The 58,724-nt window shown below is 38.1% G+C and overlaps 1 protein-coding gene across 11 annotated transcripts; it reads right to left on the reverse strand.

Annotated features, from left to right (window-relative positions):
* Nucleotides 1-1,436: 1,436 nt before the first annotated feature.
* Nucleotides 1,437-42,799, reverse strand: SHPRH (SNF2 histone linker PHD RING helicase). Of its 11 annotated transcripts, none has more exons than XM_015858130.3 (30): nt 42,711-42,799; nt 40,708-41,381; nt 40,100-40,229; nt 38,113-38,325; nt 37,402-37,480; nt 35,914-36,064; nt 35,646-35,751; nt 34,889-35,145; nt 33,796-34,464; nt 30,361-30,612; nt 28,878-28,956; nt 26,796-26,959; nt 26,452-26,708; nt 23,675-23,796; nt 21,563-21,651; nt 19,914-20,003; nt 19,621-19,728; nt 18,935-19,077; nt 17,242-17,415; nt 16,615-16,677; nt 15,352-15,577; nt 13,996-14,139; nt 13,544-13,645; nt 12,656-12,727; nt 11,484-11,672; nt 8,412-8,504; nt 7,594-7,680; nt 6,945-7,123; nt 6,170-6,250; nt 1,437-5,334 (listed from the first exon to the last, which is right to left on the reverse strand). In XM_015858130.3, the coding sequence occupies exons 2-30, from the start codon at nt 41,347-41,349 to the stop codon at nt 5,238-5,240; spliced, it is 5,058 nt and encodes a 1,685-aa protein (XP_015713616.2). In that variant the 5' UTR covers nt 41,350-41,381; nt 42,711-42,799; the 3' UTR covers nt 1,437-5,237. The 11 variants fall into 11 exon arrangements, 8 of the variants coding, with proteins under 8 accessions (XP_015713616.2, XP_015713615.2, XP_015713614.2 ...); XM_015858129.3 differs by having other exon boundaries at nt 38,110-38,325; XM_015858128.3 differs by having other exon boundaries at nt 38,107-38,325.
* Between the last annotated feature and the right edge of the window lie 15,925 nt (nt 42,800-58,724).

Genomic DNA, 58,724 nt, shown 5'->3' on the forward strand with positions numbered 1-58,724 from the left:
TATGCTCATATCCCAAGGTTTCATTAGGAAAACAGCTATAATCTCAAGCCATGAACACACAGAAATGTGCCACTGCATTAGATGAATGCTGACCTCCAGTGAGTAAGTTACATACAGGATCTGTCACTCTTTGTTTATTCATTGTTCATATCAGTGACTCATTCCTGCCACGTGAAAATCAGCAGAAGGGCACTCAGATTTTTTTGCCTATTTGTTTTTACTCCTTCAATCTCCTCTCTCCCCAGCTCCATCCAGTCTAGGTTCTTGCTCCACAGCGGCAGATACCACCACAGCAGCAGGTATGAATGGATCACCAAGATTCACATGTACTTTTCAGGCTAGTTAAAATGCTGTGAGCTCTTCTGTAAGAGGAGCTATGTGACAACGTCTTTTCATCAGATCTAACATTTTCAGGATCTCACAGTGCTGGCAGCAGTTAGTGCTGATTAATCATTTCCACAAAGTCATGTGTTGCTTTAGTATGACATTCTAGAATACCAGAAGAGACAACACAGGTAAATCCTCTCCTCGCTGCTGACCCACTTCCTGTGGTAATACAGCCTGTCAAGTGGACTTGCTGTAAAGCTTTAACTGCATATGAAGGAAATGCTGAAGCAGTGGTCCCATATCAATGTATAGTTTTGAAAGCAAACAGTTGATTACCCAAGACTATATGCTGAATATACATATGAATGCACTATTTGTGCAGAACAAGCCATAAAAGATGGATGAATGCACCTTGATGGCTTAGTGCCACTTTATGCTTGGAGACTTGACAGGACAAATCTCTACCAAGGTAACAAGAACAGCAGCCTATATTTTCTTCTTTAACCTACTGATGTAGCCATAAAAAAAACCCCAGGTACATCAACACAAGTTCTTTGACAATTAATGGCAACTGGTTGGCATGCAAAGAGGGCAATTCACAGTGACATAATGTGAATCCTAACTTCCTAGACCCATGACGACACTGGAGGAAAAGCAGAATGAAGAAAGGAGTCTAAGCCAGCTTACATTAACAATCAGCCAGACCTTATATGGATAATACATATGACTAAGGAACTTGGAATTCCAGACCTGGCAGGTTAACATCTTTTATATAAAAATAAAGCCTGAAGTTGTCAGAAATCACAGTTAATTTTCAAAATAGTCTTATTCCAGGTTTCATTTACTTTCTTCCCACATAACGTAATTTTAAAGCCACAAGTTCAGTTAACTGTGCTCTGTAAAGTGCAACATGTAAAATCACTGCCTGGAACTGAATGCAGTTCTGCAGTGATGCAAGAGTTCCCTGTTCTTGGTCCTTCTCTGAAGAGGAAGGGAAAAAAACACTGGATGCAACTGGACATGTGATAATGGTTCATTTGCTCTATTTTAATCCCAAACTTACAGATGTCACAACTTAAAAACAAGTAAGCCTCACTGATTGCTCAGTATTTAGGTTACTAGAACTTTTAATATGCAAGTTGTACAACATAAATCCAGAAATATAAAAATTAAGACACAAATTCAACATCTACAGTGAAGAACGGAGGTAAATAAAGACGTTCCAGATACCAAGCAACCAAAAGCCCCAGCAAAACTCCCCATGAAAACAAAACCCACCAGGCTGAAATTCCCTTCCTGCCTGACACTTTTCCTCTGACACCATCAGCCAGTTTTACTGTAGCCATTTCATGGGTTGTGACTCACCAACTCTACTTCCACTGAGCAAACACATTGTGTGCAGTAAGCTGAACAAGCTGTGAGTGGCAGAGAGGGAGACATGGATTTCTTGGATCGAGTTTCTTTCCACAGTTTGAAATTCTTTTAACTTACATTTAAAGAACATAATCTTGTAAAGAACATACCTGTTTCAGGCAACCAAAAAAGGAAGAAAAACACAAGTACAGTGTTTTTGCAGCTGGCTTTAGTGTCTATAGAAAAGCTCATCACGTAGATACTAAGCAGAAGATTTTTAGATTAAGCTTCCACAAAAACACACACACATATATATATGGTTTTGTTTTTTTCTTTAGGAATTCATCTAATTCCTTACTTTGGGGGAGCAATATATTTTGATGTTACCTGACATTCTTCAATACAAGAACAATCTACTCTTTTTGCCCAGCTCTGACTTACCTGAATAATGGCAGCTATTAAAGGAATAATTCTGAGTCTTGTGAAAAACATATATAGTCATAACGACTGCTGAAATTTCACAGACAAAAAAAAAAGCCAACTTATTTTCCAGATAGAGGACTGAAAGAGATAAAAGATCAGGACTAAGTTCTTTGGAGTCAGTTGGATCATCGTTTTTAAAGGGACTGCTGTGGATAAACAATATTGTCAACTCGTATTTACATGTTTTAACAGAACACAAGACTTTAATATAGGTTATGGATCTATTGATATAAGCCCATAATAACAGTACAGTCAGTATTTCCAGATTTCTGCCTTCTGTGGAGATACACCATTTCTATTGGCATACTGAAGCTATTAAGACAGGGCAACATTCATTTCCAACTAAGATGCTGTCTTTCAAGAGTGCTCCTGGTAAGAGCAAAATCATCACAGCGCCATGAAATGGAGCTTACTCTGTTCCTGGTAAGAGAAAAGCACTGCAGTGGCACAAGCTGCAATCTTGGCAGAAAATCAGTTCACTTCATGAGCCATCTTAAAAGCATCTGAAAGAAAATCTTTGTTAAATAAGTTAAATGTTGCAAAAAGTGTTAATTACTTCTCAATTTCTTTTCCAATATTACTCTTCATATTTAGTCTATGTACTTAATGTAATGAGACATTTGAAGACACTGTTTTCCTACTGATACTGACAGTATTCTCCAATGATTCAGCTTTACAATTGCAAGAAGTGCATTAATGCTGTATCTCCAGACTCTGCATGCTCATATTCCAGTCCTCTGAAAAGTGCTTAGAATTATGTCTCTGGCACTGCATGCTGTTACGTAAGCATTAAAAACCACTAAAGACTAGAAACTCTCATGCACCAGTAGATGAGAAGCTATGCTTTTGGCTGGGAATCCCAACCCCACATTTTTGTGAATAAACATTCAAACAGCCATCTTTATGTAAGCAAGCCAAGAACTTGCAGAGCTTGGGAAACCTCTCGCAGAAGACTTATCACTCTGCTTTGCCTTCACATTAACTGACAATTATTATTCCCACATCCAGTTATTTAAAAAGGAAGCTATAAACATAAGCACTATTTGCTTCCACATTGTTTTAAACACAGACACATCATTTCCCACAGTGAATAGCAGCTCTTTGTTCAGCCTCGTTGCACTGTAGATATTAAAATTCTCTGAGGATGATGAGAAAACTGGAATGTTGCTGCCCTTAGAGTTCCAGGAGTATCTATACAACATGAAACCCACAATACTGTAAAATAACTGAAGCTGAAAGGGATCCATGGAGGTCATCTGGTCCAACACACCACTCACAGCAGGGCCAGCTCTGAAGTTAGATCAGCTGGCTCAGGGTCGTTTGAGTTCCAAATATGTTCAAGGACAGAGACATCACAGCCTCTGAGTAAACTCTCTGATCAACATCACTGAAAATATAAGACTGTTACCCACCAAGTTTCCCTTATTACAAACTGTAACTTGCAAAATATTGGTAGTTTCCATAACAAAAATATATACACATACTCATACAGAGTACAAACACAGGAAATAAGGATGTACTGACTGTAAATTTACTCAAATAGTCTTTAGAACAAATAATCTAATTGGCCCAGATGAACAACCAAAAATGCCAAAGATGAACTTCTTGATACAACATTTTCACGTAATTCAGTTCACATTTGTTGTCAGCAGAGAAGAATCTGTCTGCCACGCAGATAGACCTAGCAAACAAAGGGCAGCATTGTACAACTTAAAACATAGCATGCTTGAACACAGTAAACAAGAATTATATGGCAAGTCTACTCAGCAGACAAATAAAAAATAAATTCTAACATTAATTAAAATAAATTTCTTAAAGAATCCTTAATTTCAATCCCAAGTACACAAAAAACAATGCCTGCTGAAACAGTAAATATTTCAATCTGAGGTGAGTAGCCTGTTGCTTACGTGTAGCTTTCCCAGTTTCTAAACATAAAGTTGCTACCACTGTAAAACTGATCTTCCTTGATGGTAAGCAAATGCATGTCCATAAGCTTCTCCAAAGAGTTTACAATTTAGCTTGCCTACCTTCAATAGTCTAAAAGTCAGCCTAGATTTGTTCTCTAAATTCTCTATATAAAGTGAATTGAGATTGGCTAGTGATCTCACATCTAAGATTGGAAAGTTTCATAAAAGTTTCATTTCTTTACTTTGATTACCTAACTTAGACTGGCTACCTACTACTTAGGCTGACTTTTTATTATTTTGAATATCTAGATTGCTGCATCTTTGAGGGGCAGAAACAGACAGAAATCAGGATGAGAAAAAGTACACAAACACCAAATCATTCAGTTACCAGCTGCTTAATCACTTCTCTAAAATTCTGTGACAAAAGATTAAAAAAACTCCAAAGCAGTAAATTAGTGACGGTTTCAATAGTAAGTGAAAAACATGTACATTAAGTTCACGTGTTTTACTGATTTCCAGACCAACACACATCCAAAAAGCATAATTTAATTTAACATGATTTTGCAGTGAGTGAGCATTAACAGTGAAATTTGTCACACAAATCTTTATGAATATCTAAAAGTCTAATACAAATATCCAAATAATTAGTAAAGATTAATTATTTAAAGTTTTACCAGTAAGACGTTCAAGAACTTGGCAATAAATGCTAACAACTCTAGAAGCCCTTTTCAGAAGAATATTAATTTACAGTTATTCTTCCTAATAATTCTTTGTACAGTAAAAAAAAGTATATTTCTGTTTTTCTGCTTCTCTTCCCCACCCCACCACCCAACAGTTTTGATCTCAGACTGAACCACCAGCCAATCAAACCTGATGGTAAAAATCCAGCAGTCCCACTGTCAGCATCCAGCTCAAATGCTCTTTGGGATTAAAATCCACTTTTTTGTTTAAAGCGTAAAGTGCAAGTTTTCTCCAGTGCTATCAGAAAAGTGTGCTGCTAAGAGTGTCACAACAGAATAAAATATGAACAATTAAGAGACTTATCTATTTCCAATAGCTCTCTTTAGGGCAGTTGTTAGATAGTGTTTAAAGGAACAAACAACAGGTCAATATTATATACAGGAGATTATTAGATAAGGTACTTTCTGATTTCGTGAGACAATGTTTTCACTCAAGTTCTTCAGTTTCCTCTGTAAAAAGGTCAGCCAGATCTGCCACTGTCAGAACTGAAGCTTCTGACTGTTTCATGGAAGAGCTTGTGTGGCTGTAGGAATAAAATTACATTCAGATATCAAAGAAAAGATTCAACTTAAGTAACAATAACAGTATGTGCTGAAGACAGGCCTCATGTTTCAGCACCCAATAACTGGCTATGAGCTAAGCAGAAGAAAACCCTTCCTACTAGGGAAAGAACATACACCGAACAGCCACTTCTCTTGTACAGATTGAGCCCATCTACTGCCCTTAACTGTGGTGAAGACCGAATACTATGGAGGCAGCAGAAGATGGGATAATCTACTTGGTGGTCTTAACATCTGAGGTGCTGGCTTCAGAATCCAAGCATAAGGTTTGATACTACTTTCAAAACATTATCTCTCACTAGATCATTACGTCACTGTATATTCATCTGAAGTTTACGTGCAAAAGTAGGGTCGCTTCACAGATATGGAAACTGAAAACCATTCATTCAGAGCTAAAGGTGAAACCTTTCATAAATAAAGCCAAAAATTTGGTCCACTGGCATGCTTAGTAATATTCCATTTGTTTCCATGCTTTTACAGTAACAGAAAAAGGTAAGCTGAAAAGGCAAATCATAATACATCATGTATTAATTAACTGGTCTTTTCTGAAGTACAATATGCAAAATGTAAACAAAATATTCTTCAGAGAATTAGGATACCCTAAGCTTCCAGTTTCCCAAATCAAGTTAAAAAACAACAGTTTCTCAAGCTCTAAAATTTTGTTTCAATCAAAAGAATTTGAAGGAGAATGAGTGTATGTTTCTAAGACACTTGTATCTAATTGTAACATAAGTATGTCCAAGCATCACCTTTTCAATTTCATTGCAGTAATAATGTTTTAAAGATTTAAACACATACCTTCTATCCACAGTTTTTAGCATAGTCTGCATTCTTTCTTCTATCGTTGCTTTTATCAGGAACCTGTGGACAATGGTAGACCTGAATGTGATTAATAAAAAAGAAAAATAAAACAAAGTGGGTATCAGATAAATCATTACACTCAAAAGTTCAAGACCGCTTTTGGCTCATACTAATTATTTTTTCTACTCTATAGCCATAGCCATTTGCTAATCAAGTACCTGCATCAGATGTGGTATTTAGGAATTTCTCTTCTGAATTTGCTCTGTCTCTATTAACTAAGCTACATACGGGCAGGGTACTAACCTAAAACAGTGATTAGGGCATTCTCCTAAGTGGAAAGTACAATTGAATACTGAGGCAATAATAAAGGCCAGAATGTTAGCCTCAGACATCCTGGTGAAGGCTGCATTTTCTATAAAGAGAGATTATTCTCACTATAACAGCATCAATTTCAAAACAAACATTAAGCAACTCATGATTCAGTGCTGGGAATGACCAGACAGAATTAGCCTCTCAAGGAAACCAGGATGGGCAATAACTGATCGTAGCCCCATACAACAGAAATACTGAGTTGCTCTGACCTGCAGATCTGAGACATTTCTGGACATGCCTAGGAGTTGAACTTCAAAGTAAAAACCTAAGGCTTCGAAGGCAGACAAACTTCCAGTATCTCCAAAACTAAGAAGTTCAGAGAACTAGATTTATTCTGACCAAAGTACACAGCTCTATTCTGGACCATATCTAAACCTCTTAAAGCAATTTGAATTCTTACTTTGTCTGGCCAATACGATGAACTCTGCCAATGGCCTGAAGCTCATGTGCAGGATTCAAAATAGGTTCCACAAGCAGAACGTGAGTTGCTTCTATTATGTTTAGTCCATTGGAACCAGTGTGAAGAGGTAGCAGCAAAATATTTATCTTGGGATCGTATTTAAATGCAGAGAGATTTTCCTGAAAGGCAAAGACCAAAACAGCGTGATAAAAGCTCCTAAATAAAGACTGCGGAAGACAGCTTTACATTTTCTAGTAATTATAGCAGATATGACAAACTCCATACTGACAGTCTTGCAGTGTGATCGATTCAAGACCAGTCATAACTGAAGAGATGCAGGCAGGTTATCAGGAAGGCAAGCAACACTGACCACCATCTCATCCTTAACATTTCAACACTGGCATGAATATGCCAACATTACATTTCAGGAGAGAATTTATTGTCTTTTAATCTTCAAAGGTTTTAAATTGTGGATTCTGGTAAATACAATTTTTAGAATTTACCACTTGGAGATAAAAGGTTCTGCTAAACACATTTCCTGCTCCTTCAGTTTCACAAAAGAAACAGTGAAGTACAAGGATCAAATTAATTTCTGTGACTTGCAATTTTCTCCCACTGAAATAATCTAAGAAAAATATCCTTTATGTACCTGAAATTTACTAATTCCATTGATTTGAGAAAATGTCATATTGTTGTCGTACAAAGCTTTTGCAATTATGTCCAATACATCTTGCCACTGTAAAAAAAAAAGAACAATACAACAGAAGTAACTCTATTACAAAACAGCAATGACAGCTTATATATACTAAGGCTATTAAAAATACTAACAGTTAAGGTTTAAAACAAAAAAAATAAGTTATGCAACAGAAGCCATACCTTTCCTAAATCAAAACAAGAAAGGTAACTAAAATTCGGCTTGAATAAAAGAAACTGTCAGTCAACACAAAAGTGGTTTTACGATCTATCAAAAAATATCTGAATATCAAATTTAAAAATATATAGAATTTCTAATTTCTAGATTCTCCCATTCAAGCATTTGTTGAATAAGTGTTATATCCGTTCACATGAATTATTGATCATGCCTCAAGAAAATGAACTGTTCTACAAAGTCTCAAAACTATCACACACGGAATCACACAGAATGACCTGGGTTGGAAGGGACCTCAAGGATCATGTAGTTCCAACCCCCCTGCCTGGCAGGGCCACCAGACATACACATTTACTAGATCAGGTTGCCCAGGGCCCCGTCCAACCTGGTCTTGAACACCTCCAAGGACGGGGCATCCACAACCTCCCTGGGCAGCCTGTTCCAGGACCTCACCACTCTCCTAGTGAAGAACTTTTAAGAGGCTTCACAGAATGACTCAACGTTCTGGTATCTAAACTAAGTCCCTGAGAGTATTATGACCATTTAAAAATCACAGAAAACACATACACAAAGGCAAGATAGAAAATTATGATCAATACCGTTGAAAAAACCAAGGACTTAGCCCCTGGATCTTTAAATTGAATTCTCTTCAGTGTTCGAACCACGGCTTCCACTTTGGTGGAATGACTTCCCTTTGAAAACAAAAGAACAACGTTAGCAGACTAGTAGGTTAAAAAATGCCTTCTAAATCCATTACTTTATTTAATAATTCTGTATTAGGACTCTTACATGTCTTACATCTCAAAAAGACATTGTCAAACTCTTTCACAAAGCTGTGCTTTTTAAAAGAGAAAAAAGACAATACTTAAGTTTTGAAGATTCCTGACCGATCTAGATGACAATCCTCCCAGGTTATCACCACGTTCTTCACAGAGTTTTCCAAACTGGCCTTTCCTGCCCTTCAAACTTATGTAAAGTTTTTCGCAAAAACAACCTGCATGAACCTTTTCTCTGTTCCTTCTGTTTCTCATTCTGGCATCACTAAAGTTATTCTCAATACTATAACTCAAATTATCTCCAAATATTAAGAAACTAGTATGTACAACGAATGTAACTACTGAAGGATTGTGCACTGCCATGAAAACAGATTCTGCATTAGTAAGTAGTTCAGTGCTTAATGAACTCAATACTACATTCTTCTCCTTGTTCACTTTTGTTTCTGTAATCTTCCCATTCCCAATAAGCTGGGAAAAGGACTCTAAAAATAAATTAAAAAAATTTCAGTATCCCCCTCTATTTCTTTCAGCATTCACTTTATATTACAGTAATTTTACCATATAAACACATGTAATGTAAAAAAAAATATATAATTATATATTAAGATGCCCATATTTAATTGCTTGTTAGTTCTTACATGTACAGCAATTTTGAGCTGCACAAGATTCAACTGGACAAATAATGTTTTATTTCTGTCTGCACCTGTCCTCTGAACATCGAATTAGCTATGTTGGCTTGCTACAATGATGGATCAAATTCACTCAAGTTATGCTGCTTGCAGAACTGGTAGGGAAGGATAACAGCAGTCTAAGTACAAGCTGGAAGCCAGTGTTTGCCTGCATGATCATTCATGTGTTATACAGTTAAGTGAATGCTCCTGGAGACCTTCTGTAGGCTGACTTATCAAAGGCTGCAATAAGCAATACCACTGTCTTTCTGACAGTCTTCCATAATGATTGCAGCTCTGTGTCATAGACATGACACCTCTCTGAAACAAGTCAGCTTTCACCATTTTTCTACTAGTTTCTTGGCGCCTGTAAGTTCTACGCCCCCAGCCCTAAAAAACTCCCACAGCCTTATCAAGTCCAATTTTTCCTTGCTAAAAGACACAGTAGCTGCAGTCACTGTTGTTGATTTTTTCAACCCTAGACTTCCCGTGACTCACACGTTACAAATCTGACTTCTTACAAGACCAGTCAGAGGAACTCTGATGGAGCAAGAAGCCAACATAGTACAACACTCAAAGTGCTTACACTCTTTGCTCTATATAGCAAAGTGCACAAAGGTTTTCATTCCACTGCTTACATTATACTAGGAAACTATTTTAGACTTGTTATCAACCAACAATTGAACACGGCTTTGGATCACAAAACGCACACACACAAAAAAATTTGCTCTCAATAATCACAGTGTGGCGATAGCAATAAGGTACCCTATTATGAGCTCTTGAATTTCAGTTAGCCTTTACAAAAAGTTACTCAACTCATTACCCATACACCTTGAAGTCTGTTATTTTCTGGAATATCCAGATGAGAATGTATAAATAGATTAGACAGTTCTAGTGACCAAATGACACATTTGAATCAAAACTACAAACAACGTCTCAGATGACAGGCTAGCAGTACACACTGTAACACTAACCAGAGACAAGAAGCCTTTACAGAAGCAGAACACACAAAAAACCTTTCTCTCAGTATAAAACACTCCCTTTTACAGTAGTCCTTTCACATCTAATTCAGTAACTTCACATGGTTAATGCTGGTAAAAAGCAGCAAGATGCATATGGCAAAAAGAAAAGTACTGAATATTGAGAGACTGGAATGACTGAAAGCCTTCAGATGAAAGCATAAGTGCTGAATAAATGACGACTTATACATGCAGCTGAAGATATTAATCTTACCCTCAACATTTGACAGAAACCATAATGTGTTAGTTTCCTTTTGTTAACAACTGTCCTTACAGGAATACGAAGTGAAAAACTACTAAAAATAATTCTGTCTGATTTGATAGTAGATACAGTTAAGCTACAATACAAATCGTTCATCTTTAATGTGATAATACAAAATGCAAATCCATACACCCCAAGTTTCCAATGCATCCTTTTATGCATGACAGTAGATGAACTGTTCCTTCTGCATTTTACTAGAAGAAATTAGTTATTTCACCTTATTTCCATTATTTCACTTTATTTAAGTAACTTAGAAAACATATTTGAAGTTTTCTTGTTAGAATCAAGATGGTATATCTAAGCACTTAAAAAACAGTATTCTCAAACATGTATAAAGTAAAGTCTTCATAACCAGCACTTCAAAAATGCAGTCTATTTACTCCCCCTGGTGCTACATGCTGTCAACTACCTCAGCTCTAATGATTTGATTTAGGAAGCATCTACTTAAAAAGAAATTCCAGTGCAACAGGAAGGCTGATGTAACTGGCACAAGTATGGCAGCATTAACTACAGCAAAAGTCAGCAACTCTAGTATACCCACAGGGTTCAGTGGAGACTTGCATAGGTAATATGGAAGTCTCTCAGCATGTTATTGCTTTTAACTATACTAACCAAACAAAAACTACATCCAGATAATGGATAATCACATTCTAAAGAAGACAGCAGCATCACCTAAATCAAACTACTATGTCTTTTACCTTTGGATTTTTAAACCAGCACAGCCAGAGCCTCCCCTCATGCTTTCAGTTCTCACTTGCCCATATTTAAAGAGTTTAATTTTTCCCCCCTGGCAAAAGTTTGTACAGCAGACATTTCATAGGTAATCAAACTGCAAAATAACTGTTGTACACAGGAAGCTCAAGAAGCATATCTTTGATTGATATCTAATCAAATACTAACATTTCAGTATTAAGTTTGGGTCCACAAGCTTATAGAAACATTTTACCTTTACAGGAATATCATCCTCCTGATTTGCAGTTTCGGCAGTAAAGACGTATGATATTTCTTTATGAGATGTTGTCTGCCTGCAAATGGCGCATTTAATTGAGCTCCGGCGGGTGCCAACACTGTACTGCTCTATGATGATAGCTATACACTCATTACAAAAACAATGCCCACACGTCAGCACAGCCCACTGTACAGGGAACAGAAAAGAAGAGTAACAGTTTCACATAAACGCGAAGGAAAAGCAGTTCCTTAATACATATTAAATTACATTATCATAGCAAAATTATTTTCATTGAAGTCATCAGATTGAAAATGAATTTTAGAAACATTTTCAGGATGTTAAACTAGAAGACTGTACAGTCTCATTTACTATAAATGCTGATCTCTAATGCATAGGCACACAGAGCAAGAACTCGCAACCTTTTTAAAAAAGATTATGCAAATGTTCACATTGGCCTGTAAAAGTCCAGGGTGAAATCCAACGTGGTCTGGATTAGAAGGAACCTTTCAAGATCATCTAATCCAACCTTCCTGCCACAGGCAAGGACATCTTTCACTAGATCAGTCTGCCCAGCGACTCATCCAACTTGACCTTGAGCACTTCCAGGAATGGGGCATCCATAACCTCTTTGGGTTACCTATGCCAATGTCTTCAACTACATTTATTTTTTTTTAATAATAGAGATTAAAAAAAATTAGAACATCTTTGGATTTTAAGACTTTGAACAGAGAATACAGACCTTTTATCAACAACCTTTTGCTTCTAGCACAGAAACTATTATCATTGGAGGGATTAGATCTACACCTCACCTGTGACCTCCCTTAGCAGAGAAGTAACTTATAAAACAACTTTTTTGTGCCACCAATTAGAGTCTAAACAATTTTTGCAGGTCCAAGTAGTAGAGGGAACTGACAGAATGACTGATAAGCAAGAAAGTTACATTTTTAGGCTTTGCAAGTTTTTTCCAATTAAGTGAATGCAATCAGGACTGCTCACAAATGAACAAGATGTTATTTCAGGGGAAAGGATGGTACATTAGAAGAAAGGGTTTAGTTCCCATTCTAACATAACATTCAGTTAAAACTATATGTTGAAAAATTGATATATAGCTGACTCAGCTCCAGGTGAAGACTTCATAAAAGTAAAAACTGCTGACTGAAGCATCTTACCTGCTTTCCCAGTTGACGCGCACAGATAGGACACGGTTCTGGATTAACTCCCCCAGTAGTTTTATGTTGAGACTACAGAGTACAAAAAGTAAACTTTGTGTTTCAAGAAATAAAAAGTTACTCTATACTTCTATACTTACAACAAGTTTCTAGAAAAAAAATGAATGTTGAAATCCTTGAAGTATGTACATACATTCAATAAACTTCACACAAGAAGACCTAAGTCCATCTTGAAGAATAAAAAAAGGAAAATTCACAGTAAATAAATGAAGTGCTGCTCATGCAGTTGTCCTTCAGATGGCATCTGCATCTCCACTACAGCTTTAAAAAATCTGAGCAAAATAAGCTTTAAATGAGATGCTCCTTATACTTTCCATCAGTTTGATACTGTGGGAGAACAAATACACTTAATCATGCTTCCTTAAGCAAAAATTGTACTTACTTGAACAGTAAGATTAACTCTACAACATACATGGAGTTTGATTTGCCTTTTTTATATTCATTCAACCTATCAAGTTGCTTGTCCTGTTTAAGGAGATAAGCTCTCGGTAAAATAGCGAGGGTCCCTGAAGAAGTAATTTTACAAGGCTTCTACTGAACATAGCCCAGTTAATTTAGTGAGTATTTTAACTGTCTATAAGTATTTCATAGTTTTACATTTGTGCAATTAAGTGAATGGCCAAAATATATAATGCAGCAACTATGACAATACAGTAACATGGAGAATAGCACACATTTTCAGCATATACTGAAGCACTCTCAAGAAAACATGTTTTCTGTAAAGAAAGTTTTAAATGAAAATTTTAAATGAAAATAATGGCAAGTTTCTTCAGCTAGGGAAATAAACATCAGTTTAGTTTGGTAAAGAGCAAGAACCATAAACCTTACTTTCTCCAGATTAGTGAGATATAGAAGCTGTCCTAATTTCTTTTGAAGCTGTGATTTAGCAACTGCCTTATCGTTCAGAAGTTTCACGCGGTTTTGTTCTACCTATGGAAACAGTATTAAAAACACGTATAAAACAATCAGAATACACACAGATGAAATGTCTATTTTCCAACATTGAAAAAGAAAGGCTTTTTTATCTAACACTACAAAATAAAAATAAAAAATAGGAGATTAAATTAACCCATCATTTTCTCCATGCTCATGAATGGAAAACTACATTTCATGTAAAACAGTATTTTTCTTTTGTCTTCTCAAACACTCTAAAATTGAAACAGATTCATGTTATAGACCTTACATATAGATCTTGATACATCTTGTTGCTCTTTTGAGATATAATCTTTATTTATTCTTTCAGGAAAAAAAAAAAATCTCTTTCTTGTGCATTTGTTTACCTCATGAGGCTCTATGATGTGGAGAACTGGTGGATTTGGTTTTGGCTCATCAGGATGACGCACCCTCAGTCGTTCTGTAGCCATTGCTAGTTCATCAATAGCAGACACGTGATCCCTTAGTACCATCCAATATTCATGAAGTAACTATAAGAAAAGCCTAAACAAATTAGCAGCAGAACTGAGTTGAGATCCCTTTATACGAGTCCACCGTACAAGGCATATTATGAAAATATTTTTGGAGTAAGAGATGATATTTCTTTACAGAAATTCAGACACCACAACAAACTATGAAGGAAGACAAGATATTTCCTATACCTTTTGCTTGCTTTCTTCTCCAGTCTCTCATTTCTTCTACAACTACTACTACAATAAGTAATACAACTAAAAGTACAAAAACAAAAAGCCTTGCAAGACTAAGCAAATGTTGAATAAAGGAAAACAATTAACCAGTTTTTGAAGAGTTTGCTATTACAGCACAAAGATCAAAAGTGAAGTGGCAAAGTATGTTAGCAGTGGTCTCCATAAAAGAACAGACAAGCAAAAGGTGAAAATTAAATCAGATTCAGACTTCTCAAGGAAAAGCAAATGATGACTTCCAATAAGAGAATGACTAGAACTGGAAGATCAGAATACATACCAGTTTACAAATTTCTGGTAACACTGTAAAACACCTTCCCAAACTTTTCGTAATTTATGTACTATATCAAGAAGTCCTTATTGACCTTACTGAAATTCCAAGACCTTTTGCAAATGCCAAAAGTTACTATTTAATGATCAAAAATGAAAGGTGAAACATTCAGAAGAAACACTTTTGATTGCAGCTATCTTATGACACTTTTGTGAACAAAAGCTCATCCCCTTACTCCATCACTTGTTTCCTGCAAGGAAACCCAGTCATGCAAGCGTGCATGAAGAGAGTCACAGTATCCTCAAAAAGGATCTGAGGCTTTAGATTATACTGTTTGGCAAACAATATCCAGGAAAAAAAGCAATAGCGACATCTGTCAGTAGCAGGAGACAGAAGTTAAACTGAATTGAACTGACCAACGTTTGATTTGTGAGTCTTGCTACAGTCTGATTTAACTAAATATAAAAATGCATTTAATTATGTCTGTATACACTGCCCTAAGAGAAACAACAAAAGCGCTTACTAAATTGCTTAGCTACCAGTATGGCTCTTTTAAAAATCCTTAAATCATATATAAACCATTAAATCAATCTGTGTAACAAGAACCATGAAATGGAGAAAGACTTTCAGGAGAACAACTTAGATAATTACTCATCCACAGTTTATATTTCTTTATATTATATGAAATGAACTATATAACTGTTTCTTTACAATCTCGGTTACTGTACCTTATATTCCTTTTTCCATGCTTCAAAGAGTTCCAGAAATATGCTACCTTCTTCAGTCAGCTTAGCATCTAGGCGGTGTGCTTTAGCAAAGGAGAGAATAGCTTTCAAGGCACGCTCAGTTTCACTAGCTGCCCACAGTCCTCTACTCGTGGTGGGCAAACGATCATCAACAAGTCCTTCTTCATCTTCTATCATCTCCTCAAATATAGCCATTTGGCCTTTAACACTTAAAAATAAAAACAGCAACTTAGCGCTGATACAGAACTTCACATCAGTTTCTAACTATTCACCATACATTTCAGCCTTCTAATATTTGATTAAAAGGAAAAATTAACAAATAAGTATAGACATCTATTTCATTATTTGACACCCCAAGAAACTTACTTTGAACAGAGCAAACCTGGCACCAGCAATCAAATCACTGTACGTGCTATTTTCTCAGCTTAGATTTATTAATAGCTTTTTGTATATACTTAGGCATCTTAATTACTTTCATTAGTTAATAATGATTCTAGAATACCGCATTAAAAAAAACACGCCAACAACTGACTTCTTTAATCAGCAGCACAAGCGAATTCTGAAGCAAAGTAAAATGCTGTGCATTGCACTGTAGAACAGCACAGCTTCTCTGCTAGCTCCTTAACAAACAACGCCTATTCAGAAAACACCCTAATGTTTCTTAATGATTCCACTGATCCTAACAAGATACAAGAGAGAAAAGTGAAAAAGGACTCAGAGGGCTTTAAATCCACATCTCACTGTTGCTTATGCCTATTTCTTTCACACTATGGGCCAGTGCAACCCTTCCTTTAGGTCACAGCTGCATTCAGACCTTCAAGGTTTTAGTAAAGTTGTGATGAGTTTATACAGAGTAATAAAAAAAAATTCAGAGAAAGGATATGGTATTACACCATTTATAACCGAACTACAGACAAATATTTGCACAAACAGGAAACGCCTCCATTTAGCATACCTGTAGTTATAACATGCACTTTCTGAACACTTCAACACTGCATTCCAAATGTACTGCCAAGTTATAGCAGCCTGAGAAAAAGTGGCATGTATTTGTTCTATCTAGATAACTTTTTCAAATTCCTTTTTACTCAGACTTAATTTTCTGTGTAAGAAATTGCTATCTAGACAACAGGCAAGAAGTTGCTGTAATCTGTTCATAAAGTATCTCAGAAAAAGTAAAGCAGAAAATAAAACAATCCAGTTCACTTCTCTTTTTGTAATAAGAAATTTATGAAGTGATGTACTTACGTATGAGAGAAGAGCTTTGACTCGTATTCTGTGAACAACTCATCAGCCTTACAGAAGACACAGCTGCAATATAGAAGATTGAAAAAGAGCACTCAGAATTTGATCAGGAGACATAATTTCTGTAATTTCTTATTTGAAAATATAAACAGAAACCACAGAGAGCCTTAAAAAAAAAAAAAAGGAACATAAGTCTTGCATTTACACAGTAAAGCATCTGATGACAAAACATTTTATAGGCACAGCATTATTCTATCATTTTATAAAGTTCTCATCTGATAGGGTGGTCAAGCATAGGAACAAGCTACCCAGGGAAGTAAGTGGTCATGGCTCCAAGCCTGTCTGTGCTCCAGAACTATTTGGACAATGCACTTGAATATATGATTTAGCTCTCAGGTTGCCCAGTGTAAACACTGAAGTTGGATTTGATGACCTTCACAAGTTCCTTCTAACTTCAGATATTCTACAACGACAAAAGTAATGATTCTAATAGTCAGACCTGTGATGTCTGTGTAAGTATAAATCCTGAATACAAAATGAAAACTTTAATCTTTATTCCCATTTCAAATTAAGGGGAAAAAAAAACCACTAATACATCTCTAAAATATATTTTACATTTCCTAGACATACTTGTTAAGTGGAAGTCTAACAGGTCGCAAGTGGCAGATAGTGGCAGCCTCAATAACCTCCTTTGAGGGAGGGCCCTCTAAGTTTTTCACTGCTTCTCTTACAATCTTCTGGAACTTCTTCACTTCATCCATCTGGGTTGTGAGCAGGTATTGAAGGCCTCTACAGTCTCTGAATCTGATGTAAAGAAAAAGGGAACTAATAGCACACAGTCACCTAATCCAAATTTAATTCAGTATTTTGAAGAAGATAAGTAATAGTATTTGACAACAGATTAAATTCAAACAAATGCTTACTGCTTCTAAATGTAATGTTAGCTGTTAGGAATCATTCTGTTGCATCCCTTGAGATGATGCCTGGTGTTTGTTGAATAAAAAGACTCTTTTCCAAGGCTTGAGTTTGATCAAATGTTAGTAGCCAATACTAACCAGCAACATTTTGAGCCACGCTACAAATCTACTGAACACAAGCAACTATGCATTCTCGTATGTCTCATTTGCATTTGGTGACCAACAAACTTACTTTCAATAAGCTGTGCAATTCACAGCAATCATGTGTTCATCACAAGTACCCTGCTCATGAGGAACTTGGCTTACAAACAAAATTATGGACATTAAAATAAACCATTTTCACAAAGCTTAGCTGTCTTTCTGGATCATGCACGGAACATGAACTAAAGCACTTCCTATACTGTGTTTTCCTGTGGGCTCCTTTACTGGCGATGCACTGTTCATACAACGTCTGACACTCACATCAAGACAGTGCTTTGCAAGATTGTGCTTCTGTGCCACAAGGGAAGTGTGATCAAAAGCATCATTTTCATAAAGCGTGCAGAGAAAAGCAAAGGTTTGCCAACATTACTGAAGCTTGGTTTTCAAAACAACCTAGTTACGCAAATATGAGTTTGCCTAACCAGGTAGCCTAACATTAAACACATACTGGAATCACAAGTCTACTATTAATAAAAATCAGCTATTTAATATTCCAGATTTACCACATGGGACAAATCGCCATGTAAGCTAATCAACATTAATCTCTGAGCAAGGGTTGGAATCTATAAACAGAGAGTTCTGCAAGGTGACCTCCAGATGTCGTTCTAATCCATTATTATATAACTTCACAAAAACTGGAATTGCTTCAGAGTATCACACAAATACTACTAACTGCTTGACCTGATTTTCCATATCAGAAATTCCATTCTGTACAAGTACAATAAAAAGTACCCAGTAAGAGAATTTGTTTACATACTATGAGCCTTTAAAGCACTGCTTCCTAAGTTTAGATTCTTTCTTTTTAATGTAGTGATGCTATTTTATGTTGTTACTTAAAGACTTCCTGACATAGTCTGTTCATTTCCCATTTCTGCAAGTCAGATTCTTCTAGAGGTCATCCAATTATAATGTAATAAACTTTCAATCTCCCATCCAGCAGTTGCTATAAAAACTATAAAGTCACAGTAAGATAATATAAAGGAACTCTTTAAAGAATGCTTATCTAGGAGAAAAGTGTAATTTTCCTGTTTTCCTTTCCAAGCCTAGGTAGTTATGATTTTTGGACTGTAATTGAAACTTAATTGCAGCCTAGATGCTCTAAAGCCTAAGTGCCTGCTATTTAACTGAAATTGTTAGCACAAACTTATTAGAAGACTTGAGCAGACATAACTGCATTCATTAGCCTATTTCAGCTATTATCTTACTTGTCTGCCATGGAGAGTTTATTTGTCTGTTGCTTGTAGTTGCAGGTTATTTCATTTTGCACACGTTGAACAAGCTCTTCATCGATGGCATACTGTATTGCTGTCTGGATCACATCCAACCACCAAGGAGAACTAGAGTGTATCTGTCCACAGACAAACAGATTCATCTGTGAACATCCAACGATTAATTGACACATTGTGGCAGAGACTTATACTGCTCTTGAAGCTACACTTCAACACAGAATCCTATATTCCCATTCTGATATATACATGGCAGAGAGGCTGGTGCCACAGCAGGAAATTTGGTTTCTTCGACCCTGGGGTGGTTTGCTCAGTGCCTGTCCTGAAGGCTGCTAATGGGGTCTACCTGGGTCATAGGGGGAAAGAATTTAGACCCAGGAGCTGCCTGAGCTCACTTAGAGGGCTTTACACTAGGTTTGAAGGAGGGGGGGGGTGTGATAGTAGGACACCTTATCTAAAAGTAACTGAGCCTTCAGCATAATGACTAAATGCACATAAAAGGAGAGTTCCTTTAGAAGTAACTGAAGTACCATCTGCCTAAGTCACACTATAAACAGAGCTTCAAAGAACCTTTATAGACAATAGGTGGCTGGAATTATAGATAAACAAATTAATTTCAATAGTTAGAAGAATATCCAGTGACTAAATATGTACAAGGTACCTGCCTTTCTCTGGAGCTCCCGGATGGTCTGTAAAACTGGTTGTAAAGCCTGATGGGCTTCTGCAACTTCTGCATTGGATTTACTCATATAATGCTGTCGAAGTTGTTCCGCCTGTATGGAAATGAGAGTTTAACTTACTTATCCACAGTTCATATTTCTGAAGTATAGTAGAAAAATGCAGAAGCTGCTCAGCTACCATGTTTTTTTCTCCAGCAATATTTAGCCTTTAAGGATAAAAAAAAATAATAGAAAGGTGTTCTTCAAAACATATTTATATAAAAATGAATGAGATTTACCTCTGCTGAAAGCTGACTATCACGCAAAGTTGGAGGAATGCCTGTGTGCTTTGCCAACAACTCCATCAAGTTGTGTGTGGAATGAAGTCTCTAAATAAACGAAAGTCACAGTATTAATGAAAAGATACATTGCAGTAACTGCGACAGGAACTGCTTAATCAGTAATGAAATCTAACAACAAGAGATCAGTATTCATTTAAAATGAATTTCCCCCTCCTTAATTTAAGTCTTCAGATTCTGTCCTGTACTCATTCTCTGAATTAAGACTATCTTTGACTATTAAGGAAAAGAAGTTATTTATCTTACTGCACATTCTCAGGAAGTAATTCAGAACATTATATGTAGATGGCACATGCTCTACTAAAGCAGAATAAAATATAAGTGAAAAAAAGCTCCAGAAAATTTTAACCATTTTTCATAAATAAACAGTGACGGCATAAAATAATGTTTTTGTTTTCTCTTCAAGGAAGGAAGAAAGAAAAACGCTGTATTATTTCAAGCCAGTCTCTTCCCTCTTATCCCAGGTTCATCCTATCTATCCTAAATCAGACTCCTAATATTATGCCTGTATACTGCCATGTTTTTGGTCCCTTCTCACCCTCCCTCCCCTGAATTCACTTCATCTTTGCCCTGTTACTACATTAAGCCACTCAAGAACACCAGCCAGCACAGCAGTGGCTTGCTATTTTCTTAAAGAGTTGAAGCTACACCACTGGGAAGCACGCAATTGGAGAATTTTATTACACAGAGTCAATAATATTAGGCAATGTACATTAAAAAAAAATGTATATTTTTTTTTATATTCAATCCAGTAAAACAGATTCATTAACTACCTTGTTACAAGTTGCTTAACAAATTTAGGCTGATATGGTTACATTAGCTGAAAAAAAAACAAAAAAAACAAACAAAAAAAACCACCTCAATTTCAAAGAGATCAAAGGAGCACAACGGAGGCATCAACTAACCAGATAAAGTCACTGAAAGACTGAGTTGCTTAATGGAGCAAGCAAAGTAAAGAAACAGATCACTGACCGCACCTGAAATCTTGTCACACTGAAAAGAATTTTGGTCAATTTAGAACTGATAATTCTTGAAATCTATAGCTGTAACTGACAGCTATATTAACATATATTCATATTTTCCTACTGTATTCTAAGTATATTCATGTCTTTCCTGAAAATTAATTCCTCCATGTTTCAATAATGTTTCAGAGAATATCTTATCCAGTGCAATGATTTTATTATTATCTATCATTTGGCACATTAATATCATTCTTAATGGAATCCCAGCATCCTGTATTTGCCCTAGTGTGTAAAATAATACCATTAATGGGGGCAGTCATGGTCACATACACAAGTCTAGGAATTCAGCTTGTTAAGTTTACTACAGAACAGCAGGTGGAGATCATACACTGCTTCTGGGATATCATTAGGACTGAGAAGCAAGAGCTTTCTAGATATACAACAGCTTTTTAAAAAAGACAAATGAAGGTCACTAGAGAGATTCCCATCTAAAGACCCTGATAATGACAGCTGGCTGTAAGACTCAATCAGTTCACCACTTGGGAGAAAGAAAGGCGTAACCTTAAAATGAAATCTAGAGTATTCCAATTATTAACTATGTCTCTCCATGTTATAATGTTTACTCACTTGCAAGGAATCCGTTTTGAGTTTTTCTTTGTGTTCTTCAGAAGAACGTAACACTTCTCGGTACAGCTCTGCAGCCAATGCATATTCTCCTGGATTAAAAAAAAAATAGAGTAATCAAAACAAAAACATCAACATATACACATTGTGTTGATCTTTAAATATCCTGGCTGCCAGGACTGGCCATCCATCATTTGAAATGAACTAAGATATTTTCAGAGAGAATGCATAACAAACAGCTTGCTGTCAAACAAACAATCCATAGTCATTCTTCTTGCCCTAGAACAGGAGAAGACAAACAGCATTGTATCTTACACAGGGCAAGGAAGTTTCTAAACTAAGTATCGTTTGTGACTGCAAGGTTATAAACTTCTTGATCTTAAAATATTAATCCACAGTTGCCTACATGAAAAAATCTTACACATTACACTAAAAAAATCCACCATCTACAACCCATTGCAGGTACTTCAGAAAGGGTGGTCAGGCACTGGAATGGACTGCCCAGGGGGCTGGTTGAGTCACCGAACCTGGGGGTGTTCAAGGAACGACTGGTTGTTGTGTTGAAGGACGTGGTTTAGTGGGAGCTATTGATAATAGGTGAACGGTTGGACTGGATGATCTTTTAGGTCTTTTCCAACCTTGGCGATTTTGTGATTCTATGATTCTGTTTAGTAATAGATGTGCAATACATGTGTTAGTCAATCTTTCAGAGTACTAACTACAAGAAAAATGGTCATGCTTCAGAAACAGAAATAATTACATATATGCACACAGCATTAGTACAGATGGTGCCAGTATCACAATCGCTTCTCAGAAAACAGATTAGATAAACCCATTTCAGAAGAAATACAAAATTAATGTGGTGTATATAAAAGCAGAAACATTAAAAATGTGGGTAAAAGTGGAAGCTGACAATGAGTAATTTGAAGAGTCTTAAAGTAAGGAACGCATAAGGGCATAATATGTATAAAAAACACTAAAGTAAAAACAGAAGGTCATCTTTCTCAATATCTGTAAGGATAATGACACTACTTCTACAAGATTTGTTCTTCCATACACCAAAATAGTTGCCAGTGTTAAGGGTTTCTCAAAATACTATTACCATAACAGGCCTGTCAGGCACTCTTTCAGGATTTCTTGGTTTGCCTTCTACTTTGCTTAGCAGTGGCAGCAATTTCTCTAAGTCACTAGGTTTCTATGTCTGATTTTATTTTATTTTTATTTTTCATTTTCTTTTGCTTATCTGTGTGATACAGCCATAGTCTGATACAAAACAGCGGCTTGTTACTGATGCCTAGGTAGGATGAGCTATTTGCAACTGAAATCAGAGAGAAATGCAGGTCTAGCACAATAGCAGAGGCTTTGTAATGTAGAGATACAGGATGCAGAATAGAGGAGACCAGTGAATAAGGAAACCATGGCTGGAAAAAAAATTCACAGGCAGATGAAGGAATGCAGACCTAGAAGTGGGCAAAACCATTTTTAGGGCAACAAAGATAAGGAGAAATAGTATATTACATTAACAAAAGGCATTAGCATATACAGTAAATTTGGTACTGATGTGAAGTTACAGACAAATGAAGAAAAAGAAAGGTACGAAAGCATGACCGCAAACAAAAAAGACACTAGTTGCATTCTTGAGTGAGAAATTGACACACTACATTCCTTCTAATGGACAACTTCACATGCTGACAACTAGCCTCACAACTCTCTTCCCACCATAATGAAACCGCAAGCACCACAATGCAGAGGAGCAATGGGAACCAAGTGTGACTCCAGATTTCATTAAGACTCTTACATGGTAAAGGACACATAGGAAGCCCAGAAAGAAGGGTGCTGATAACACATAAGCAATTTAAGCCCAGTTACACATGTGATTTCTTTTATCCTCCCAGAACACATAAATGACAAAGACAGAAATAAAGAGATCACCGCAAGAAAATCAGAAGTACTTTTCTCCATCCCCCAGGAATGTTGGTTTTGTTGCAAACTCTTTAATAAGACTAGACTTTTCCCAGGATTTCTCACGTGGAAAAAACTCAAATTTCAAAAACGCTATCAAAACCATTATTAGCCACTAAAAGGCTTAAATACACAACAGCTATCCAATCTTACCTTTAATGATATGGATACCAGCTAGGCCATTAAGAGCACACACCAGCTGTCGGTGAGCTTCCTCACACTCTGTTCTACATTTCTTCTGCAGAGATGTAAGCAGTTCTTCCATGGTCATGGTGCTGGAATAGAGACCAAGTGACTCAAGTTTGAAATTAAGCCACATGTATGGTAACTGTTAAGTCACAGCCTGAACCACTGATTAAGCACATATGGAAAGGACCCAGTCAGCCCTGAGAGCACAGATGAAGACAATTGTGCTGTGTGACCAAAAAAGGTGGAGTCTGGCTACACCTCATGTAAGGGCTGACTGCCACTGGGGAAGAATCTCTGGTTAGAGCTCCCTTCTTGGTGAAGCTTTCCCCTGTGAACCTGGAATCTTCTGGCACAGGTGAGCAATCTTTTTCTCTTTCTTTACAACACTTTTCTTTTGTGCTGGTTCTTCCATCATCCCACCTCTGTTGTAATGCCATTCTGAACAGATTGATCTGTCCAATTGCTACACCATAATAAAACAAAATTGTCGTGCTGCATAGCATGAGATACTAAATTACATATGTGCAACAGCTCTGCAAATATTTATTAGAGACTAAACATTAACAAAACAGATTTTATAAGCTCTTCTTCCAGATATAATTGTTCCCTAAACTGAGTATGTTAAGAGATTGACATCTAGTAAAAATAGGAAGGGGTAAGACAAGAAGATTAAAATCAGGCAGAACAATCTAACAGAGGGCAAAATATGTTGCCCTGTTATAGCAGAGAACTGGAAATGGTCAAAAATAGAACTCATTTTGCTAGAAGATGAGAGAACAAAATTAAAAATGAAAACAGTCGTGAGAGACTACATTTCTCTATCAGTAATCTAAATGTGCAAAGCATATTAAATATTGAGGTAAAGTGTGTGTGGAAAGAAGACAATGATGATTAGCAAGAACTGTTTTAGACTTCCTTTTCTACATTTGTTTGTAGTTGCATTTCTTCAGAGGAATTTAGTTAAGAGAAAATCAGCTGAACAGAAAAATAAAGGAAAGAGAGAGATAAGAGGGACAAGAAAGCAGTGAAGGGGAAATAAAGAGGAAGCATAAAGAATAGCTTGAAGTAAGGCCAAGGGACAAACTCAGGCAGGAAGAGGAATTATGTAAAGAGATGCAAAAGTAGACAGCAACAACAGTCTATGACATCTGATCTGAGGGTGCATCTATGACCAACTAATTAGTGCTGTGAATTTGGATAATACCCTTCCACCCACCTGGAAATCTGCTTCTCACTTCATTCCCTTAAGGAGAATTTGCTACTCAATGTGTATTGCTGTAGAAGAAAGTAAGGGAGATGCCATTTGCATGCAGTTCCTGCCCAAGTATGCTGGAAGGGTATCCCTGAACATGCCTTTCTTGCAACATTGTTCTATTAATGCAATTTGTTCCCTGAGTTTCCATTCTAGTGTCATAGTAAAGTGGGCTTTAAATTACCAAAATGACAATTTATAATAAGCATAATTCTACAGATATACTAATAAAGACACAACACACCAGCTTCTCATGTTTCTTCTATTACTGCCTCCCCTTTTGTTCTCAAAACCATCAGTGTCTTCAAGAAAAATTACAATAGCAATTGTAATAGCAATAAGTTTGGTATACATTATACAAATAGGGCTCAGAAACAACTTGTCACAGTATATGTCATCTTGAGATAGATTTAATTTTCACTGTTAGTTTTCTTTTTACCACAGTTACTGTGCAGCTGTCATTCCACATGTTTTCTGCTAGAATTACTGCAGCTCACTAAGCTGTTTCCAACGTGCAGTTTTACATATTTCTTTTATACTCTACTAGCACATCTGAATACAGATTATGTTGTAGGAACATTAATTTCATTTCCCCTGCCTTGTTCTCTTCTCTTGCCTCCACATTAGTAGAATGTGAAACAAAGTGGCACAGCACAGTGACTACTATTGGTCCCTGGTGAAATATAGCTGATAAGTCAGAGCTGCTTAGACACACTGAAGGTGCCCTGTATGAGGAACAGGAAGGAACAGACAAAAATTTCACAAGAGGGTGGAAAGAAACTGAAAAGATGGCCAAACAGGAAATAGTAGAAATAATATTACTATTAATGAAGTACACGTTCTTCCCTGCTAGTAGCTGAAACAACATAAGCAGTGCTTTAATATCTTGGAATAGAAACATCTTGTTCTCAAAAGCCTCCTCCAAAGGCAGAAAAACGTAAGTAGATACATCTTTCAGAGAGTGCTAGTAACACAATTTAGGCCTAATAAAGGCTGAGACCCAGCTGGCTGCTACTGGCACAGCACCTATGAAAAGGGTGATCATAAAAGCATGCAAAAAAAAAAAGCAGCTTTCACATTCTGATCTGTATTGATGTGCAACATCACATTTAAAAAAATTCATTTAAAGAACAAATCCTGTTTATTCATTTTCTTGGTTGCTCTTGAAAATAATGTTTTATTTCACAGTATATATGTCACCTGCAACGTCCTAGTATGCAATAGCATCATAAGCCTAACTTGTTACTGCACAATCAATTGTCTCTCGGTACTATTTATGTTCTTTAGCACAAGAATTACACTAACTACCCTACTGTCTTTTATACAACTTCTGATGTTAGTTACCTTGGCATTGACATAGTTGCCTAGTTAACACAAGAAGTTTATTAATAGGCTTGTTTAAAAGCTTTATAAGATAATGCATTGTTAGGGACAACTGAAGCTTTGTTTTAGATAAAGCAAAAAGCTTAGGAACTGATTATAAACTCACCTTTTCTGTAAGGGCAAGAACTCTCCTCGAACAGCTTGTGGATGACAGCAGGCCTGCCTCAGCCGCAACAAAGGGTACAGAATAGATGTCACAGTCCTTCTATCAAGGCTACTAAGCTTAAGAGTCCAATCTGAAATCTTCCTGAGTTTTGCCAATGCATCCTGGCAGCATACTTCATGCTGGCGATGATAGAAGTGCCTCTCCACAGGAGAAAAGTGAAGCCAGTGTACATTTTCTGTCTGAGGGGGAATTTGAATCTGCAATTAAAAAGAAAAAGAAGGAAATTTGTAAATAAAGCAATAAGACATTTTCATAAATTTTAAAACAAAAGCTTTCATTCTTACTTGGTCAATCACATCCTTCTTTGCTGATCTCCACATTATCTTGGCAATCAGACTGTAGAGAGGCTGGGAATTTTTCCTACAGTAGGGTCGATATAAAAGCTGGTCCCACCAATGTTTGACCCAGTAAGGATCAATTCCAAGGAAAAGGACTAATCCATATAGATCTGCCAAGAAAAGTAAGTTTTAGATGTTTTTAATGCTTCAGAACATGCCTTAAAAAAAAAGAAAAGTTAATTTGTGCAGAAATTTAAGCATATAGGAAGGAACTACATTTTAGTTCCTTCTCCACTTATTTTCCAGTCATTCCCTCAAAAAAAAAAAAGTTACCAGGAGGCAGAAGACTAAGTGTGGATGTGGAGCCTCTCCTTTAGTTGGTTGTTTTTATTTGTTTTGTTTTTTTTATTATAGAACCTGTTGGAATATGGCTGTTTGTAAGACAAGTCCCTGACTTCAAGTTCAGCTGAACAGACTGGTGAATCTAAACCTACACAAAGTAAGGGTGAGAGGCAGAGATTACATGACTGCATATGGTTAGCTAAGTTTGCCAGCTTTTTCTAAAACAATATTCCTCAGTATTATTACTTTACAGCCTGCTGTGCACCAACTGTCTGCTCACCATCCTAAAGTGGCTGCAATTCAGGAGATGCTCACTCTTCAACTGCAGCAGCAGAAACTAACAAATTACTTTTTGTTCTTTTAACCTTGCCAGAACATAGCTCGCTAATTCTGCCTAATTCAGAAGTCCATCATTTTAAGAGGAAAAACTTTTAGAACACACTAACTTTAAACCTGTACCTGAAACTCACTGGAAAACTACAGGAGTACATGTAAAAAGTGCTTCACATGAACAACATGGAAACAGACATACTTGACAGTATTCTCAATTTCTTTAAGACCTAGTAGTCGCTACATTCTTTACTCTTTCAGCTTGATGATGATCTCACTATTCAGCTGAGAGCCATAAGACATTTACCGTATACATCATAAAGGATGGGAAGCAAACCCCTAGAGCCATATCTGCACAGGAAGAGAGTGATTCTTACTTTAATACAGCAGTGGCAGGTACAGATTCAAATTAGTAGTTCTCATGTCCTGGATGGCAAGGGCCCCTATGTCTGAGTGCTTGACCAGCACATATTACAGACAGTATGTTTCAGATACATATCAAATGAATCCTATCACACATAAAGGACTCAATCAAGGTAATCATGATAATTGAATCAGTCACTTTCTACTACAGTGTTTTCTTTATTAATTATGAATGCTTTAATATATGTATTCATAGATTTTATTCACATTTCCATAATGCATTAATATCCAATACTGACTCTTACAATGATTTCATATCTTAACAATAGACTAGGAATATACGTAAATGTTTACACTGATTCGTTTACTTTCAAACTGATTGCCTTAATTTGTAGCCTTTATTCCTAAATCCATCAGAGAACACAGGGAGATCAAAAGATTCAGGCAGCTCCTTTTCTTTACTCCTATGTTTGCCTAAAGCCTATCTACAAAAACTGAGTACCTCACAAAGAAGACCAGATAAATGACACCTAACATATAGCTCCCTACTCCACAACTCATCTTAATTCATAACGTCTTTATATGAGGACTTGAAACACTTTCACAAAGCTTTATTTTAAAATGATTTCTAGAATATATATTAATGGTTGGTAAGTACGTAACAGTCAGTGCCCACAGTATTTCTTACAAGGTTACATCAAAAGCAAACACAGCATGACTTGCTGATTTTGACAGATTCTACAACCAAAGCAAACTCTTCAGCTGTAACAGAGAGGTTAACATTTACCCACTCTGACATGAAAGAAAAGGCCTGAGACATCTGCTTGTCACATAGGTTCTCCTTCCTTAAAGTATTTTTCCTAACTCAGGGAAATGAGGCCTCAGCTCTGCAACTTTTATATCAATATGTTTATTGATGACTTCATTAGATACTTACGGTTTCTGACTTGCAAAATCAGAGTAAAACTTGCAGGCGTTTCAACTGCTTCAAACAATCGCCTGATTATTAGAATAAGGAAAACTCAAAGCTGACATTGCAGCACTAAATCTCACCTTCTAATCCTCGCTGCACAGGAGTGCCACTGACACACCAGCGGTTGATTCCACTTAAACGCAGTGCCATTTCAGCAGCCTAGAAAAAAAGGCAGAAAGAAAAACCAAATATTACTATTTTCAGACATGTGTTCCCCTATTTTTTGTTTTGTTTGAAAATTATCAAACAGGCATATAATATGGTGAGCTAGTTCTTTGAACTGTCAGTATAGATCAGGCTTTTTTGAGCAGGATATATTTCACAGTCTGCTAAAATTTCAACAGAAGAAACAATAATAAAAATATCCAACAGAAAATGTACCTTGAAAGAAGATATGAGGACAAGTGATCCAAGCACGGTGAATGTTAGGAGCTTGGGGGGGGGGGGCTTATTTAATTACTTACACTAAGCCTTTCAAAACCTTTTCATAGAATCATAGAACCGCTCAGGTTGGAAAAGATCTAATCATTGAGTCCAACCATGACCTAACCATACTACCCTAACTAGCACCCCTCCACTAAATCATGTCCCTGAGCACCACAACCAAATGGTTTTAAAACACATCCAGGGATGGTGACTCAACCTTCTCCCTGGGGAGCCTATTTCAGTCCTCAACAACACTTTCTGTAAAGAAGTTTTCCAACCTAAATGTACCCTGGCACAACTTGAGGCCATTTCCCCTTGGCCTGTCACCTGTGAGAAGAGACCAACCCCACTCTCGATGTAAGCACCTTTCAGGTACTGGAAGAGCAATAAGGTCTCTTCTCAGCCTCCTTTTCCCCAGACTATACAGCCCCAGTTGCCTCAGCCTCTCCTCATATTCTCCAAGCTCTTCACAAGCCTTGTTGTTGTTCTTTGGACCTGCTCCAGCACCTCAATGTCCTTCCTGTACTGAGGTGCCCAAAACTGAACACAATACTCAAGATGAGGCCTCACCAGCACCAAGTACAGGGGTAATAGGTAATTGTCTCGTGCGGGTTAGAAGGGACCTTAGAGATCATCGAGTCCAACCCCCGGGATTCGAGCCTCTGTGCTGCAAAGCGGCACTTCTACCACTTGCGCCACAGGGGGATTAGAACACCCGGGCCCCGGTGTTGCAACGCGGCATTCCTACCACTGCGCCACTGGGGCACACTGGGGCAGGTTTACTTCCCTAGTCCTGCTCACCACACCATTCCTGATACAAGCTAGGATGCCATTATTGGTCTTCTTGGCCACCTGGGCACACTGCTGACTCATATTCAGCTGACTGACCATCAGTACACGAAGGTCCCTTTCCATCAGCCACACCTCCCCAAGCCTGTAGGGTTGCCTGGGGTTGTTGTGACCAAAATGCAAGACCTTAGACTTGGCCCTACTGAAACTCATACAGTTAACTTTGGCCCATCGATCCAGGCTATCCAGGTCACTCTGTAGTGCCTTTCTCCCCTTAGGCAGATCAATAATCCCTCCCAGCTTGGTTCAGGTTAAATAACGGATGACTGGGAATGTCATACATTATACCTTTGCAGTAGTACATTCAACCATTTGTGCTTCATCAAGGCAGATCCTCCACCACTCCACTGCTACTAAAGGGCTCGGGATGGCCATGTACCGCTTCTGGTTCCTGAAACGGCGCCCATCTTCACTGTTGCTATGGGGTATGTCCACATAATTCAGTTCAGTACGGAGGACATCATATGTTGTGATAACCACATCCTGCTCTGCCAACATATGCGGCTGCAAAAAGCCATGCTTCTTCACACCTTGATACACCTACATTGATTAGTATGCAATAGTAGAAGCAAGAAGAATCATCAGTATAGCTTAATACATGCATACTTTCACAAGTGTTCTTCATAAAATAAGACCTGTATTCATAAAGTATCATAGTGGAAAAACTTGAATAATACAGACAATAAGTGCAACACATTGATGCAAATTTTATGTGTAATCATTTATGTACGTACAAGACATCAAACATTGATTCTTTTTTTCTCCTTTGAAGAAATCTTACGATTTGCTACAACAGTTATTTGTTGCAACAGTTGCAGGCAACATTTACTATCTTGCTACATTGTAAGTATTCAGTCAGTTAGTGTCACATGCTCTCTCCTCTCATTTGTGGCATCTGGACACCACCTTTCTCCTCTTATTCCCCTTATCAACTACTCCATAAGAATTCCACAGAAATGAAGGCAAAAACAGTACTATGCAATAAAATAAAATGGTTCAAGACAAAATGATACTTTGGGCAATCCCTTATCTACAAAAACCATCTTTAAAGAGGGTCATGAAATGGAAAGAACACCCCAGGGAGAAACAATCCCTGTGCACTGATGGAGTTCTACTAGAAATCCTTCATAGTGGCGCTTGTTCCAGTATCAGTGTTTTCCTTATCTCCCTCATCATTTTAAGTTTAATCCTTTTGGAAACATACAGCAGTTTAAAACAACAACAAAAACAAAAATTACAAGTGAAATCAAACGTTCTACTATGTTTCCCCATTATCTCATTCTGTATCTAAAGAAAACACACCTAATATTGTGTCTCAATATATAAGAATATCAAAGCATGATAAAGTGTGGCACGAAAGACAATTTAACCAATAAAATATATGTAGCAGAAACACGTTCTGTCATCTTCAGCATTTCTAGCTAAGCGCAATGACTATATGAGATGCAAAAGGGGAAAAAACCCACCACATTGTTTCTCTTGTTTATCTCAGGAATGTACCTGAAAATAACAGGCATCCATTGTTTATTTCAAAATGAGTACATCTTGCTATTCACCTAGACTTGAATATATTAATCCTAATATTAAATTATTTAGGATTTTCTTCTCACAGATTCAGGGATATTCCCCCATCTTCTTAAGAAGAATCTACAACTCAGTTTCATCTTCCAACAGTGATTACCTTTTTGTACTTCTCATTCTGAGACTTTATGATTATATAAACACTTCAATCAAGACAGTTTGTTCTCATCTAAAATTGTCTACAAACGCTTGTTTTTATTAAGAATACCACACCGCCTCCTGGTCCTTCAAAGCATAACAAATCTTCAATGTGCTCTTAAGACAACAAATAGTTAAAAATACCAAAATTTATTTGATCCTATGAATCCTTATTAATTCACCCTCCCTCTTCAGCCCTTGATCTGTTTACCTTCCACCGCTAATTTCAACTGTTTATTGTCATTGTCACACTGCAATAATCTTCTTGTTCCACATTTCTGCTTATGCCAACAAAGTTTTTTGTCAACTGAAATTAATTCTTGCAGAAAATTCTTGTTCAGGTTAATGCACATGAAGAAGGGAGAGAGAAAGACTAAAACCAAAACACTGAAAACACAACATACTCACAGAAGCAACTGTTAAGAAAAAAAAAAAGCTATCAAAGTCTAATGATCTCAGCATTTGTGAACAGATTTTCTGGAGGTCTGTAATATCACCAAGCATTGGCTGTTTCCACAGCAGCAGGAAAAGACAGCCGGCTGCAAAACAAGGCCTAAGGATAAATTATAATTCCTCATTCTATTATACAAGACCATTACAATTTATACAGGTCACAAGCAGTACAAAACATGTTACGATGGGAAAGTGGTTCTTTGAAATGCCTGAGCTCTTTTCATGCCAACTTCATAGAAAAAAAAAAAATAAATGGAAACAGCAGTGAAAGCCAGCGTGGATGGCTTATAGTTAGCAGTTAAAAGAAAATGTAAGCTGCATCTTAGTATGCAAGACACCACTATTTTAAAGAGCTGACATCCAGTATTTAAGAGGTTTTACTGCTACTATTCTTACAGTTTTCAAAGCCAGTAGAAAACTTGGACTGGGTCCCAGGCAAACTGCACAGGTTACACATTTGTTAGCTGTGGCACCAAAGCCAGTTGTCTAAGCTAGTTAGAGACTACTCACACAAACAGCTGGCCTAGATTCCAGTTGTACTTTGGTCATCCATGCAGATGTCAGATATATTCCTAGACACACAGATCCCTCTCTTTATCAACTTACAACTCCTGCCATTTTATTCAAAAATAAGGGAGCTGTGGTTCTCTGTGCACTTAACCATTACATTAGGAAGTATTACTTCTCAGAAAGGGTAGTCAGGCACTGGAATGCACTGCCCAGGGAGGTGGTGGAGTCACCGACCATGGGAGTGTTCAAGAAACATCTGGATGTTGTGTTGATGAATATGATTTAGCCGGGAAGTATTGGTGATGGTTGGACTAGATGATCTTCTAGGTCTTTTCCAACATTGATAATTCTGTGATTCTGTGATTACAAATGTTCTTGCTTATTATAAATATGACGGACAAGACTTGACTACATCATTAACCATCTAATAGCTTGCATTGGAAGGGACTTTCAAGATCTTCAGTTCAAATGCTTGCCTGATTTAGAAATAAATAAATTTTGGTAAAAGATGATGCCTTCTCTTGAATACTGCCTTAAGTATATTAATAAAAAAGTACACTCCTTATCTACTGAAACATTAGAGAAACACCAAAAAAACTAGGAACTAAACTGGAACTAAATGAGAAGTAACTATCAGGGAGCTATGGGCATAACTATGCAGCTGACTGCTGGAACACTTCTATAGTCAGGCCTCTCTAAGTCAATCTCTAGCAAAAAAAAGACATAACAGCTTTCCTTCATAGAATTCACGTTGTTCTTATTACAGGAAATTTGCTTCTATAACATAAAGACATCTAGTCTGCTGTATAGTCTCCCAATGATCAACCAGTAAAAAGAATGGAACAACTAAATGCAATGACAGTTTGTTCTGGAAACAAATGCACTATGTGGCGCCAAAACAGAAGCGTTGGTCTAATAGGAAGAAGTACAGAATTATAGGAGAGAAGACAAAGACACCTCTAAACTTTACATAATATAGAGACAGACAGGAAACTGAACCTTGATAAAAACTCTCCAGAATATGAAGGTATCTCATCTTACCAGAACTCGAAGAGATGATGACCTCACATGCCTGTTGATCTCATCTACCCACTGATGACAAATGGAACTTGGAGAAATGATCAGAGTTGCTCCTGTAGAAACTGGTTTCATTGCCACAAGGCAGTGGGGACAGTAGAAGGGCTTGATTTTTAAGTTCTCCTCTTTATAATTTACACATTCTGCATGCTGCCATAAATGGCATTTCAGGCACTGCACACGAGCTTTATAGTCAACCAATCCAAGCTCACCACAGATGCATTCAAAACGATATTCGGAGGTATTAAATGGAAACACGGAGCTAGTCCGTTGTATGCTACTGCTAGTATGTTCTTGTGAATGTGAAGACCTTGGGATTTCCTGCTGGACATCAAAATCAGAATGACTACTAATGTCACCAGAAAGGTGGAGCTTGCCATGGAAGTCAGGAGATTTTGGGACCACAGCTTTCTCCTGAGTGTTATTCTCTTCCATAGAGTTCTCATTATCCGTTTCAGATTTCCTGTCATTTTTATTAGTTGCACAATAATCATGTTCTTCTGTGGGAATACTCGTTCGTAGAGGGATTTTAAGGACATCTGTAGAAGTGACATCACTATCTTTTGATTCTTTGGTTTGAGTATTAGCATCAGACAACTGCTTCTTCTGAATCTTTTCTGAAGTCTTCGCTATCTACAAAGTAAAATTAACCAAGATTGTCAGACTTTCTCCTTTTATTAAAAGAAAGAAAAACAATAACATCAATATGTTGATTTTAAAATTTTAAATAACTGAACCCTGAAACCAGAGATTTAATGCTTACCAGAGTTTACCACACAACTTCATGTTAACAACCAACAAAACTGCCTGCTTCTACAGCAGTATTTCAAAAGTATTATTACAGATGCAGTCAAATGTTCTTATGCCAGATTTAACCTTCTTACAATCTCTGCTTCTTTGCAGAATTTCAAAGCGAATGGTGCAGGGTTTGTTTTTACAAGTAAGCTAGCATCACAGAATCTGCACACACAGGTAACGCTGCTGATAGTGCTATGCAAGCAGTAGAAAGATCTGCCTTCACAACATTCTTGGAAGTAGCTACTGAAGCAAGCTGTACCTGTTCTTTGGTTTTCTCTCGTCTCTTCTGTTCCTTGTAATTCTTTCCAAGCTTGAAAGACCCAGCCAGACCGTGTCCTTTCACTTGTTCTACTACTTGTTCAGCAATCAGTTTTTCCAGCGTTCTTTTGAGAAGCCGTCTATTTCTCTGTATGTCATACCTATATACAGCACTGATATACTTAAATATTGCAAAAATGGATGCTCCTTTCTTCACGTTCATTTCCTTTACAGCTGCTAACACCATCACTCTTAAGCCTGTATGTAAAATCAAAGTAAAAAAACTAGAGATCAGAGAAAATAATGGCCTTGAAGAATGAATATTAAATGATCTCCAAACACTACCTCTGCTCATTGAAACAGAAGAAAAACAAGTGTAGAGGCAGCAGCTCTGATTATGTGCTTTACTTGAGGCAGTATTACAAAGCACTCCAAGACAATACTGAGATACTGAGTAACAATAAAGTCAGTCCCTTCTAATTTTCTTATTTAAGTTTATTAAGACAACGTATTTCTGTTTAATGAATAAACTCTTAAAAAATGACCTCAAGGTACATGCAGTTCTGTAGCACAAACATCTGAGTCAGTAACTTAGCTTTTAAATGCAGATCACCTGCTTGTAGTACACAGTCATACACCACAGGGCTTTGCAAAAGAACCACTGAATTCTGTAGAAGCAAAGAGTGCCCCTGAACTCACAGTCAATGGCCATGAATAATGCCAAGTGCAAAATGTAATAAGTCATGAAAAATACTTACTGGGATATTGTATTTTTTCCTTCAATTTAAGTTCCATTTCCCCTGTTTTTTTCTTTTTACTTCCTTGTGAAGGTTGAGGTGGAACAAAGAAATTCACAAGCTTGCCCTAATGCAGACAGCAGCAGACTGTTATTGGTTCACGTCTTTTCACAGTAATTCCAATCTCAAGCAGAAAACAATGAACACAAGAGAAAAAAAAAACAACCCAAAATTTCACTAATTCTGAAAAGTATTTTCTTTGTAATAAACACTCCCACAGTTTTCTCACCTCAGGTAATGTTAAATCATCTTGTTTAATGTCTTGTCGGGTGTGAGTCAGAATAAGAGCCAACACTTCTACTGTTTTTCCAAGACCCATCTCATCTGCCAAAATACCTCCAGGCCACTGAGGTCCAGCGAATGGATATTCGCGGATAACACTGAAATTCAAGTATATTCCCAAGTGAAAAATCAGCAACAGAATGGTGTGACAAAAGCATGTTTTGAGACAAACACACAGTACAGCTTCAGTAAAGTGAAGTCACTAATAAATGATGCCACTCCTTGAAAAGCTGAGCTGATAAGAGCTAGCAAGCTTTTTGGATCTTCACACCTAATAGAGATGAATGCATATGCCACGTCTTTTTGCATTTTTCCCTCTGAACAGGCCTAACCATGATAAATTTAGTATATTATAGCACTAGTTTCTCCCTCTCTCTATGTTTATATTTACTTTAAAACCAAATATTTGCTACAACAGCAAAAAAGCAAACTAGCAAGACTCTTTTCTAACCAAAGTAAAAGAGCTAACATGTAGGTTGCTCCAAAGGTAATGCCTCCTATTTGATTCCATGGAAAATGTAACCAATACAAAGAACACAATTACAGTATTTGATAGTGGAAATTTTCAGCCATAAACACTTTTTCAGCACTGTCACAACCCCACATTCACCAGCCATGAAAAAGAACTTGCATGCAGCAGTTGCAAAAATCTGCACCAGCAAACCCACCACCTTACTGTGCTGACATCCACTGTTTGGCCTCCATTAGTGTCCAGCAAGCATCAATGAATGTCAATGGATGCAAGTTTTTCTGCACTGAGGAATTTAGTTCCACGCTTCATCTGCACTTCTGTGTCAGACACCATGTTGGCCAGACTGCCCCCTCTACTGCCATCTGTCACATGGCAACAACATTTAATCGAAAGTTGGTGGGAAGTTCAACCTCTACAGTCACATAACAGGCCAACATAAAATAGGAAGCATTACTTTCAGAACAGCCCTCATAAATGCAACATCCAGCATTAATAGATGTTATCACACAGAATCACAGAATGACCTGGGTTGGAAGGGACCATAAGGATCATGAAGCTCCAAACCCCCTGCCTGGCAGGGCCACCAAACTTCCACGTTTCCTAGATCATAAGGCCCAGGGCCCCATCCAACCTGGCCTTAAACACCTCCAGGGATGGGGCATCCAAAACCTCCTTGGGCAGCCTGTTCCAGGCATTATATTGCCTCCTTCCTTTAGCTTTTCAAAACATCAAACATAAAGGCTGAAGACTCTAGCACTGTTTTCAAATTAGAGCACTAATCTTGTAAATATACATCTGTACTGAAATTAAGACAAGCAGCTTTAAGAATTATGTCCTCAAGATTTACTTATGTGTTATATAAGCAAGTTTGCCTTTAAAAAATAATTAAATAATAATAATTGAAAATAAATATATATAAAATCCTTGGGGTGTTCTCAGAAATAGATAAGCACAAAAACATACCAGCCAGTAAAGGGATTATAGTAGATTTTTTCTCGATCCAGAGTGATGACTTCTCGCCATAAGAAATGCAGTGCATTTTCTATAGAGAAAGAGGTCATGTTACTATGACAAAGATTTCTCCACAAACAGCACACTAATTAGAACCATTTAGCCATACAGTGACACTTAAACACAAAAGGCAGACATCTACCTTCACCATGCTTGGTGAGCAACAAGACCAAACAGCTGCAGCTCAAAGCAGGTTTATTTTCTCATCTACTGTACTACTGTATGGGAGACTGGTAATCACAGCGTGAACCACTGATTAATCAGCTGGGGCAAGTGTGGGGTCAGCTGCGGGAGCACAGGTAAGAGTAATGTAGCTGTGCTCCCAGGAGGGGTGGAGCTTGACTCCACCTCCTCTGAGACCTCATTTAAGGGCTGACCCTCACTGAGGCAGCATCTATTGGAGATCACTTGCTAGTGAAGATTGCCCTAGCTCCTTCAGCTAAAGTGTCATCATTGGTGAGTTCCTCTTTTACTTATATCTTCTGTACATTTGTTCCCACCCTTGTAGTTACCACCTATACAACTACCCAACAGCTTTTATAAAAATGGTAATAAAACAATTAAGAAAACTTCTAATGAAATAGCAATAAGACATTCCACTAACAATGCAATGCCATTTTCCTTGACTATACAAGTTTTCAAGTCCCATATACTTGCCACCACCTGGAGTGCTTGTGAAGTTCTCTCGGTGAAGCATCCAATTCACAGCTTCACTTTGGTATGGCCTTAGAATGGGAATTAAGGCAGGATGCTGCACATCCTCTCTCAGTAGTTGGACATCCTGCTGGTGTGTATGCCTTACAAAGTCATAAAGCTCTTCAATATTTTGCCGCTCTAGCTCCATGTCAGATTCTTCCTCATCTTCCTCCAACACATCTGCATACACAATAAATGCATTATCATTCACTTTTGGTCAACATTTCAGTAAGTTTTGCTGCAGCTTATCTAAATATGAAATGAAAGCAAAACCTCTTTTAAATATAAGTCATGATTACACCTGACTAAGCTACCAGCAGTTTCCTAAAAGCTAATGTTAACACACTATGGCCATGACAGAGACATACATAACTGGTAAAGCTCTTCCCTTAAGCACCCCAGGGAGATGGTTGAGTCACCATCCCTAGACGTGTTTAAAAACCATTCAGATGTGGTGCTCAGGGACATGATTTAGAAGAAGGTTGATAGAGTTAGGGTAGTATGGTTAGCTTGTGGTTGGACTTGATCATCTTTAAGGTCTTTTCCAACCTGAGCAATTCTATGATTCTATTCTATTCTTAGAATTCAGGAATAGCATGGCTAAGTCTAATTTTACAAGCACCTTCTCCTAAACATTTTTACCTCATACGGGATCACAAATAACATACATTTCTGATTAAATCACATTTCAGATTAAATCATAGAGTTACTCAGATTGGAAAAGACCTCAAATATCATCAAGTCCAACTGCAGCCTAACCATAGTACCCTAAATGGGTTGGTCTTCTTAGAGAAAGAGAGGGGGGAAAATAACTGTGGGCAAAAGATTTGTACATTTTTCAAGAAATAAGCCCTTTCTTGATAAGAGAACATATTAAAAACATCAAGAAAAATCTACTCAATCAGCCTAAGTGTTATTTTTAAATTATTTATCTGATCAAAAAAATGGCAACAGTGTGACAACATGCGAGTCTTACCCTTTGCATCACTGTAAGAAATCCAACAAATCATACTTCAGGAATTACAATCTAGCTTCAAGAGATGTACATCTAGAAGACTTAGAAAGGTCTTGTATTTCAAACAAAATCTGCATGTATGGGCATATGCAGAACTTCAGCACCGTAGAACAAATATTCATGAAAAAATTCAAGGGTCAAAATTTTAGGAAACTGAAGTAAGACCAAGCAACAAACGACTTAATGGACAAGTTCCAACTATGTTTTAGGTCTCAAATAAAAGAAATGGTACCAGTAAAACAGCTTTTAGTACTTACCCAGGAACAGCTGTACAACTCTGCAGTTCAAGGAAAGATACAAAGCCTCTCTAGAACTGGAGAGAAACCCACTGTGTAACATTCTTCTCAGAAAACTAAAATTAAACCATCTACAAGGACATGAACAGGATGGGTACACTGAGGAAAATAAGTACTTAAAAACAAAATGTAGGGATAAGGGCAGACATCTCCTTCATTTGTGTGTAAATCTATAATGCAATTTTCATTATAACGACTTTAGAATACAACTCCAACAAAAGTTTTGCCGCCAGAGTTGTTGTATTGGGCACTGACCTAGGAACAAATGGTTAAGGAGTTTAATTCCTCTCTTTTTTAAAACAGCTCCTATGTAACTTGGATGAGTCACCCTAAATCTAGTCAAACAATTCATAAGAATTAGTGAAAGTTACATTTACTCCCCAGACAGTAAGGTCTCAAGCTTCTATATGCCTCAGTGCCTTATGTGCAGAGAAGAAATGTTATTATGTGTAACCATAAGTTAATTAATATATGATTAATGACCAGATATTAGCACAGGAAGACTAACAGTGAACAATATTACTAAAAACACAGCTGCTCTAGAGGGCAGGAACAACTTAAAAACGTCCCTTACATTTACAATTATTAAAGTGACAGTTTTATACTTCAAATTATTCATCAACATTCAATAAAATCACATTACCTGGAATTATAAAACTATAGAACTTTTCCATGAGTTTTTGAACTAGCTGATTAGCTTTTTTGGGTCTTCCACCTCCATCACTGAGAAACTCTGGTTTACTTAGCCCTGCTTCCAGAAGGTAGATTCCAACCTAAGAAATGGTTATAAAATTAATCATTTAATAAATTAGCTGGACACCAAGAATATTATAAATAGAAGAACATGAAAATAATAGTGCTAACCTTAACTACCAAATTTTCAAAATCAGCAGAAGCAAAATAGGTACAATGAACTGACCAAACTAGCCTTGTGAAAGATACAAAATATCATAGCCAAAAGTTCCCTTGATTCCTTAAGTAATACATAAGTAGGAGTGCAACAGTAAAAGGTAGTTTTAGGGGAACAAAAAAACAAAAAAACAAAAAAAAAAAAACACATGAAAAACATCTGCATAAGCATGTAGAAACCATATATCTCATCACATTATAAAAATACAATAGCTGCCAGACTTGTTAGTGGCTTTACTTTTATGTGTGTGTGTGTGTGTACATGTGTGTACGCATATACGTATATGGTATATGTATATATATATAGTTCCAACCAATAAAAATGAATATAAGAATCAATACCTTTAGAGCTTGACCCTCTCCAGGTCTTTGATAAAGTCCAATTATCTTTTTATTTTGCAACCACCTCAAGCCTTCCAATATTTCACCACCTAAAGCTGGTTCCACCAAAACAATTTGCTCGTAAGCATCCAGGCATTCTTTTGCTCCATTACTGTACTCTTCTTCACTTCTTTTATGGACACAGACCAGCAGGTGATTGTCAGAGTCTCCTCTGATTAACGTAAAGCCCCTTTCATGGAATTCCTCACTTGCAATTTGCTCAGAAGGAAGATAAAAAGTAAGTTCTCCCAATAAAACTTTCCAGGACCCATCCGCACGGTATGGCGAGACTACAATATTTAGCTGTACTGACATGGGAGTCGAGGTGGAATTAGAGTCTTCACCATCATTAGCTGTCAAAAACTTCTCAGATTTTGAATGACTGTCAGCTTTTTGAATGAGATCTTCATCAATGCTATCATCATTTATTACAAAGAAGGATGCAGAAGAAGTGCTGGGACCTGGAACATCATCCCCAGTAGTCAATTCATCATCTAATGTTATCAACTCATTTCTCCGGTCCTCATGCATGTTCCAACAGAGCAGTTTCTTTCCCGCCTCATCTATCTTTGATGGAGGTGCACGCTTTCGACGACTACTCATTTTGTCGTTTTTCTCAGCGGTATTTTCAGTCTCTGTGAGATAAATTAATATTAGTCAGTGATAAGTACTGCAAAATCAAACACCCGCATTAAAAGTTCACTGTGCAGGAACTGCTAAACTCTTTAGTAGACTGTTTTACAGAGCATCTCCTGTTCCTACACAAAAAGAAACTGGACACCAAGCACTTTCTTCACAGTCTGTTTCATTCTGCCAGACAGTTACAGAGCAAGATCAACAAGAATGCTGCATTTCAAAGCTGTTACTGAGACTCTCGTGGGACAGATATAAAAACAGAAGCACTGGAATCTCTCAATGGTAGGGGTGGTGGGAGACAGTAAAAGTGACATCATAAACAAGCATGCAGGGTGAACAGGAGATTTGGAGGCGGGAGTGGGGAGAAGGCACATATTTTTCCTTTTCCTTCAAAAATTACATGGGAAGTACACTTGAAGCAAACTCAGCAGAGGGCTTTGTCTCCAGCCTATAGTTTCGAGCCCAAATGCTCAAATTCTGTCCTTAGAAATCCTTAATGGCATTCCTAGATGTATCAAAGACTCGACCTTCCCATGAACCTGTACATCCTGAGACCTGAATATACAAATTGCTTGCAGCACAGCACTTACTTATTCCACATGCATTTCAGTGGGACCAATAAGCAAAGTAAACACATATCCTTACTGATTCTGACTAACCACAAAGTTAAATCCAGGTACTCCTCCAACTTGGGCACTAAACACATTTTTTAAACACACTTTCTTCAACAGTAAAGATAGAAAAATACTTAAGATGTTCATGCCAACTCAGCTTCTGCATATGACTGTAAATAAAACAGGACACAACTGCTGATGAAGCATTGGATGATGCAGATCTAACCTACTAACTCCAGTATTCCATACTCTAACGTTACAGGGTGATCCCAAGAAAAACAAACAAACCACCTGACTTTTGACAAACCTATAAAAACCAAACATTCGTCGTTTGAAATATAGGATTTCCTTATGAGCTACTTCAACAATTGCTGCGTCTGAATTTCAAACGTAGGAGAATTAAGGTTAGAAAACACCTCAGTTTTTCCAACATAGCACTCAGGCGCGACGAGAGAGTTGCTGACACTTAGAAATCAAGCCCCAAGAGGTAACATCTATCAGAACCGAAGCAGGAAGATTTCAGCCATCAGTGCGGCTCCTTCACACCGGATATTCCCCAGATGGTCCGGCCCCCCCCGCCCTCAGAGCCCAATAGGCCCGTTCCCTAGAGGCCGCCAGGAGGGCCCTCCGCCGGGCGCTACGCGAAGCCAGGCGGACTTTTCCCACAGCGGGGACTCGGAAGGGCCCCCGGAGCGCAGCCACCAACCAACGCACCGCAGGGTGAGGCGGCGTTCCGCCCTCTCGCGAAGCTCCTTCCCCGCTCACAGCAGGGCCGTGCGACCAACGTCCGGCACAGGAAGACCGGGGAGGGGAGGGGAAAGGGGAGGAGGGGAGGGACGCTCCAGCCTACAGTGAGGTAGGAACGACCCCGAACGGGGGGGAGGTGGGCACGGCCTGCCGGGCAACCAATGGAATCCGCTGACGGTGACAGCTCGGCCCGCTTCGCACACGAACGTAGCCGGCAGCGTGATAGCGCCGAGGCTGAGCAAGCGCAGTCGGCCCCCGCTGGGTAAAGGGGCGGGGAGTGTGGTGTTTGCCCACAGAGGGGCGGGGACGAGGATGAGGCCTCCGGGGCGGAGTGCGCAGGCTTATGGGGGAGGGAGCATTGCTAATGGGGCTGATAGATTTTCCTTAAGTGGTTGTTATTATTTCTGCAGGAACTAGGAGCATGTTCATCTTCTTCTGAAATAAGCAGATCCACGCGTGTGCTTGTGAGGGCTGTAAATAAAGACATTGGAAAGTCATTTAAAATTAGAGCTTCTTTTCCTTTTATTAGCTGCTCGGCCCATTTGCAAGTCTACAAATGAAGCCAACCGGATTGCTTTTGTGGCTGGTTCTCCACTGTTCCCAGCCGTAGTGCTCCTGTGCTGCCCAGCCCTGGGTAGGCAGCACAGAAGGAGCATTTGGGATGCTTGCACCCGTGTGGCAGCAGGTTGACTGCTTTATTCCCCTGTGCATGGGTTGCTGTGTAGCCACTAGATGCTCCTGCATGAATACTAGCTTTGAAATCATCACTTAATCACATTTTACAACTGTAAATTGACAGTGAAATGGACAACTACTTCATACTCCTCATTATACGTTTGTAACCAGAGTAAGATAGCAAGGGAGACAAAGAGGAAATAACCTGCTGGGAACATTCCTTCTAACAGCTGAAAATAGAGATGTCAGAGCTGCCTGTACTTCTGTCAGGGCAAGGCCTGCAGCCCACCTTGTCCCCCCCCACTCACCAGCAGTATGGCACCAGGGGGCTGGGGTGGGCTGAGGCCTTGGCATGGGCTTGCAGTGGGGCAGGGCTGTGGGCAGCTGTAGCCCAGCCCTGCTGTCACCTTGATGGGGACAAGAATTAGTGGCCGCAGTCTGATGTGGGGGTTCTGTTAGTCTGAAAAGTTGAAAGTTTGGATAATTACAAGTGCAACTCACCACAGTACCCATGTACAGGGCTGTAGCCCAGACCTGTGAATAATGAGTGTGAACCTGCCTTCACATGGGGCCTGGGCATTGCCACACACATTGTTGGCTCAGAGTTGCCTTGGGAGCCTTTCTGTCTTTTCATGACCAAAAGGTCTCATTAGATGATCTTTTTTAGTTTTTACTTTTAAATGGAGGGCTTGGTCTTCTGGATGTGCCTCTTTGGGAGTTAGCTGCTGACTCAGTAAGTGAGAGAACGAGCAATTACCACTCTATGCTTCCTTAGGAATTTCTGAAGCTGCCATGTTTCACTCCCACATCCTGGCAAGCAGCCATATGCCTGGATAGACTGTTCCCACCAAGGGATGACACCCAGGATCACACTTTAAGTTGTTAACATCAGGTTTTCCAGTTCTTAAGTGGTTCTCTTCAGTGAAAGAAGCTCAAGCAGTTAGATAACAGCTCCCTTAATGGCTACTGAAGTGCATGGGCCACAGAAGTGTTGTACTGTCAGTCTGGGACTGGGGAGATTTCCTCAGACCTGAGACTCCTCATACAAGGTTTTTGCACCTGCTGCTGGCATGAGAGACTGGGACCCACTGTGGGTGCTGCTCGTCCTCCTCCACTTGATGAAATCTGGATTACACCAGCGCTGGGAAACAGGAAAGAGAAGGAAAACCTTCCAGCTGGAATAAACCCTCTTTTCTTTAGCCCCTAACCAAAGGTACGTGAGAATTCATGAAATATATAATTTATTCAGTTTACTGTGGATCATTTGCCCTTTTATTTTGAGTTTGGATGGCTCCGAAGTTTTGTCTCTGATTTAGCATTAGTAGTATCGTGCTACCTGACTGTCTAGTTGTTGAGATTAGAAACCAGAGGTTACTCCAGGTCTGTACCCTTATAAAGACAGTGCAGAGGCATTCACAACAAGGAGGGGCAAAATATGTTTCAGGATACTTCTCATGCTGAAGGTCAGTACTGCTAAATGCAAACTGGCTGCATCTCCTTCTTAAAGGCTTCAGGTACAATATAGGCTGTGGCACTTGGCCAGGAACTGGCCTGTATCCACTGGCTTGTCTGATAGAGACTATTTGTGTGCAGCCTAAAGGGCTACCTGTAGAAATCCATAACTGCTGTCAAATCTAATCCTAAGGCTAGTAACAGGAAAGTGTTATTAGTATCTACAACTAGCTATAAAGCTAACAATGAACACTGCTATGCCTTATGCTATTATAAATCTGCAAAGCCTTCTTGAACATGATGGATCTATCCTGCCAACTCATAGTTTTGCAATTCAGGATTTTCAGCCATCCAAAAGCTCTTTGTTAAGTTAATTTTTTTTAATTTCTGAAGGAACTGTAAACTTTTGGCATGGGCTTCTCTTCTGCATCCAGCAGGTGATGAATCATCCAGAGAAATTTTCCTAGTCTCCTTCATACTGAAAAACCCAATAAAGATTCTAGCAGTATCCATTTACCTAGCCCTTACTCTAGCTCTCCCAGGACATGATGACCATCAAAACTTAAAATTCTTCCCACTAAAAGCACAAAGAATGCTTTTTTCACTTAGATTTCTCTGACAGAAATATATGGCAGCACAAACAGTAGCAGACAGAAATGCTTAAACTGAAAGATCACACCAGATTCTCTGTAGGAATTTTCTGTAGGAAAAAAAGAAAAAGAAAAAATAAGCCACACACAAAAATCACAGATTGCAGTCAAGTCAGTCACCCATTATTAGAAACTCCTCAAACAGCATACACTTTAAGAATCCATGTAGAAATAGCAGACAACAATCTGTGCTTCAGCAGGCTTTGTTCACAGGCTAACAGCTGTGAATCTCTTAGTTCTCATCATTTAATTAACTGTTGTATTTCTCTATTATGCATTTCTTCTTCAGGCTTTGTATTTGTGCTTTGGTTTGCTGGGCATTTTTTTTTGCGCTTTTTGGTTTTCTTTTGTTTGTTAATGATTGTGTTTTTTAAAGACTATAAATAAAAAGCACTTGTGAAAGTGAACTTCATTTATCACCTTGTCTGGGTGTCATCATAAAATTAGTAAGCAAGAGAGTAACCTTTCTGCTTTCAAAAAAGGGGAAAATACAGTGCGCCAAGAGGGTGCCTGTTATGCATTAGGATTTCTTCCAAAGTCTCTGTTTTTCTATCAATCCCATTCTGTAGGAAATATCTTCACTCTCAGGATAAACGAGCTCTATTTTGAAATAAGGCTCAAGAACAAGTGGAAGAATGCCCATTTGTATTCAGCAACTAAGAACTAAGGATTCCAGTGATTAGTACCTAGTAATTTCCCTCCTGTTCTATAGAACATGAATGCATGAAAGAAGATAATTGCCATTTAATTTAATGAAATAGAAAGGAACAGTATGAAGAGAGGAAAACGTGACATAAAAGAAGACTGTGTGGGGTTTTTTGACCACATCTGAGAACACAGACTTTCTTCTTTGTGGAAACAAATTCCACTTTGCTCTCAATATCAACTCCTGTTTTCCAGAAGGAGTAAGCAAATAAAAGCAGCGAACGTGCAACTTTGTAAGAACTTTCTTTTTTGAGGGTGGATGGAAAACAACATGGTAGTCAACATACAATATTTTAGAGTTCTATATACTGATATTTTAATTGAAAAAGCAAGCAGAAGTTTTCTAAAAGAAATCTAGATGGTACTTTTCTCCAAATTGGCCGTGGCAGAAGGAAGTGTGAATGGTTGCAGTATGAGAATAAAATGGAGGGTAGATGTACTGTGTTCCTTATGCAGCAATGACTGTATATTGTGCTGAAGAGCTTACTGAGCCTCTGTGTGCCTTAGCGAATTAAGTAAAGGAACACTCGCTGTGTTAATTGGTTTCTTAAGTAATAAGAGAAATCTTTTGAGTTCTACAAATGAAATCACCGTATAGAGGAAGTGAAAAAATGAACCACAGCAGAAGCACAGTCTGTGGTCTATAGAGACTTCAATCTGTTCCAGATAAGTAAACTAACAGTCAAGATTCTGTACACTGGTAAGAAATTGTTTGTAGGATCAATTCTACCCACCTTCTATGGTGTTCGGTATTTCAAAGTAAAAGTATTTCAAAAAGCTATCATAATGGGGTTTTCTAAGTGTGTATTGTAGAATTGCTGCCATTCACATCTATAACACTGCTTCAGGGAGCAGTGGAAGATATAAATATTTTTCAGAGATCTGTAAGGAAGAGAGTGTTTTTGTTTGCCAAAAGTAATCATGTAAGCCAGTAGGCTAACTCCCCAGCATGCACAAAACAATACCATGCAGCCATGGGATTTCAAACCTCTCATTTTTCACTTCATCTTTAGGGTTTTACTTCTGTGGGGAAGGATTGTGAGGAATCATAAGAAAAAAGTTTAATATATCACTTATGTCCTTCTACCTCTTAGCGCAGCATCTCCTGGAGGAGCCCATCTACACCCCACAGGATAATGCTCTTCGGGCCATCTGTCTCAGCTCACGTGTACGCACAGTTCTCATGCACCCTTGTCCATCTGCCGCACAGCTGAGCTGCGTGCTGGTTTTGTGGAAAGCAGGTGACGCACCTGACCTCAGGACTGACAGTAGCAGCTGATCAGTCGCTGATGGGAGTTAAGCCCATCTCCCATCTTCCAAGAGAAGAGGACAGTTAAAAAGACTATCTAAATATAGAGCAGGAGAAAAAAAAATAATCATGTCATTGCATCTAGGACATTGCTGGAGTTACAATCTAGGATTTAGAATCCAGTTCTTGAAGTTATTTAAATATATACATAATAAGGTTATTTCACTGCTTTAGCATTGCTCTTAGGAGCCTTGGTTTTTTTTGTTGTTTTTTTCTCAGAACAAAAATTGCATAAATGAATAGTTTGCAGTTCCTGAGATAAAACAACCCCTCCAATAAGACAGAAACTGAATAAGTAAAATATTTATTATAAAATCATTAAAGGTATTTGGAAATGTAGATTCAAAATATAGACATTTATGAAATGATTAATGACACTAGGTTAGAGAAGAGCTGAAGGACATTCATAGCTCGTATTTCAGACATTATCTACATTTTCTCCACAGTTGTTTTTTTTTTTTTCCTGAGAAAAATCTTAATTTTCACACTCTAGCAAGAGGGGATTTGAATTCACAGCTGACTCTGATATGGATATTAAACCAATCAAAACTCTCTTTTATGTAGAATTCTTCTGTGTGGTCTGCACTGTGGGTTAAAAGACAATTCAAAGTGACACTGAAGGCAAAAGGTACGGTCTTCAGTGACAATTTTCCTGTGGCCATTTCCCTTTATAAAGAAGTGAAAAGCAGTCTTTGCATCTTCTGTCAAAGAAAATAGGAATTTCACCAGTGATCAGGTTGTTATTTCCTTGATTTAGAAGCTGAGAGGTACACTAAGAGCTGCAGTACTCAGACCACTAACCAATGTATTTAAATAACGCAGATGAAAATCTGCCAGTAAATGTTTTCCCTAAGTTAAACAAGGTTTGGCCTTAAAATTAGTTCATAAAGATTGATGTTGCTTCATGAAAGATTAATAACAGTTCTCTTCAGAGTACCATTGTACTTAATTATCTGTCCAGAATTCATCTTTGATCTGCTTGGATTATTGCACTGACTCAGGAAAACCATTTAGTTTTATACAGTGGTAAGAGGTGTGTTTTGCAACATACAGTATTTGTTCTTTTTCTGAGCTTAGGAAAGAGCTAGTGTTGATTCTTGCACTGAGCAGACCGTGAAACAGCCAAGGAGATTCTACAAAGCTGTCAGCAGACTACTCAGTGCTTCAGAGTTCTATGTTATCTCCACATTGTTAGTGCCAAGCAGTACAAGACAAGGATGTTTCTAACTGCAGTGGATTGTGCAGTGAGATAAAAGAAGCTCACATGGCACTACACAATTCACAAGGGAATTTCAGCAAAGCAGTTCTCTCCTAGGCATAAGAATTGGCTGCCTTGAACTGCTTATGCAATGGAATCCGGTCACTTATAGTTGAGATATATGTCAAGATCGTTTAAGCCTCCAGCCTCCTGTCCCCTGGTGCAGTGTGGACCCCTGGAGGAAGTCTCTTGGATCTTGTATTTGGTCTGGTGAAAAGGAGACTGAAGTATCCTGGGTATGACCTTTTACTTTGGCCTGGAGCATTAACTTGCTAAGGCAGCAACCTTAACCAATGAGAAAGAATAATCTTTCTGGATATAAATGTCCTTGTGCTTCCAATAATGTATACGCATACGCTTTTATTAACCAAACCATGTTTATGCATGTCTTTGGCCTAAAGTGCTCTGAGAGGTTTTGGTTTTGATTTACTTTGTTCTAAAGTGTTTGTTTTCATGGTGTCCCATCTATGGGCTGTTCATACCTCTTGGTTGGAACAGGTAGCATCCACCATCTCTGACTGAGGAAGTGAGTCAGCAGAAATGACCATGAATCATTGCTGAATGCAGTCTCGGGGGGAAAGCAACTTGTCACCCAATAAAACAATGAAATATTACTTCTCGCAGCCCTGCATGAACAAAAACAAGTCTTCATAATGGAGAAGGTAATTGGTGCAGAGAGATGAGAAAACAGGCTTTTATTTGAAAAATGATTGTGTGAGAAAATAACAGGGCCTGAGCAAAATAATGTTTTTACTACTTCCCCTCCAACTCTCCCACTCCACCCCAACAAAGTCTTACTTTTCACTTACTTGGGTTTGTTTCTCTAGGCAATAGGAACAGAACATAAAAAGGTTGCAGAAATATTCTGGTAAGATGCTTACGGACCTGTGGATGTTCTTAAGAGATGAAGCCCTGAGCGTGCAGCACAGATGGAGGGTGATAAATGATTAAGATGTTATAGGATATAAATAACAGTACTATCATGTTGTGTGTAGAGATGTCAGCAGAAGCAGGAATGCTTCTAAGTATCTTGTTTATGGACTGTCATAAGTTTCAACAGTGCTGGTCCCTGCCCAGAGTGAACCATCTATATTAGGGCACTGGGAGTACTGCCAGCATGAACTGCCCCTGCCCAGCTTCACAAGGCAGAGCCAGCCTCACGCTGAGCTCAGTGCATCAGCAAGGTGTCAGGAGACTTGAAAATAGCAGAGGAATATTGGTGGTAACACACTAAAGGCTGTGTTAATTTCAGAGAGTCATTTAGAAGTTATTGGCTAAAAGGGATTTAATCCCAGAGTTTTGTTTTTCTTTGCTACTTTGGTAATTCCAGGAGAGTTGTCTGCAGCTGCTGGTGTTATTTCAAAATGTTGCTACTTATTCTTAAGTCTAATAAACACAATAATTAGAGATGAGTGATGGGGAGAATCAAGGGCAGCATCTGCATGAAGCGAACCTACATAATCTCCCAAGACCTTTTGCCCCAGCTTCTTGTGATCGATGAGTTTTCCCAGGAGGCTCCTGCCCAGGCAGTCGCATTGTCCAGTTCTGCCTAATTCTGCTTCTGCAAAAGCAGTGCAGCTCTCTCTGGAGCCATGCTGATGCTTTCCCATCTATGACTTGCATTTCCGAGAGGTTCTGGTGAAGTTAATGTTGTGGCAAGCGAGATAACACCAATTTGAATGATCACTAAGCTATCTGTAATGTAAAGTAATATAAGGTACCATCTGCTCCAAAGTGGTCCTTATTGTTTGTTCTACAAATCCAGACACTTTCCTGTCTGATAGTCCTAAAGTACTACATGCTAAGCAAGCGCTTTCTCCTGAACAGCCATGTTCCAATGTACAATTACTGTAATTAGTGTAGGTATCATACATTTCTGTCTACAGAGGAAGAACTTAATCTAATGAAAATTGTCCCATAAACTATATAAAGACGTGATACTCTTCAGCAGCTTTGAATGCATACTGCCTTCAAGAAAAGGTTTCCGAATATATTATCTATGCTATGGAATTAAAAATAGCCTCAAACTGGATAACAGCTTCCTCTCACCCACACTGCATATCCCCATCCAAGACAGTTAAAATGTGCAAAGGGAAAAGAAAGTTTAACTTCAACATTTACAACCAGGAAATGTTAAGGGACTCTTCCATAACACCCCTCTGAGATCTTCCATGTTCTCAAAATATACTTTGTCACCACAAGGAGCCAAGGTGAACCCCACTCCTGCAGCATCAGGCCTTCCTTGCAGCAACAAATAGACCTTTATGTCTCACTTTCCATCTTTGGGGGTCTTAAGCTAGGGAGGGTGTACACTAGTAGAAAGCTTAGCTGTAATGCACAGAAAATCTATGTGGTGTTCCTTTAATGGAGTGGTACTCCTTCTGAGTATTTACTGTGCAGATCTTTTTTTAGGGGTTATTTATTCATGAAGTTTTTACTGCGTTAGAAATGAATAAACAAAATTAAAAATGAAGTAGACAACTGAAGCTGAAGGCTGTCTGCTGAGCTCGTATCCCTGAATACCTTACCCTCCTCCTCAATTTCTAAAGAAGAAAACTGAGGGCACAAACTTAAAAGCTCTGTTTAATGAGAGTGGAATTAAGCGTATGCCCAAATACTCTTTGGGATTAGGTTCTAGGTGTTGTGCCATTAGTCTATTTGCATGTAACCACAAAATGGAAGCACAGGATAGATTTTTAATGCAAATTTAGGCTGAGTTAGGAAACAGTTTGAAAATGTTGGATAAATTATCTGAATAGCAGGTACTCAATTATCTGGTAAGTGATACTAAGAAGGAATGATGTGCAGATTTGTTTCCTCTGTTGACAATGGCTGGGATTTAGAGAAAAATAAAAGCCAACTAGGGAATAAGATGTTCATTTAGGCCAAGAGATCTAATAATACGTTCAGAAAAATACATTTTCCTGTGATTGAGCACAATGCAAGAAAGACAAAATCAGTGCAGGTACCATTTAGAAATCAGAAACGCAATAGGAACCAAGATATTTCCTATGTAGCACTAGCAAGTGTCTGCTGAATTTAAATAATGACATGGAAATCAATCTCTGCCCATTCCTGTAGCGACAATTAGAAGCTGTTAAATCAATTGAGCTGGTTTGGGATAATTCATTGGTAACTTAGATTTGCAGCTAGGGAAAAAGTGCAATGAAAATAAAAAAGAGCCTTTTTAGAGATTGTTGCCAAGAAAGAGGAAAACAAAAATGAAAACAAGTGCATGCTGTTGCTATCATGATGATGCCTACTGGAATAAAAATAAAAGGCTATGCTATTAAATTAATATGGTCTCACACAACAGGAGTGTACAAATGATTTGAAAACCATGAGGCCACTTTACCTTAAACTCTCCATTGCGTGTATACAGATGTTCTCTAAATATAACAACTAACTGCTATTTAGAATTTTCTCCTTAGGTGAATTCTCTTAATTCAGTGAAGTAAGTATTAATTACATGTATACTTTTTGATTTGCAGGGTGATGGCAGAATACCTCAGCCATATGTCCTTCCTGTTTCTCCATTCATTGCAAATCAAGTTTCACTAATCACCTTATGAGCTACAATTAGTAGCCTATAAATACAATTTACACACTTGACAGGATTAGTGTTTCCATAAGGAGCCCACCTTCATAACCAAGTTGGGTAGTTATGCACACACGATCCATCTGCCTAATGATCACTCCATCCTCCACCTCTGGGGATCATTTTCTCTTTAGTCCCTAGGGCAAAGACATCCCATCCCATGGCTGGCCCAACACGATGCCAACCAGGCACCTGGTTGTCAATGATGATTATTTTGCCTACTTCTCGGTGTGGTTATTTATATAGGCCTATTTCTTCTATTCAGCCACAGACCTTCACAAAGTTGAACAAATATGTTTATTTTTGAGACTTTTTCAGACTTCACTGCATTTTATTTTCTAGTTTTCAGACTGAATAGTTTCTGGTATTTGGGTGGCACAGGGGTGTTACATCAGTAGGTAGAGTAAATACAGCAGCTTTTTCTCCTTAGACAACTAAAATAAATTGTTCTGTAATTAACCATACATGAAGTTCTTCTCTGCGGGTTTTATTCGTTGCTTCTGGCCTTCCTTTTTGGTTATTTTCAGTTTAAGTCCCTGGCTACAGACATCAAGTATGATTTTCTAAAGAAACAGATGGGCTTAGGCGCATCATTTTTCTTAATGTCCTAATAAAAGTGTATGAGAAGATCTGAAATTTCAGAGCATTTTTACTCAAGTGTTTACAAAATATCAGGGCCTGTTTGTGTTTCATAGCTATGCTTTTCTCTGTAAGAAGCAAAAAATTTGTAACAGCAAAATGTGAAATCAAATATGCTTTTAGGCTTAGGTGAATAATTTAAATTACAAAAGTATGAAGACATGAAAAATTGCTATGAAGGTCTTGAACGACCAGGTTTGCTTGTTATCAACAGCTACCAGTGACATGCGAAAAATGAAAATAGCTTGTCTTTTGTTCAGTATGTTTAAATTTAGCATAGTGATGCGCGTCCATGCTTTTGGTTCTGTAGCATCACCAATTATTCAATAAGTAAATGAAGACTTTCTCAGCTTTGATTCCACAGGACTTCAGCAGGTGACCCAAGCTACCACCTGGCTCCTTCATTATTTATGATTCCCCTTCCAAAGACAGTGACAAGCAATTGTCTTCTGCATTGTAAGTTGAAAATCATCCTAATGGTGCATTAGAAGCTCTACTGTCTCTGCACATCTACAGAGTGCTCCTGGTTTCACCAGCATTCTGAGCATCTTCCTGATCACAATAGTGTGGCATAGCGTAGCATAGTGTAGCATAGCATAGAGAGAAAAAAGATTTGGCAGTTTGTAAGACCTGTAAGTCAACATCTAATATGTGTTTCAAAGACCAACAGGCTGAAAATCTCTGATTAGTGGTGTAACGTGGTCCCTCCCATGGAGTTACCACAACTGTTCATCCAGGAGGAGGTCTGCCTGAGGAAGTGAGAGAGCCTCAGCCTGCTCTCAGGCAGATATGTATAGCTGTGTTTCCAGCTGTATTAATTTTCCATGTGCTCTCAAAACAAAATGTTCATAAGAGCAAGAATTATGCACCAAACTAACACAACAAAGGACTGCTGATCCATTACAGGGATTTAAAGGCCAGTTACATTGTCATCAGTACCAGCATGGTACTGTAATGGTCATGAGGTGCTTCAGAGAAGTATTTGAGCCTACAATAATCACAGCAGGATTAACTGCTGGGATCTGGGGTACAGAAACTGGCTGAGATATGACCCATATCAGACTCAAAAAAAGGAGGATTATCAGTCATATAAGAAAAACATGCAAGAGAAAAAACACCCAAGTATAGTGTTTGAAGGCCTGTGACTTAATGCATGAACCAAATAGGAGCCATTCATCCTAAGTGGATTGGAGAAACAAAGAAAATATTACCAAGTTATCTAATGTGTGTCAAAAGGCAAGTAGCTGTTGGAAATGCAAGACAGAAAGCATTTGATTATACATACTGAAACACAGCATGCATAATGAATGCATTCAAGCTGCTGGACCACCTGGACCTTAGCCATTTCATTAGCAATGCTGGTGTTATGTTTAATGTTTCTTATTCTGCCTTAATGATGGAAATTTGATGATAAATCCAGCATTAAGTAGAGTTGCGTAGCTGGACAAGTGTAAAAAAAATCTGATTCCAGAGAAACTCAGATTTGAAGCACCATAAGGCCCAGGCAGTTACATCTTGTGGCTAAGGAGCCAGGTACCCCAGGTGAGGAGCAGGCTCTCAGCATCCCTCAACTGGCTGTGGGCCAGTGAGGCAGTGCAGCCATTTGACCAGAGTGAAATCATAGAGAAACAGCAATTAATGTGTCACCAAACCACAGCAGCATACTGTCAGGGAAGTGAGACAAAAGAGAGTTATTACAGTGATCCTAGTAGATCTTGAAGTAATGAAGTGCTTCCAGAAATGCTTTACCGAGCTAGAAAGTCAAAGTGATAAAGTCTGTATGGAAATGCTCTTATCAAGGCAATTCCTCATGAGGACTATAAATAAGTACTTAAAAGAAACATATGTACTCAGATATCGTTCTTGTTTTTATTAAAGAAGATGCCAGAACATATGTAAACACTTATTAAGAACTATTTTATATTTTCTCTGAACTAGGCTGTTATATTGCAAATGTGTTTTTATTACGTGTTGGTATTATGAATGTAAGAATTAAACAGTGTGCAACTGTGTTGGAACTAGATATCTTTAAGGTCTCTTCCAGCTCAAGCCACCTTATAATTCTATGAAATGGTAAAGTTTGCATGTCATACCTGAATACTAGCATCTTTATTAATTGTGTATTAATTTCTTAGAGTAAGAGCTATGTATTAAAAATAAATACTGTCTAATATTTTATATAATGTTTCATTGGCTGAACCATTGGTTTTTGTCACAGGGAATTTTTTTACAGCTGGTTACAGTATACAGTGCATTTTCTGTATCTATTTCTGTGTCAGCTTAATATGAATCCAAACCAACCAAGTTTTCTTCATCCTGTCAATCAGTTCACTCACTTTGCTCAATCCTTAGTGTTTATACTACAATGAAGGCAAGACTGATACAGTCTCAGAGAGGAAAGCCATGACACCACAGTCCCTTTGAAGCCACTCATATCTCTGCAGTTTACAGTGTCTCAAACCACGGATCTGCTCTGAGATGTGCCTATTCTTCTAATCATTCCTTCTCTGTGTTCATTTACACGTCTATATAGAGAGAGTAAAAGGAATAAAAGGAATCTGATGTTAGTGGTTTTCAGGCATACTATCTACTCAGAACAAATGTAAATGCATAAAGAAGTAAAGCAAAGTAGAAAAAGATAATTTCATTTAAAGGTCACTATGAAATCCTACTTACCTTTGAGGGTTTCCATTCTCTTGTACCCTATTTATTATCCCAATGACTTCAAAATCAGGTATTCATGCAAGCTGATAATGCGCCTTGCACACAGTATTACCTAAATGGGAAAAGAATGTAAATGGCAGAAGTAACTTTCTGCCTAAGTCAGTGTACCCCTTTGATCCATAAATTTTGGAGGGTTTTTGTTTTGTTTTGTTTTGTTTGAGAATGAGATACGTGCTTTGAAATGTGTCAGACTTTTGTTATACGTGGCTTGGTTGCTAAACTGGCATTTGCAAAACCTCAGTAGATTCTTTAATCAAGTGTAAAATAATAATGATGTTTGGGGAAGACTGCTAGCCTTTCCTGTCTCTGACATTTGGGATTTTTAATGTGACTTTATTTTTCTCTTTTTGTTGTACAAAATATCTGGAAGGGAAATACGTGGTGAAATGAAGGACACAAATAACAGCTGATAAATACAGAGCTGTTTTCTTCAGTGATGACTGTAGTTACTGGAGAAAATTTCAGAGATGAGTGTATACTTACAGGTTCCCCTCTGAGTGGTGCAGAGATGTTTTGTCATATTGCAGTCTGAGAGTGAACTTTTGGTCTTCCTGAGTTACCTTTTCCTTTTGTAACTAAATTTTGCAATGTAAGGGCTTACTGACCCACAGCTCTGGTATGAAAGACTGAGGGGCAGAAGGAACAGGTATATCTTTCCCTCATTTGCACAGCAAAGACTTTCTTTCCATATGCAGGTTTTATCAGTTTTCTGCGGTACCAGATTGGATTCCTGCAGGTGGCTTTGCACAGAGCTGTCCTTGAAAATCACCAAAAAATTTCTAAATTAAAAGCACAGGAACTTCTAGTGAAGTTCCACATCCTGTTAGTTACTGTCAATTGCAGTAGATGTGTCTAGTTATCCTGTGTTCAAACCATGTAGCCAAGGTAGCATCTCTCCCTTCAGACTTACACAATGGAATTCCCTGCCTGGTGACTCCAGTCAGAGATGTTCATACCAGCATTTCCAAGTGGACTTGAGAGTCTGTATGTTTTAAATAGGGAGTCTGAAACTCAGAAATGGTAGTCCTTTGAATCTGAAATGCTTTTCCCTCTTTGGCTTGATGTAGAACAAGTTTATTGGTGTGCAGGTTCCAGCACAGATTTATATATTTGCTCAGCTTGCTTCTTAGGGGATTATTTCAGGGAAATCAGAGGATTTCAAGGCAAGAGAGCTAGCTTTATCAAAAGTAATTGAGCTGGATAGAATCAGCGTGTGTAAGAATGCATCATAAATACTGTGCAGCATTTTGGCCTAGAGGGCACCATAAGTACATTTTTGCAGTTAAGAAATAAGTAAATACAGGAGTGTCTTGGAACATTACCCAGGAGCGAATATCCACCCTGTCTTACACTGAAGACAATCATGTGGCTTCTCATTCGCTCCAGTGAGTGCTTCCCCACAACCAGAAAGACAAAACTCTTCAAATGCTCACACAATGGGGAGCCCCATGTTAGGGCACATGCCTCTTTCTGTGGCGATGGGAAATGGGGTGCTTTCAGATATTGTGTGTTGTTTGGATGGCATGTCTTCATGGAAGAGGAATAATTTGGGAGATGAGCTTTTCTTCATGAGAATCCAGGCTCTGTCCATTCAGGAGCAGTCTGATCCCTCTCCTTGGCAGACTTCACAGAGATCATCTACTGAGTGTTTATTTTTTAATATGATCTCATAAAGCAAGCAGTTGTTCATTAAAAATAATAATAATAAAAATAAATAAAAAAAAAAAAAGTTAAAAGAATCAATTTCAGCTTATTAACAGCTCTGCTAGGCAGAAGTTGAAACTACTGAATGTATGAATAAGCCCAGCCTATTCAACACATCATGGAGCCTATAATCCTTAGAGAGTGACAAAAATCCACAAGACATCCCTGAATGCTGAATTTTGCATTGATTTGGATCTCACACTTATTTGAGAAATGTTTGAAATCATAACAGGGCAGACAGTTCTCTCTTAACTAAATCTCTGAGGGGGTATTTTGGTTATTTTGAAAAGATTTCAGTCTGTGAAACACACTCAGGATGCTGTAAGATGAGACAGGACATGAGCAGGAGGTGGACAACTAGCAGTGGAAGCCTTCACATTCCCGGGGATACTTGTGGCCAATGAGTACATATACCTGCCACAAAAAGAGCAGAGAAGCGCAGACCATTATAGCCGTAAGTCTGTGTAGATGCTATTGCTCAAAATGTCACAGAAGTGAGTCCTAAATTTCACAGGTTAATCCTGTTTAATTTTATTGGATCTCCTGGTACGAGGAACAGCTGAGCATTCAGACCTTTTTGAAGCTCTGTGTATGATGACATCAATCCATTAATGTTCATTTTCTAGTTCTTGAAGCAAATAGAAGTATTAAAAACTGTTTAAAATGCTGTTTCTTTGTTTCTTAGCAGATAGAGTGGCCTAATAGCTTAAATATAAGAAAGGGTGGAAATGACAGTGTAGCTAGCACATTCCTTAAATAAAAACCAATGAGAGGCATTTGCTTTGATAAGAGAGGAGGAGAGAATATACCAAATATATTAGGAAGGTTAAAATACCTGTTTCAACTGAATGAGCCTGCTACATGATGACTGTAAACCTTTGTTCACAAGCAAATATTTCAGTGTCTGACACAGGATACCTCCACATGTTTTGTATGCATACAATGTATGCATGTACAATGTATGTACAGAAGGTGGCTTCAGTAAATCATGAAAAGGAAGACTTTGAGTTGGCAGTAGAAAATATTACTGAGAACTCATACAATAGACAGTATGTGTGTTAACCAGCTTCAGACAGGACAACATGAACTTTGCATTTGTTTTCAAGATGTAATAAAATTACAGTTTTAGAGGCATTGATCCTCACTGAATAGACTTAAATCTTCCCAATATTGTAGCTGGAGAGGCTGCATGATTAAAAAGCCAACCTGACTTTCCTCTTGATGGAAGGTGGAAGAGGGAGGAACTGTTTTGACAAACCAAAAGTAA

This window comes from Coturnix japonica, chromosome 3 (genome assembly GCF_054131305.1).
Source record: "Coturnix japonica strain WE chromosome 3, WE-NBRP24, whole genome shotgun sequence".
In the NCBI taxonomy this organism is placed as follows: Eukaryota; Metazoa; Chordata; class Aves; order Galliformes; family Phasianidae; genus Coturnix; species Coturnix japonica.

Coding starts and splice junctions, on each gene's coding strand:
- SHPRH (XM_015858128.3), bottom strand. CDS start 41,349: ATGAGTAGTCGTCGAAAGCGTGCACCTCCATCAAAGATAGATGAGGCG. Junction 37,481..38,106: donor CACAAGCACTCCAGGTGGTG/GCAAGTATATGG, acceptor CTTTCTCTATAG/AAAATGCACTGCATTTCTTA. Junction 34,465..34,888: donor GAGAGAAAACCAAAGAACAG/GTACAGCTTGCT, acceptor TTTACTTTGTAG/ATAGCGAAGACTTCAGAAAA.